This window comes from Choloepus didactylus (assembly GCF_015220235.1).
Source record: "Choloepus didactylus isolate mChoDid1 chromosome Y unlocalized genomic scaffold, mChoDid1.pri SUPER_Y_unloc1, whole genome shotgun sequence".
Lineage (NCBI taxonomy): Eukaryota > Metazoa > Chordata > Mammalia > Pilosa > Megalonychidae > Choloepus > Choloepus didactylus.
Window position 1 is genome coordinate 5,903,569 of NW_023637624.1, and position 72,089 is coordinate 5,975,657.

At 42.5% G+C, this 72,089-nt stretch overlaps 3 protein-coding genes and 1 pseudogene across 4 annotated transcripts; 1 reads left to right on the forward strand and 3 right to left on the reverse strand.

The window, feature by feature from the left end:
- Positions 1 to 37,089: 37,089 nt before the first annotated feature.
- WDR13 (WD repeat domain 13) lies at positions 37,090 to 44,883 on the reverse strand. The gene is given in 10 exon segments (XM_037824683.1): positions 37,090 to 37,352; positions 37,783 to 37,901; positions 39,863 to 40,004; positions 40,105 to 40,285; positions 41,682 to 41,989; positions 42,595 to 42,725; positions 42,823 to 42,932; positions 43,625 to 43,831; positions 44,561 to 44,664; positions 44,862 to 44,883. Coding segments are annotated over 10 exon segments (1,509 nt in total). The 3' UTR covers positions 37,090 to 37,167.
- A 6,488-nt stretch (positions 44,884 to 51,371) lies between these two features.
- Positions 51,372 to 55,728, reverse strand: RBM3 (RNA binding motif protein 3). Of its 2 annotated transcripts, none has more exons than XM_037824689.1 (6): positions 54,962 to 55,728; positions 54,587 to 54,693; positions 53,833 to 53,938; positions 53,646 to 53,739; positions 52,375 to 52,441; positions 51,372 to 51,619 (listed from the first exon to the last, which is right to left on the reverse strand). In XM_037824689.1, the coding sequence occupies exons 1-5, from the start codon at positions 55,062 to 55,064 to the stop codon at positions 52,381 to 52,383; spliced, it is 471 nt and encodes a 156-aa protein (XP_037680617.1). In that variant the 5' UTR covers positions 55,065 to 55,728; the 3' UTR covers positions 51,372 to 51,619; positions 52,375 to 52,380. The 2 variants fall into 2 exon arrangements, with proteins under 2 accessions (XP_037680617.1, XP_037680616.1); XM_037824688.1 differs by lacking the exon at positions 51,372 to 51,619 and adding an exon at positions 51,719 to 51,994 and having other exon boundaries at positions 54,962 to 55,714.
- Positions 55,729 to 63,666: 7,938 nt separating this feature from the next.
- On the reverse strand, positions 63,667 to 66,122 carry TBC1D25 (TBC1 domain family member 25). The gene is given in 4 exon segments (XM_037824663.1): positions 63,667 to 64,404; positions 64,407 to 65,085; positions 65,388 to 65,576; positions 65,736 to 66,122. Coding segments are annotated over 4 exon segments (1,590 nt in total). The 5' UTR covers positions 65,778 to 66,122; the 3' UTR covers positions 63,667 to 63,724.
- A 3,955-nt stretch (positions 66,123 to 70,077) lies between these two features.
- LOC119525866 lies at positions 70,078 to 70,470 on the forward strand (annotated as a pseudogene).
- Positions 70,471 to 72,089: the final 1,619 nt, after the last annotated feature.

The following is a 72,089-nucleotide window of genomic DNA, read 5'->3' on the forward strand; positions in this document are numbered from 1 at the left end:
ACCAAGTTACACAGTCCTAGTCTTTATCTTTCCTCCTTTCTTGTGGTGTCTCACATGCTGCCCATCTTCCTCTCTCAACCGTATTCATAGTTACCTTTGTTCAGTGTACTTACATTGTTGTGTTACCATCTCCCAAAATTGTTTTCCAAACCACACACTCCTGTCTTCTATCACCCTTAGTGCTCCCTTTAGTATTTCCTGTAGGACAGGTGTCTTGTTCACAAAGTCTCTCATTGTCTGTTTGTCAGAAAATATTTTGAGCTCTCCCTCATATTTGAAGGACAGCTTTGCTGGATACAGGATTCTTGGTTGGCGGTTTTTCTCTTTCAGTATCTTAAATATGTCACACCACTTCCTTCTTGCCTCCATGGTTTCTGCTGAGAGATCCGCACATAGTCTTATTAAGCTTCCTTTGTATGTAATGGATCGCTTTTCTCTTGCTGCTTTCAGGATTCTCTCTTTGTCTTCAACATTTGATAATCTGATTATTAAGTGTCTTGGCGTAGGCCTGTTCATATCTCTTCTGTTTGGAGTACGCTGCGCTTCTTGGATCTGTAATTTTATGTCTTTCATAAGAGATGGGAATTTTCATTAATTATTTCCTCTATTATTGCTTCTGCCCCCTTTCCCTTCTCTTTTCCTTCTGGGACACCAATGATACGTACATTGTTGTACTTTGTTTCATCCTTGAGTTCCCGGAGATGTTGCTCATATTTTTTCATTCTTTTCTCCATCTGCTCCTTTGTGTGTAGGCTTTCAGGTGTTTTGTTCTCCAGTTCCTGAATGTTTTCTTCTGCCTCTTGAGATCTGCTGTTGTATGCTTCCATTGTGTCTTTCATCTCTTGTGTTGTGCCTTTCATTTCCATAGATTCTACTAGTTGTTGTTTTGAACTTTTGATTTCTTCCGTATACATGCCCAGTGCTTCCTTTACAGCCTCTATCTCTTCTGCAATATCTTCTCTAAACTTTTTGAATTGATTAAGCATTAGTTATTTAAATTCCTATATCTCAGTTGAAGTGTACGTTTGTTCCTTTGACTGGGCCATAACTTTGTTTTTCTTAGTGTAGGTTGTAATTTTCTGTTGTCTAGGCATGGTTTCCTTGGTTATCCAAATCAGGTTTTCCCAGACCAGAAGAGGCTCAGGTCCCAGAGGAAAGAAATATTCAGTATCTGGTTTCCCTACGGGTGTGTCTTAGAAAATTGCTCCACCCTTTGATGCCTCGGGTCACTGTGCTTTTCTGCCCAGCAGGTAATGCCTGTTAGCCTATAATTCTTGACTGGTGTGAGGAGGTATGGCCGTGTTCCCCCAGGCTCTGGGGTCTGGTTCTGAATGGAAAGGGCCCCACCCCTTTCCTCGTAGAGAAGACAGACCCCTCAGGTGGAGGTCATTAGCATTTCAATGGTCTCGCTCTCTGCTTGTGCTGTCTCCACCCTTCCCAGAGTCACAGCCCTGGAAACTGAAAATGACTGGGGCTTTCTCCACTGGGCCAAAAAACAAACAGATAGTCCCCTTCAGACCCAGTCCAAGGTGACCCTCCGGCTCTCCAAGGTCAGTCATCACCCAAAGCCTCTGTCTGTTTTTTGGGGATGCATACCTGTAGTGAGCAGTTCACACTTGCTACTTAAAACCCCAGTTGGAGCTCAGCTGAGCTGTATTCACTTGCTGGGAGAGAGCTTCTCTCTGGCACCATGCGGCTCTGCAGCTCAGGCTATGGGGGAGGGGATCTCACGGCTTGGTTCTGCAGGTTTTGCTTACAGATTTTATGCTGTGTTCTCGAGCATTCCTCCCAATTCAGGTTGGTATATCATGAGTGGATGGTCTCATTTGTCCCCCCGCAGTTATTCTGGATTATTTACTAGTTGTTTCTGGTTTTTTGTAGTTGTTCCAGGGGGACTTCTTAGCTTCCACTCCTCTCTATGCAGCCATCTTGCCCGAGTCTCTGTGCCAGTATTTTTAAAGGACTCCAGTGATTATTAAATCAAGACCCACGCTGAATGGGTGGAGCCACACCTCCATGGAAATAATCCAATCAGCGTTATCACCTACAGTTGGGTGGGTCACATCTCCATAGAAATAACCCAATCCAAAGGTTACAACCTAATCAAGACTAAATCCATCTGCCCTATAAGATTCCATCAAAGAACATGGCATTTTTAGGGACATAATACATCCAAATCAGCACACCTCTCTTCCCTGCTCAGAGAGCCCTGGTTTTTCTTGGCTTGTTAATGTGCACTATTTAGAAAGAAACCTCATCTCCCAGTCCTTTTCTTTGCTGCATAAGGCCCACAATCCTGGGTAAAGGGAAATAGGTGTAAATCACTGGGTGGTACTTCAAGGAAGTTCCAGAAAAAGGGGCCTGCTGTCTTCACATTTTTCTCTTTGCCATTTTCCATTCTTCCTGCCAGGAAAGTAAGCAATAGCATGGGGATAGGGAACCACTTCATAGTCACAAAAACCAAAATCACAGGCTAAGGATGGTGTTATCAAAAAAAAAAAAAAAAAACACTGCCAAGGACTTCCAGGAAGATGGCAGAGTAGGTGAGGTAGAACAGGCTTCTCCTCCATGAAAGTAACTAGAAAGGGGCCAGAGGGCACCAGGGACCGAGGTTCTGGTGTGTGACCAGACATAGAGGGTCCCCCACAGAACATGCAGGGGACACTGACAAAAATAGAGGAGAGATGTTGGCTGGAGGGATGGGGTGAGTATGTGTCCATTGGATTGCCTCCCAGTTGGCAGCAACAAAATCGCTGATGGTGAAGGGAGTGAGCAGTGGCTCTCCACTCCTGTCCGCCTACCTTGACAGTTTGCTGGAGGATGATCCTTCACAGTTAGAGAGTGGGGAGCTCCCGTGAGGGTACCTGGTGGGCAGCATTTGCTCTCCCCCACAGAAGTTGGGGGAGGGTGCAACAGTGAGGAGAAGGGAGAGGCAGCATACCAGTGATCAGGAGTCCCTCCCACACCCCAGAGATATATGGTTGCAAGGGAAGGTAGAGGAGCAGCAGGCTAGGCCCATGTTCCTTCTGTGTGGTACCCTTAATTGGACTCCCTGCCTACCTGCTTGGGACCCACATTGCAGACCCAGGACCAGGATTCTCCAGAGCATATGATGATCTGGTGACCCGCTTTGAACTCTGCCCACAACACAGGAGAAGTTTGGGGAAGACCTATGTGAGTGCTCCACCTGCTGGTAGGTTAGGGAAACTGCACTCCAGCAAGCTGTGCCCCAAGAGTGCCACCTGCTGGTAGAATTGTGAAACTGCACTCCAGCAAACCAAATTATATACAAATGTTCAAATAATTCTGCACTTCCCAAAATAGCCGTATCAAGACAAGCAAATGCCCTGTAGCCAACAGAAAGTAACAAAGCACTTGAAGGGTCTAGAAAATATGGAAAAGCCAAATGAACAACTAAAAAACTGTGAGAGGCAAAAAATTTGGAGCAATTAAATAAGAAGTACAAACAAATATCCAAAACAATTTCAATGATATGGCTGGAGACATGAAGGAAATCAAGAAGATTCTACATGAACTTAAAGAAGAACTTGAAAGCACACAAGAACAAATAGGAAAAAAAATAAAAAACTTTGAAATGGATCTCAGAGAAATGACGGACAATGTGGAATGAACAAATATTAGAATCATTGGTGTCCCAGAAGGAGAAGAGAAAGGTAAAAGGCTAGGAAATGTTTCAAGACATAGATGACAAAAACTTCCCAAACTTACCAAATGACATATATGCAAATTAAAGATGCTCAACAAACTCCAAATAGCATAAATCCAAATAAACCTACTCTGAGACATATGCTGATTAGATTACCAAATGCTGAAGAGGAGAAACTTCTGAAAGCAACAAGAGAAGCAATTCACCACATACAAGGGAAGCAACATAAGACTAAGTACTGACTCCTCAGTGGGAACCACAGAGGTGAGAAGGCAGTGGTATGACATATTTAAGATTCTGAAAGAGAAAAATTGCCAGCCAAGAATTCTTTATCCAGCAAAGCTCTCCTTCAAAATTGAGGGAGAGTTTAAAATTTTCACAGGCAAAAAAATGCTGAGATAATTTGTTAACAAGAGACCCACCCTGCAAGAAAGGGAGCTCTACCAGCTGAGAAAAGAGGAAAGGAGAGGGAGACATAGGGAAGAGCATAGAACTGAAGATATATTAGTAAGGGTAACTTAAAGGAAAAAAAGAGAGAGGGAAAAAATAGATCTAACACCTAAAAACCAAAAGGTAAGACATCTGTTTCAAGAACTCCTTTAACAGTAATAACTTTGAATGTGAATGGATTAAACTCTCCAATTAAAAGATACAGACTGGTAGAATGGATTAAAAAATATGACCCATCAATGTGCTGTTAACAAGAGACACATCTTAGACCCTGTGACACAAAGAGACTGAAACTGAAAGGATAGAAAAAAAATATTCTGCACAAACTGCAATCAAGAGAAAGCTGGAGCAGCTGTACTAATATGGGCAAAATAGACTTTAAATGCAAAGATGTCATAAGAGACAAAAAAGGACACTCCATATTTTAAAAAAAGGATAATTCACCAAGAAGAAATAACCAATTATAAATGTTTAGTCACCCAGTCAAGGAGCTCCAAAATACATGAGACAAACATTGGCTAAACTGAAGGGAGCAATGGGTAAGTTTACAGTAATAGTGGGAGACTTCAATACACCACTCTTTTCTACAGATAGAACTAGTCAGAGGACCAATAAGGAAATTGAGAACATAAACAATATGATAAACGACTTAGACTTAACAGACATACAAAGATTGTTACATCCCAAAGTACCAGGATGTACATTCTTCTCTAGTGTCCGTGGAATGTTCTCCAGGAGAGATCATACGCTGGGGCACAAAACAAGTCTTAATAAATTTAAAAAGACTGAAATTATTCAAAGCACATTCTCTGACCACAATGTTATGCAACTAGAAATCAACAACCACAAAGAACCAGTTCTATAACAAATATATGGAGGTTAAACAATACACTCATAAACAACCAGTGGGTAAAAGAAGAAATTGCAAGAGAAAGAGGTAAATATCTAGAGATGGATGAAAATGAGAACACAACATATCAAAACCTGTGGTATGCAGTGAAGGCAGTGCTGAGAGGGAAATTTATTGCTCTAAATGAATACATCAAAAAGCAAGAAAGAGCTCAAACTAATGACCTAAATAAACAACTGAAGAGGTAGAGAATAAACAGCAAAGTCATCCTGAAGCAAGTAGATGAAAAGAAAAAACAAAGATTAAAGCAGAAATAAAAGAGCTGGAGAACAACAACAGCAACAACAACAACAACAAACAGAGAAAATAAATAAAACCAAAATTGGTTCTTTGAGAAGACCAACATGATTGAAAAACCCTTAGCTAGATGGACAAGTCAAAAAGAGAGAAGACCCAAATAAACAGAGTCAGAAATGAGAAGGGGTAATACTACAGATCCCTAAGGGGGGAAAAATCATAAGAGGATACTATTCTAGTTTGCTAATGCTACCAGAATGCAAAACACCAGAGATGGATTGGCTTTTATAAAAGGGGGTTTATTTGGTTACACAGTTACAGTCCTTAGGCCATAAAGTGTCCAAGGTAACACATCAGCAATTGGGTACCTTCACTGGAGGATGGCCAATGGTGTCCGGAAAAACCTCTGTTAGTTGGAAAGGCACGTGGCTGGCGTCTGCTCCGAAGTTCTGGTTTCAAAATGGTTTTCTCCCAGGATGTTCCCCTCTAGGCTGCAGTTCCTCAAAAAAGTCACTCTTAGTTGCTCTTGGGGTGTTCTCTTTTAGCTTCTCTGGAGCAAGAGTCTACTTTCAACTGCCGTCTTCAAACTGTCTCTCATCTGCAGCTTCTGTGCTTTCTTCAAAGTGTCCCTCTTGGCTGTAGCACCTCTTCAAAACATCACTCAGACAGCTGCAATGAGTTCCCTCTGCCTGTCAGCTCATGTATATAGCTCCACTGATCAAGGCCCACTGTGAATGGGTGGGGCCACGTCTCCATGGAATTATCTAATCAGAGTTATCACCTACAGTTGGGTGGGGCACATTCCATGGAAACACTCAAAGAATTCCAATCTAATCAGCAATAAATGTCTGTCCCACAAGATTGCATCAAAGATAATGGCATTTGGGGGACATAATACATTCAAACTGGCACAGATACTATGAACAACTGTATGCCAACAAGCTAGACAAGTTTGAGGAGATGTACAATTTCCTGGAAAAACATGAAAAACATAGACTGACCACAAAAGAAATAGAAGACCTCAACAAACCAATCACAAACAGATCCAATCAATCAATCAATCAACAGCTACCTACAAATAAAAGCCAAGGGCCGGATGGCATCACAGGGGGATTCTACCAAATTTTCCAAAAAGAATTACCACCATTCCTGCTCAAACTCTTTCAGAAAATTGAAGAAAAATGAATGCTACCTAACTCATTTTATGAAGCTAATATCACTCTGACACCAAAACCAAATAAAGACACCAAGTAAAAGGAAAAGGATAGGCCGATCTCCCTAATGAATATAGATGCAAAAATCCTAAGCAAAGTACTTGCAAATTGAATCCAAAGGCACATTAAAAGAATTATACACCTCCACCAAGTGGGGTTCATTCCTGGCATACAAGGATGGTTCAACATAAGAAAATCAATTAATGTGATTCAACACATTAACTAATCCAAAGGGAAAAATCAAATGATCTTGTCTATAGATGCTGAAAAAGCATCACCTCTGTCCATTTCCAAATGCTTAAGTTCAACCTAGTTAAACATTCTGGTCATATTAAGCAACTGCTCTCCATTCTTTAGCCTCATTCTATATTCTGGTAACCTATATTTCATGTCTATGAGTTTACATATTGTTCTAGTTTGCTAATGCTGCTGGAATGCAAAACACCAGAAATGGACTGACTTTTATAAAAGGGGTTTATCTGGTTACACAGTTACAGTTTAAGGCCATAAATTGTCCAAGGCAATACATCAGCAATCAGATACCTTCACTGGAGGATAGCCAATGGTGTCTGGAAAACCTCTGTTAGCTGGGAAGGCATGTGGCTGGCATCTGCTCCAAAGTTCTGGTTTCAAAATGGCTTTCTCCCAGGATGTTCCTCTCTAGGCTGCAGTTCCTCAAAAATGTCATTCTTAGTTGCACTTGGGGTATTTGTCTTCTCTCAGCTTCTCCGGAGCAAGAGTCTGCTTTCAATGGCTGTCTTCAAACTGTCTCTCATCTGCAGCTCCTGTGCTTTCTTCAAAGTGTCACTCTTGGCTGTAGCTCCTCTTCAAAACATCACTCACAGCTGCACTGAGTTCCCTCTGTTATGTCAGCTCATTTATATGGCTCCACTGATCAACTTAGACCCACCCGGAATGGGTGGAGCAACACCTCCATGGAAATTATCCAATCAGAGTCATCACCCACAGTGGGGTGGGGCACATTCCAAAGAAACACTCAAAGAATTACAATCTAATCAACACTGATAACATCTGCCCACACAAGATTACATCAAAGATAATGGCATTTGGGGGACACAATATATTCAAGTTGGCACACATATTATAATTAGTTCCTATCAGTGAAATCAGGCAATATTTGTCCTTTTGTGTCTCATTTATTTCACTCAATATAATGTCCTCAGGTTCATACATCAGCACATTTTTAAGATGGTTTTGCTCACACACCATACATTCCATCCTAAGTAAACAATTGGTGGTTCCCTGTATAATCATGTAATTATGCATTCACTACCACCACCATCTATATAAAGACATTTCCATTTCTTCCACAAAGAAAAAGAGTCAAAAAAGGTAGAGACAAAAGAAAAAGAAAGAAAAAAATGACAGCTAAAAAGCAACAAAAGAAAAGAGAAAAATAAAGTGCAATAGAAGAGTCAGACAACATCACCAATTCCAAGAATCCCATACCCCTCCCTTATATCCCCCTCTTATAGGCACTCAGCTTTGGTATTGCCTTTGTTACATTAAAGGAAGCATAATACAATGTTTCTGTTAACTATAGACTCTAGTTTGCATTGATTGTATTTTTCTCCAACACCACCCCCTTTTCAACACCATGCAAGGTTGACATTCATTTGTTCTCCCTCATATAGAAACGTATTTGTACATTTTATCATAATTGTTGACCACTCTAGATTTCAGTAAGCTATACAGTCGCAGTCTTCACCTTCTCTTTCCTTCTGGTGTCCCACATGCTCCTAACCTTCCTCTTTCAACCATACTCACAGTCATCTTTGTTCAGTGTACCCACATTGCTGTGCTACCATCACCCAAAATTGTGCTCCAAACCTCTCACTCCTGTCTTTTCCTATCTGTCTGTAGTGCTCCCTTTAGTATTTCCTGTAGCACAGGTATCTTTTTTACAAACTCTCATTTTCTGTTTGTCAGAGAATATTTTAAACTTTCCCTCATATTTGAAGGACAGTTTTGCCAGATATAAAATTCTTGGTTGGCAGTTTTTCTCTTTTGGTATCTTAAATACATCACACTGCTGCCTTCTTGCCTCCATGGTTTCTGCTGGGGAATCTGCACATAGTCTTGTCAAGCTCCCCTTGTATGTGATGGATTGCTTTTCTCTTGCTGCTTTCAAGATTCTCTTGGTTTTGACATTTGATAGTCTTGTTATTAAGTGTCTTGGCATAGGTCTTTTCAGATCTATTCTGTTTGGGGCATGCTGCATTTCTTAGATCTTCAATTTTATGTCTTTCAAAGGAGATGGGAAATTTTCAGTGATTATTTCCTCTATTATTGCTTCTGCCCCTTTTCCCTTCTCTTCTCCTTCTGGGACACCAATGACATGTACATTCATGCGCTTCATGTTGTCATTCAATTCCCTGAGACATTGCTCATATTTTTCCATTCTTTTCCCTATCCTTTTGTGTGTAGGGTTTCAGGTGTCTGGTTCTCCAATGCCTGAATGTTTTCTTTTGTCTCTTGAAATCTGCTGCTGTATGTCTCCATTGTGTTTTTCATCTCTTCTGTTGTGCCTTTCATTTCCATTCATTCTACCAGTTGTTTTTTCAAACTTTCGAATTCTTCCTTATATTCACCTAGTATTTTCTTTATATGCTTCATCTCTTTAGCCATATCTTCCCTCAACTTGTTGGTTTGATTTTTGGAATGCTTTAGGAGATTTGTTTGATTAATAATTAGTTGTTTCAATTCCTGTATCTCAGTTGAAGTGTAAGTTTGCTCTTTTGACTAGGCCATATCTTCATTTTTCTTAATATGATTTGTAGTTTTCTGTTGTCTGGGCATCTAGTTCCCTTGATTATTCCAATCAGATTTTCCCAGGACAGAATGGGCTCAGGTCTCAGAAGGGGGAAATATCCAGTATCAGGTTTCCCTGAGGGTGTATCTTAGAAGATTTACAGACTTTCCTGTGAGGCCTCTAGCCTCTGTGCTTTTCCTGACCTGCCCAGCAGGTGGTGCCTGTCAGCCTGTCATTCCCAATTGATGTAAAGAGGTGTGGTCCCTAAACAACAGGTTAGGTTGTTTCTGTTTTGACTGTTTTCCCAAAGGCCCTGGGGTCTGAGTTCTGAAGGGAGGGTGGTACTTCAACTGGGCCCTGTCTACCTCCTCTTAGGGAAGATACGCCCCCTATGGAGTTATCCTCTGAATTTGAGTTACTCCTTTGTCTCCATGACTCTATTAACTCCACCCCTGCCTGGATCAGAGTGCTGAGAACTGAAAATGCCTGAGGCTTTCTCCACTGAGCCACTCAGATTGAGAGAGGAAATAAAGGGGGGAGAGAAAGCCCCTTTTCAGAGTCAGTCTCTGGTCCCCCAGTTTTGCCTGTCCACCAGATAGTGCCCGGTCTTCTGTGCTCACATGGTTTTTGGAGTATTCTAAGCATGGTCATCTCCAAAAGCCTCTGTACTTTTTTTTCCATTAGCCCCACCCCCTCTCCACTGGGAGCAAACTCAAGGTACTTTGCTGATGCTTAGGGGTTTGTCTGTGTTTGTCGCTTCTATTCAGGAGTCCACATTTGTGAATTAAAACCCCCACTGGAGCTAGGTTGAGCTATATTCACTTGCTCCTGACAGGGACTGCAGTTTTCTCCCACAGTGAGATTTGGCAGCTCAGCCTGCCATGTGGGGAGGGGATTCCTGGCATGGGTCTGCAGTTTTTACTTACAGCTTTTATGCTGTGATCTCAGCCATTCCACCCATTCCAGGCTGGTGTTCGATGTGTGGACAGTCATGGTTGTCCCCCAGCAGTTGTTCCAAACTATTTACTAGTTGTTGCTGGCTATTTACTAGTTTCTCTAGAGGACCAACTAAATTCCACACCTCTCTATACTGCCATCTTGCCCTGCCCATCAACACAGCTGATTTTTGCATGTTGAACTTCTACCCTGCCAGGTTGCTGAATGCATTTATTAGTTCTGGTAGCTTTGCTGTAAATTTTTTGAGGTTTTCTAAATCATGTCATCTGCAAATAGTGAATGATTTAATTCTTCCTTTCCAATTTGGATGCTTTTATTTCTCTTTCTTCACTGTTTGCTCTGAAACTTCCAGTACAGTGTTGTAAGAGTGGTTACAGTGAGCATCCTTGTCTTGTTCCCAATCTTAAAGGGAAAGATTTCAGTCTGTCACCATTGAATATGACGTTAGTTTGGGGTTTTTTGTATATGCTCTTTATCATTTCAAAGAAGTTTCCTTGTATTCCTAGTTTCTAAGTGTTTTACATTGATTGATTTTCTTAGGTTGAGCAACCCTTGCATGCCTGAAGTGAATCTCACTTGATCATGGTGTAGATGTAAAATTCTTTCAGTGTGCCATTGGATTCAGTTTGCTAGTATTCTGTTGAGGATTTTTGCATCTATAGTCGTAAGGGATATTGGTCCATAATTTTCTTTTCTTGTGGTATCTTTATCTGTCTTTGGTTTTAGGTTGATGCTGGCCTCATAGGATGAGTCTGGAAGTGTCCCATCATCTTCAATTTCTTGGAAGAGTTTGAGCAGGATTGGTGCTAATTCTTATTGGAATGTTTGGTGAAATTCACCAGTGAAGTCAACTGATCCTTGGCTTTTCTTTGTTTACTTTGACTACTAATTCAGTCTCTTCACTAGTAATTGGCTTGTTGAGATCTTCTAGTTCTTTTTTTTTACATTTTATTTTGAAATAAATTCAAAGTTATAGGAACAGTTGCAAAAACAATACAGACCCCATATACAGAACTCCAGCATTCCCTGACCCCCGATACCTTGATCCACTAACTTTAAACATGTTGTCACACCACTATTTCTTTCCCTCCCTCCCTCCCTCCGTCCCTCTTTCCCTATCATCCATCATATATTGCTCTGTCTTCTGAACATATGAGAGCTAGCTGCACACATCCTTGAACAAACACTGTAATTCACATATACAATTCCCATGAACAAGAATATTCTTTTATGCCATCCCACTAAGCACAGCTAAGAATTACAAGAGATTCAACATTGATACAAAGCTTACATTCTATATTTCCTTTTCCTTATGTCTCAACTGTGTCCCTTTGAGCCTCCTGTCCTCCATCCTCAGATCCCATACAGGGTCATCCTTGGCATTCAATTGTCATCTATTTAGACTTTTTTTTTTCTTCTCAATTGTGGAAACATATATACAGCCTAAATCTTGCCATTCCATCCCCTCTGTAGCATTCCATTAGTGGGATTAATCACATTTAGAATGTTGTAATGCTATCACCTTCCCACCATCCATTACTAGACACTTCCCTTCACCTCAAATAGCAACCCTACACTCATTTCTTAACTCCCCATTGCCCCTTCCCCCATTTCTCTTAACCCATACTCTACTTTTCATCTCTATGGTCATATTCTCTCATACTTTCTTTGTGTTTACTGTGGAGCTTAAAATTAAACTCTTAAATCCATAACAATCTTGTTTTTCTTTGATACCAACTTAATTTCAATAGGAAACATAAACTATGTTCCTATACTCCTCCATTCCCCTACCTTTATATAGTTCTTTCAAAAATTATATATTTTACATTGAGTTCAAAACCACTGATTTGTCATTAGAGTTTGTGTATTTTATATCATGTAGAAAGTAAATAGTGGAGTTACAATTAAAAAATTATTGACTTCTATTTGTATTCCATTGTGGTTAGAGATTGTGCTTTGAATATGTTCAATTGTAGTTGTTTTTTTTTAATTTATTGAGGCTTGTTTTATGTCCCAGCATATGGTCCATTCTGGAGAAAGATCTGTGATCACTAGAGAAAAATGAGTGTCCTGGTGATTTGGGATGTAAGGTTCTATAAATGTCTGTTAAAATTCTCTATATCTCTTTCTCCTGTCTTTGTTTCTCTGTTGGTAGGGCTCCCTTTAGTATCTGAAGTAGGGCAGGTCTTTTATTGGCAAACTCTCTCAGCATTTGTTTGTGAAAAATTTAAGCTGTCCCTCAAATTTGAAGGAGAGTTTTGCTGGATAAAGTATTCTTGGTTGGAAATTTTTCTCTCTCAGAGTTTTAAATATGCCATGCCACTGCCTTCTCACCTTCATGGTGGCTGCTGAGTAATCACTACTTAGTCTTATGCTGTTTCCTTTGTATGTGGTGAATTGTTTTTCTCTTGCTGCTTTCAGAACTTGCTCCTTCTCTTCAGTATTTGAGAGTCTGATCAGAATATGTCTCAGAGTGGGTTTATTTGGATTTATTCTATTTGGAGTTTGCTGGGCATTTATGCTTTGTGCATTTATATTGTGTAGAAGGTTTGGGAAGTTTTCCCCAACAATTTCTTTGACTACTTTCTAGACCTTTACCCTTCTCTTCCCCTTCTGGGACTCCAATGAGTCTTAAATTTGGACATTTTATTTTATCTATTGTATCCCTGAGATCCTTTTCGATTTTTTTGATTTTTTCATCCATTCTTTCTTTTGTTCTTTCATTTTCTGTTCTGTGGACTTCTAGGACACTGAGTCATTGTTCAACTTCCTCTAATCTTGTATTATGGGTATCCAGAGTCTTTTTAATTTGGTCAACAGTTTCTTTTATTTCCATAAGACCTTCTATTTTTTTTATTTAATCTTGCAATTTCTTCTTTATGCTCTCCTAGGGTCTTCTTTATGTCCCTTTTATCCTGTTCCATGGTCTTCTTCATGTCTTTTATATCCTGTGCCATGTTTTCATCCCTCAATTGTGATTGTCTGATTGATTGTGCCAAGTACTGTGTTTCTTTTGATATTTTGATTTGGGTGTTCGTGATCCGGTTCTCCATATCATCTGGTTTTATCATATGCATTAAGATTTTCTGTTGTTTTTGGCCTTTTGGCATTTGCTTTGCTTGATAGGGTTCTTTCAAGTTGTAAAAAAGAAAAAAACCAATCTAATTTTTCAGAAATACGTTGGTGGTGTACACTTTCTCCAACTAACCAGCAGATGGTGTCTGCAAGTCATCTATACCCCTCAAGTCAGTTCTCCCCAATGCTGTCTCTGTGGTGTGTGGGGAAATGATTTTTGTGGGGTTCAGTTGGTGAACTCAGTTTGGGTTTGTTGTTGGAGCTGTCGGCCCTGAACGTGGTGTGTGTGTCTGGGTGGTCAGGGAGGCAGGGCTGCTTTAATATTCAAACCTCCCAGGTGTTCCCAGAGATTCAAGGCTGTTGCAAGAGTCTAAGCCTTCATTTCAGTTTTGCCCCAGCTTTTCTCTGTTGCTGGCCCACAAACCACAAGCATTGATGTAGTGTCCCTGGGTTTTCCTAGTGGGTCCCCCTTCTCAGCTGTGACCTTCCAGGACCTCTGCTGAGGGAAGGCTGTTCTACATCACTAGTGCGCGCTGTCCCTCAAGGAAAGCCCTGGGCCACTGGACCACTCAGGGGTGCTCGCAGCAGATTTTATGCTGGGATCTCGGGCATTCCTCCCAATTCAGGTTGGTGTATGATGAATGGATTGTCATGTCTGTCCCCCTGCATTTATTCTGGATTATTTACTAGTTGTTTCCAGTTTTTTTTTATTTGTTCCAGGGGGACTACTTAGCTCCCCCTCCTCTCTATGCTGCTATCTTGGATCCTCCTCCTAGTTCTTCTTGAGTCAATGTAGGTAGGTATGTGTTCTTAAGAATTTGTCCATTTCATCTAGGTTATCTAATTTGTTTTGTGTACAGTTGTTCATAGTATTGTCTTATAATCCTTTTATTTATGTTTGGTTTGTAGTAATGTTCCCTTTTCTGATTTTGGTTATTTGCATCCTCTCTTTTTTTTCTTTCTCTGTAAGTCTCGCTAAGGAGTTGTTGAATTTACTGGTCTTTTCAAAGAGCCAACTTATAGTTTTGTTTATTCTTTATTGTTTTCTATTCTCTATTTCATTTATCTCTACTCTAATCTTTGTTATTTCCTTCCTTCTTCTAGCTTTGGGTTTACTTTACTCTTCATTTTCCATATCCTCCAGTTGTGAGGTTAGGTCTCTGATTTGAGATTTTTCTTCTTTTTTAATGTGAGCATTTAGGGCTGTAACTTTCCCTCTCAGAACTGCCTTTGCTGCATCCTATAAGTTTTGTTATGTGGTGTTTTCATTTTCATTTACCTCCAGATTTTCCTAATTTCCTTTGTGATTTCTTCTTTGACCCATTGGTTCTTTAATAGTGTGTTGTTTAATTTCCACATATTTGAGAATTTTCTCATTCTCACTCTGTTATTGATTGCTAGCTTCATTCCATTGTGGTTGGAGAATGTACATTGTATGATTTGATATTTTTAAATTTGTTGAGACTTGTTTTGTGAACTAACATGTAGTCTATCCTAGAGAATAACCTGTACATCAACCAAGAACAGGTATTCTGCTGCTGCTGAGTGACGTGTTCTATATATGTCTGTTTAGGTCTAATTGGTTTAGAGTATCATTCAAGTCTTCTGTTTCTTTACTGATCTTCTGTCTAGATAGACTATCCATTATTGAAAGTGGTGCATTAAAGTCTCCTACTATTAATGTATAACCTTTTATTTTTCCCTTCAAATATGTGAATATTTGCTTTATATATTTTGGGGCTCCACTGTTAAGTGCATATATATTTATAATTGTTTTGTATTCTTGTTAAATTGACCCCTTTATCTGTATATAATGACATACTTTGTCCCTCATAACAGTTTTTTTTTAAATTTCAGGTCTGTTCTACCTGATGTTGGTATAGCTACCCCAGCTCCTTTTTGGTTACTACTTACATGGTATATTCTTTCCCATTCTTTCACTTTTAGCCTACTATGTCTTTCAATATAAGGTGAGTCTCTTATACTCAGCATATAGTTGGGTCATGCTTTTTTATAGATTATGCTAATCTCTGCCTTTCAACTGGAGTTCCTATACATTTACATTTAAAATAACTACTGATAATGAAGTTCTTTATTCTGCCATTTGGCTGTTTTGTCTTTGTCAGTCTTATACCTTTTTTATCCCCCAATTCTTCCATTAATGCCTACTTTCATACTGATTTTATTATTTTTATATTGTAGCATTTTGAGTCTCTTTTTTCTTCTTTCTGTGTATATATATGTGTATATATATATTTTTTTTCAAGTATTTTATTTGTGGTTAACTCTGGGTTAAAATTTAACATCCTAAATCTATAACAATCATGTCTGATTTGATACCAACTTAACTTCAATAGCATACACCTACTCTGCTCCTACACTCCTGTGTTCCCCCACCTTTGTGTTCTACTTATTATAAATTATATATCTATACAATGTATTTCCAAAACCATATATTTATCATTACTATTTATGCATTTACATTTTTGAACCTGTAGTAAGGAAAAAATGGAATTACATATAAAAATACAATACAATAGCACTGGTATTTATGGTTGCCCATATGGTTACTTTGCCAGAGTTCTACATTTCTTTCTATTGCTTCAATCCATTGTCTACTGTCCTTTCCTTTCATTCTGATGATCTCCCTTTAGCATTGCCTATAGGGTGGTCTAGTGGTGACAAACTCCCTCAGGTTATGCTTATTGGGGAATGATTTAATTTCTCCCTCATTTTTTTGTTTGTTTTTGTTTCTTGTTTATAAATATATTGTTTTTTTTTCTCTCCCGTTTTTTGTTTGTTTTTGTTTCTTGTTTATAAATATATTCTTTTTTTTTCCTCTCCCTCATTTTAAAAGACAGTCTTACCAGATATAAAATTCTTGGTTGGAACTTGTTCTTTCTCAGCACTTTATGTATTTCATCCTACTGCCTCCTTTGCTCCTTGGTTTCTCATGAGAAATAGGAACATAATCTTACTGTGACTCCCTCATACATAGAACCCTGTTTTCTCATACAGCAATCAGAATTCTCTACTTGTTCTTTGCCTCCAACAGTTTAGCAATTGTGTCTGGGCATGTTTTCCATCAAGTTTACCCTGTACATTGTTCACTGGATGTCTTGGATGTGCATATCCTTTTCTTATACTAAATCTGAGAAGTTTTCTGTCATTTCTTTCAATATTCCTTCTGCCCCTTTATCTCTTTCTTTTCCTTCTTTGACTCCTGTAATATGTATATTGATGCACTTGAGGATGTCCCACAGGCCATGTAAACAATTTTTGCTTTTTCTAATTCTTATTTCTTTCTGCTTCTCAGCCTAACTCATTTCAATTGTCGTGTCTTCAAGTTCACTGATTCTTTCTTCTCCCAGCTCCAATCTGCTGTTGAAATTATCTAGGAAATATTTCATTTTAGTTATTGTGTCTTCAACTCCAGTAGTTCTGTTTGGTTTCTTTTTAAAATTTCTATCTCTTTATTGAGATTCTCCTATTGTTCATTCATTGTCTTCCTGATACACTTTATTCCACTCTTTGTATTTCCCTTCATCTCCTTGAGCATATTGAGGATCATTATTTAAAAGTCTTTGTCCAGTCTACCAATTTAGAAGTCCAAGCCCATCAATCTTGGGGCTTTCCCTTATGATCTTGTTTCTGCAAAAGAGGATAAGCCTACTTATAATTGTGCCTCAGATGTGGCCTCTCACTCTAAGCCAACTCTGCAGATAAACTCACTGCCCTCCCCACTACATGGACATGACTCCCAGGGGTGTAAATCTCTCTGGAAACATAGGACATGACTCTTGGGGATGAGCCTCGACCCTGCATTGTGGGAATGAGAAAGACTTCTTGACCAAAAGGGGGAAGAGAAATGAAACAAAATAAAGTTTCACTGGCTGCAAGATTTCAAATGGAGCTGAGAGGTCATTCTGGAGAATATTCTTATATGTTATATAGATATCCCTTTTTGGTTTTTAGTGTATTGGAATAGCTAGAAGGAAATACCTGAAACTGTTGAACTACAATCTAATAGCCTTGATTCTTGAAAATTATTTTATAACTATATAGCTCACATAGTGTGACTGTGTAATTGTGAAAACCTTGTGGATCACATACCCTTTATCCACCATTGATAGGTGAGTAGAAAAATGGGGATGAAAATAAATGAATACTAGGGGGAACGTGGGAGGATGTAATGTTTTAGGTGTTCTTTTTTATTTTATTTTTATTCTTACTTTTATTATTTTTTAAGTAATGAAAATGTTCAAAAATTTTCTCTGGTGATGAATGCACAACTATATGGTGGGTACTGTGAACAACTGAATGTACACTTTGGATGCTTACATGGTATGTGAATATAGATCAATAAAATTGAATTTAAAAAAGTCTTTGTCTAGTATATCTGGCAGTCTGGTCTTCTTTGTTGATGTTTTCTGGATTTTTATCCTCTTACTTAGGATGGGTCATCATTTCCTTTTTCTTGTCTTGTAAGTTTTGTTGCACACTGTATATTTTAATATTTTAAAGTTTTAACTCTGGGATTTGGTCCCTGAGCTGTTTCTTGAGTTTTATTTAGCTAGAGTTAAAACAGTGATTTCTTTCAGTGCTGGGGAGCTAAAAAACAAAACAAAACAACAGCAACAAAAAACAATGCAAAACATGTATTTCACATTCTCTGCAAATTGGCTTTGTGTTCTGATCTTCCCCTGATCTTCCCTGGATGCTGAACAGTGTTATATTAGATTTGGAGTTTCAAATGGTTGATTCAGACAGTTCTTGCCAGTTCAATAGTTGCTCTAGTGGAGGGACTGATTCCTGGAGCTTCCAACTCCACCATCTTCCCACAATCTCAGAGACTATTTTTTTCTTGCAATTTTATTGAGATATAGTCACATACCATACAATCATCCAAAGTCTACAGTAATTGCTCACAGTATCATCATATAGTTGTGCATTCATCACCACAGTAAATTTCTGAACATTTTAATTACTACAAAAAATAATAAAAATAAAAATAAAAGAGAACACCCAGAACAACCAATCCCCCATCCCCTATTATTCATTTTCTTTTTTGTCCTTATTTTTTCTACTCATCTGTCCATAAAGTGGATAAAGGGAGTGTGAGCCACAAGGTTTTCTACTACCACACGGTCATACCATATAAGCTATATAGTTATATACTCATGTTCAAGAAACAAGGGTACTGGGTTACAATTGAACAGTTTCAGATATTTCCTTCTAGCTATTCTAATACCTGAAAACTTAAAAAGGGATATCTATATAATACATAAGAATAACCTCCAGAATGGCCTCTTAAATCTATTTGAAATCTCTCAGCCACTGGAACTTTGCTTTGTTTCATTTCTCTTCCCCCTTTTGGTCAAGAAAACTTTCTCAATTCCATGATGCTGGGTCCAGACTCATCCCCAGGAGACATGTCTCATGTTGCCAGAGAAATTTACACCCCTGGGAGTCATGTCCCACGTAAGGGGGACAGCAGTGAGTTTACATGCAGAGTTGGCTTAGAAAGGCCACATCTGAGCACCAAAGAGTTTCGCTGGGAGTGACTCTTAGGCACGATTATAAGTAGGCTTAGCCTCTCCCGTGCAGTAACAAGCTTCATAAGGGCAAGTCCCAAGATTGAGGGCTTAGCCTTCTAAATTAGTAGTCCACAATATTTGCAACAATATAAGGAATTCCCCAGGTAGGTACATTAAATATTTCCACATTTTTCACCAGTCCCTAAAGGGGGCATTTTAAATACATCTTTAACCTCTGCACAAATTACTCCTTTACGTACTAGGGCTTCAGACAAACCTATTCAAACAAACCAGATCTTGGAGACTATTTTTTAACAACAGAAAGACAGGAACTGACCATGAACAGGGCCATCACATAGAGTTTAAACACAGACTAAAAATGATATATTCTATGACCAAATATTCTTTTAACCTTGAACAATCTAAAGCACAAGCAGTCTCAAAAGGCTCCAGAGAAAATAACATGTAGAATGGTTTCACCTATGTGAAACAAGACCACCAGTGAGCAGTGTACATGAAGAATTCTATCCACTCAGTTCTCCTTTGGCCCCATGCCTTTGCCTTCTTTAGAAGGATGTTCTAAACCAGTGCTTCCCAAACTTGAGCATGTAACAGAATCACCTTGTCAACACACAGATTGCTGGGCCCACATCCAAAGTTACAGATTCATAAGTCTGGGGTGGGGCCCAAGAATCTGCATTTCTAACAAGCTCTCAGATGATGCTGATGATGCTGGTCCAGGGACCACACTGTGAGAACCACTGTTCTAGATGATGGCTGTGAGAAACCCCATCTTCTACTTGTGACAAGGTTACAATTAATGACATTCCATATTTGATTTAGGCTGACCACCAGTCTCAGTTTACATCTGTTGTTGCAGCATAATTATTTATGACGTCCCTTTCATTTCCAAAGCATCTGATTTAGATGATAAATTATAAGGTCACATCATCTATAATCCATACCAATATCTAATTTGTTTTTGAAATTCAAGTAACAACTAGTCTTTACTCTGAAGAATTGTCTTATTTTCTCCCTGTAGCCAATGTTAATCCAGCAAATGACTGCATTTCCTTTTGACGGTGTATCCAAGGAAGATTAGAAGCAAACTTGCAGCTCAGTTTTAATTGCTCTGCAGGACCACAGGGCACAAATGCCTACAGCCCAAATATGTTCTGGTGATGATTTTGTCCATTCTGTCTATATTTTCTCTGACCTAATTTTTGTAGAGTTATACCTACACATTTCAGTAAAGGGATTCTTAGAAGACCCTAAAACCCAGAGGAAAGCAAAGGGGGCAACAAACAAAAAAAAATGAAAAAATAACTCATGAGAAATGTGCTTATTTCCTGCTTTTTAACGAAGGGGAATAGTTCTATGAAATCAGTGTTGCAGATGGGAGGAAGTGAAGCTGTGTTGTTGTAGGTCTCAGGTCCACCAGCCTGGAAATTACCATATTTCAGCTGGACAAGAGGATACACCCATGGGAGGGCCAGGGAACACCACTTTTCTATGGCCACAAACCATCAGTCTGTGACTGATATGAGCATATGGCACATGGAAAAGGCAGATTTCTCACTGGCAGCAAGTATGCAATTGGCCCCTTAAAAGTCATCTTCCATATAATAACCATCCTTTCACTCTGACCAAAGATTTTAATTTGTAGTACTATATCCACAGAAAAAAATCACGTGTGTGAATAGAGATTTAAATGCAGGAATTTCATCAGTTTTGTTTATAACATTAAAAATGAAAATCATCCTTCATAAATATTTACTAACAGTATACTTGTGACGGTTTGAATGTATTATGTCCCCCAAATGCCATTATCTTTGATGTAATCTTGTGTGGACAGACCTATCAGTGTTAATTAGATTGTAATTCTTTGAGTGTTTCCATGGAATGTGCCCCACCCAACTGTGGGTGATGACTCTGATTGGATAATTTCCATGGAGGTGTTGGCCCGCCCATTGGGTGGGTCTGAATTAAATTACTGGTGCACTATATAAGATCAGATAGAAGGAGCAAGCTGCTACAGCCAAGAGGGGCACTTTGAAAATGCACTGGAACTGAGAGAGGAGCTTCAACTTACAGAGAAATTTTGTAGATGGCCTTTGAAAGCAGACTTTTGCTCCAGAGAAGCTAAGAGGGAACAAATGCCCCAAGAGCAACTAAGAGTGACATTTTTTGAGGAACTCCAGACTAGAGAGGAACGTCCTGGGAGAAAGCTGTTTTGAAACCAGAACTTTGGAGCAGACGCCAGCCATGTGCCTTTCCAACTAACAGAGGTTTTCCGGACACCATGGGCGATCCTCCAGTGAAGGCTGATGTGTTACCTTGGACATTTTATGGCCTTAAGACTGTAACTGTGTAACCAAATAAACCCCCTGTGCCAGTTTGAATGTATTGTGTTCCCCAAATGCCATTATCTTTGTGGTCTTGTGGGACAGACATTTTGGTGCTGGTTAGATTTGCTTGGAATGTGCCCCACCCAGCTGTGGGTGGTGACTTCGGTGGGATACTCCTATGGAGGTGTCACCCCACCCATTCAGGGTGGGCCTTGATCAGTGGAGCCATATAAAACATGCTGACTCAAAGAGACTGAACGGAGTGCAGCTGTGAGTGACGTTTTGAAGAGGAGCAAGCTTGCTAGAGAGGAATGTCCTGGGAGAAGCCATTTTGAAACCAGAACTTTGGAGCAGATGCCAGCCACGTGCCTTCCCAGCTAACAGAGGTTTTCCGGACGCCATTTGCCATCCTCCAGTGAAGTTACCTGATTACTGATGTGTTACCTTGGACACTTTATGGCCTTAAGACTGTAACTGTGTAGTGAAATTAACCCCCTTTTTATAAAAGCCAATCCATCTCTGGTGTTTTGCATTCTGCAGCATTAGCAAACTAAGACACCCCCTTTTATAAAAGCCGATCCATCTCTGCTGTTTTGCATTCTGGCAGCATGAGCAAACTAGAACAATACTGCTTCTATAAATTATTATACATTCAAAGATGCAGTGTTATGCAGCTCTTAAAATTCTGTTCAACAATATTTGCTGATGTGAAAAAAAGTATTTCAGTTGGAGTAAAAAGTAAAAGGAGAAGATAATCTGTGCATCAAAGGACATTAGCAAGGAAGTGAAAGGACAACATACATAACTGGAGAAACATTTGGAAACCATAAATCTGATAAGGTATTAATACTTAGAATATGCAGAAGAACTCCTACAAGTCACCAACAAAAAGACAAGCACTCCAATTTTTAAAATGGGCAAGGAATTTGAGCAGACATTTCTCTAAGAAAATATACAAATGGCTAACAGGCACATGAAAAGATGCTCAGCATCATTAGACATTAGGGAAATCAAAATGACAACGATACCACCTTACAATGGCAAAAATAGCTTTTATTAAAAATAAAACAGAAAATAACAAGTGCTGACAAGGATATGGAGAAATAGGAACCCTAGGACATCGTTGGTGGGAATGCAAAATGGTGCAGCCACTGGAAAACAATTTGGCAGTTCTTAAAAAAGTTAAACATAGAAGTACCATATGACCAGCAATCCTACTTCTAGTTATATACCCCAAAGAATTGAATACAGGGACTCAAACAGATACCTGTACACCAATGTTCACAGCAGCATTATTTGTAATAACCGAAAGATGGAAGTAACCCAAATATCCATTATCAGATTAATGGACAAACAAAATGTGGTACAGAATACAACTGAATATTGTACACCAATAAAAAACGGATGGACTGCAGTTAAGAGTAAAGATCTCGGGAGGTGGGGCAAGATGGCAGACTGGTGAGCTGTATGTTTTAGTTACTCCTCCAGGAAAGTAGGTAGAAAGCCAGGAACTGTGTGGACTGGACACCACAGAGCAATCTGACTTTGGGCATACTTCATACAACACTCATGAAAACATCAAACTGCTGAGATCAGAGAAATCTGTAAGTTTTTCTGGCCAGGGGACCCGCACCCCTCCCTGCCAGGCTCAGTCCCGTGGGAGGAGGGGCTCTCAGCTCCGGGAAGGGGAAGGGAGAACTGCAGTGGCAGCCCTTATTGGAAACTCATTCTACTGATCCAAACTCCAACCATAGACAGACTGAGACCAGACACCAGAGAATCTGAGAGCAGCCAGCCCAGCAGAGAGGAGACAGGCATAGAAAAAAACAGCATGAAAAACTCCAAAATAAAAGTGGAGGATTTTTGGAGTTCTGGTGAACATAGAAACGGGAAGGACAGAGCTCAGGACCTGAGGCTCATATGGACATCCAGAAAAAAGCTGATTTCTCTGCCCTGTAGGCCTTTCCTTAATGACCCTAATTGCTTTGTCTCACAGCATTTTAATAACCCATTAGATCTGTGAGGAGGGCCCCTTATTTTTTTTAATCCTTTTTTCTATTTCTAAAACAATTACTCTAAGAAGACCAATAAAGAAAGCCTCAAAGACTTGCAATTTGGGCAGGTCAAGACAGGAGAGCTCTGAGACAAAACGCAATAATCCAGTGGCTGAGAAAATTCACTAAACACCACAACTTCCCAAGAAAAGGCGGGTGTCCGCTCACAGCCATCATCCTGGTGGACAAGAAACACTCCTGCCCATCGCCAGCCCCATAGCCCAGAGCTGCTCCACACAACCCAGTGTGACAGAAGTGCTTCAAATAACAGGCACACACCACAAAACTGGACGTGGACATTAGCCTTCCCTGCAACCTCAGCTGATTGTCCCAGAGTTACGAACATGGAGCAGTGTGAATTAACAAAGCCCCATTCAGCCATCATTTCAGCAGACTGGGAGCCCCCCTACACAGCCCAGCAGCCTAGAACTGCCCTGGGGGGATGGCACTCACCTACATAGCACAGTCATCCCTCAACAGAGGACCAGGGGGTGCACGGCCTGGAAGACGGACCCCCTTGCAAGTCTCAGGAGCCATACGCCAATACCAAGGACTTGTGGGTCAGTGGCAGAGACAAACGGTGGCAGGACTGAACTGAAAGATTAGACTATTGCAGCAGCTTTAGAACTCCAGGATTACCAGGGAGATTTGATTGTTAGAGCCACCCCCCCTCCCTGACTGCCGAGAAACATGCCCCATATACAGGGCAGGCAATATCAACTACACACGCAAGCTTCGTACAACAATTGGACCCGAAAAGACTCACTCTCCCATTCATCAGAAAGGCAAAGCAGGGGAGAACTGGCTTGTGGAGAACAGGTGGCTCGTGGACGCCACCTGCTGGTTAGTTAGAGAAAGTGTACTCCACGAAGCTGTAGATCTCATAAATTAGACATAGGACTTCAATTGGTCTACAAATCCTAAAAGGACCCTATCAAGTTCAGCAAATGCCAAGAGGCCAAAAACAACAGAAAATTATAAAGTATATGAAAAAAACAGGCGATATGGATAACCCAAGCCCAAGCACCCAAATCAAAAAATCAGAAGAGACCCAGCACCTAGAGCAGCTACTCAAAGAACTAAAGATGAACAATGAGACCATAGTATGGGATACAAAGGATATCAAGAAGACCCTAGAAGAGCATAAAGAAGACACTGCAAGACTAAATAAAAAAATAGATGATCTTATGGAAATTAAAGAAACTGTTGACCAAATTAAAAAGATTCTGGACACTCATAGTACAAGATTAGAGGAAGGTGAACAACGAATCAGTGACCTGGAAGATGACAGAATGGAAAATGAAAGCATAAAAGAAAGAATGGGGAAAAAAAAATGAAAAAATTGAAACGGACCTCAGGGATATGATAGATAATATAAAACGTCTGAATATAAGACTCATTGGTGTTCCAGAAGGGGAAGAAAAGGGTAAAGGTCTAGGAACAGTATTCAAAGAAATTGTTGGGGAAAACTTTCCAAATCTTTTAAACAACATAAATACACAAATCATAGATGCCCAGCAAACTCCAAATAGAATAAATACAAATAAACCCACTCCGAGACACATTCTGATCACACTGTCAAACACAGAAGAGAAGGAGCAAATTCTGAAAGCGGCAAGAGAAAAGCAATTCACCACATACAAAGGAAACAGCATAAGACTAAGTAGTGACTACTCAGCAGCCACCATGGAGGCGAGAAGGCAGTGGCACGATATATTTAAAATTCTGAGTGAGAAAAATTTCCAACCAAGAATACTTTATCCAGCAGAGCTCTCCTTCAAATTCGAGGGAGAGCTTAAATTTTTCACAGAAAAACAAATGCTGAGAGAATTTGCTAACAAGAGACCTGCCCTACTGGAGATACTAAAGGGAGCCCTATAGACAGAGAAACAAAGAAAGGACAGAGAGACTTGGAGAAAGGTTCAGTACTAAAGAGATTCGGTATGGGTACAATAAAGGATATTAATAGAGAGAGGGGAAAAATATATATGACAAACATAAACCAAAGGATAAGATGGCTGATCCAAGAAATGTCTTCACGATTATAACGTTGAATGTAAATGGATTAAAATCCCCAATTAAAAGATATAGATTCGCAGAATGGATCAAAAAAAATGAACCATCAATATGTTGCATACAAGAGACTCATCTTAGACACAGGGACACAAAGAAACTGAAAGTGAAAGGATGGAAAAAAATATTCATGCAAGCTACAGCCAAAAGAAAGCAGGTGTAGCAATATTAATCTCAGATAAAATAGACTTTAAATGCAGGGATGTTTTGAGAGACAAAGAAGGTCACTACATACTAATATAAGGGGCAATTCAGCAAGAAGAAATAACAATCATAAATGTCTAAGCACCCAATCAAGGTGCCACAAATTACATGAGAGAAACACTGGCAAAACTAAAGGAAGCAATTGATGTTTCCACAATAATTGTGGGAGACTTCAACACATCACTCTCTCCTATAGATAGATCAACCAGACAGAAGACCAATAAGGAAATTGAAAACCTAAACAATCTGATAAATGAATTAGATTTAACAGACATATACAGGACATTACATCCCAAATCACCAGGATACACATACTTTTCTAGTGCTCATGGAACTTTCTCCAGAATAGATCATATGCTGGGACATAAAACAAGCCTCAATAAATTTAAAAAGATTGAAATTATTCAAAGCACATTCTCTGACCGCAATGGAATACAATTAGAAGTCAATAACCATCAGAGACTTAGAAAATTCACAAATACCTGGAGGTTAAACAACACACTCCTAAACAATCAGTGGGTTAAAGAAGAAATAGCAAGAGAAATTGCTAAATATATAGAGACGAATGAAAATGAGAACACAACATACCAAAACCTATGGGATGCAGCAAAAGCAGTGCTAAGGGGGAAATTTATAGCACTAAACGCATATATTAAAAAGGAAGAAAGAGCCAAAATCAAAGAACTAATGGATCAACTGAAGAAGCTAGAAAATGAACAGCAAACCAATCCTAAACCAAGTACAAGAAAAGAAATAACAAGGATTAAAGCAGAAATAAATGACATAGAGAACAAAAAACAATAGAGAGGATAAATATCACCAAAAGTTGGTTGTTTGAGAAGATCAACAAGATTGACAAGCCCCTAGCTAGACTGACAAAATCAAAAAGAGAGAAGACCCATATAAACAAAATAATGAATGAAAAAGGTGACATAACTGCAGATCCTGAAGAAATTAAAAAAATTATAAGAGGATACTATGAACAACTGTATGGCAACAAACTGGATAATGTAGAAGAAATGGACAATTTCCTGGAAACATATGAACAACCTAGACTGACCAGAGAATAAATAGAAGACCTCAACCAACCCATCACAAGCAAAGAGATCCAATCAGTCATCAAAAATCTTCCCACAAATAAATGCCCAGGGCCAGATGGCTTCACAGGGGAATTCTACCAAACTTTCCAGAAAGAACTGACACCAATCTTACTCAAACTCTTTCAAAACATTGAAGAAAATGGAACACTACCTAACTCATTTTATGAAGCTAACATTAATCTAATACCAAAACCAGGCAAAGATGCTACAAAAAAGGAAAACTACCGGCCAATCTCCCTAATGAATATAGATGCAAAAATCCTCAACAAAATACTTGCAAATCGAATCCAAAGACACATTAAAAAAATCATACACCATGACCAAGTGGGGTTCAATCCAGGCATGCAAGGATGGTTCAACATAAGAAAAACAATCAATGTATTACAACACATTAAAAACTCGAAAGGGAAAAATCAATTGATCATCTCAATAGATGCTGAAAAAGCATTTGACAAAATCCAACATCCATTTTTGATAAAAACGCTTCAAAAGGTAGGAATTGAAGGAAACTTCCTCAACATGATAAAGAGCATATATGAAAAACCCACAGCCAGCATAGTACTCAATGGTGAGAGACTGAAAGCCTTCCCTCTAAGATCAGGAACAAGACAAGGATGCCCGCTGTCACCACTGTTATTCAACATTGTGCTGGAAGTGCTAGCCAGGGCAATCCGGCAAGACAAAGAAATAAAAGGCATACAAATTGGAAAAGAAGAAGTAAAACTGTCATTGTTTGCAGATGATATGATCTTATATCTAGAAAACCCTGAGAAATCAACGATACACCTACTAGAGCTAATAAACAAATTTAGCAAAGTAGCGGGATACAAGATTAATGCACATAAGTCAGTAATGTTTCTATATGCTAGAAATGAACAAACTGAAGAGACACTCAAGAAAAAGATACCATTTTCAATAGCAACTAAAAAAATCTAGTACCTAGGAATAAACTTAACCAAAGATGTAAAAGACCTATAGAAAGAAAACTACATAACCCTACTAAAAGAAATAGAAGGGGACCTTAAAAGATGGAAAAATATTCCATGTTCATGGATAGGAAGGCTAAATGTCATTAAGATGTGAATTCTACCCAAACTCATCTACAGATTCAATGCAATCCCAATCAAAATTCCAACAACCTACTTTGCAGACTTGGAAAAGCTAGTTATCAAATTTATTTGGAAAGGGAAGATGCCTCGAATTGCTAAAGACACTCTAAAAAAGAAAAACGAAGTGGGAGGACTTACACTCCCTGACTTTGAAGCTTATTATAAAGCCACAGTTGCCAAAACAGCATGGTACTGGCACAAAGATAGACATATAGATCAATGGAATCGAATTGAGAATTCAGAGATAGACCCTCAGATCTATGGCCGACTGATCTTTGATAAGGCCCCCAAAGTCACTGAACTGAGCCATAATGGTCTTTTCAACAAATGGGGCTGGGAGAGTTGGATATCCATATCCAAAAGAATGAAAGAGGACCCCTACCTCACCCCCTACACAAAAATTAACTCAAAATGGACCAAAGATCTCAATATAAAAGAAAGTACCATAAAACTCCTAGAAGATAATGTAGGAAAACATCTTCAAGACCTTGTATTAGGCGGCCACTTCCTAGACTTTACACCCAAAGCACAAGCAACAAAAGACAAAATAGATAAATGGGAACTCCTCAAGCTTAGAAGTTTCTGCACCTCAAAGGAATTTCTCAAAAAGGTAAAGAGGCAGCCAACTCAATGGGAAAAAATTTTTGGAAACCATGTATCTGACAAAACACTGATATCTTGCATATACAAAGAAATCCTACAACTCAATGACAATAGTACAGACAGCCCAATTATAAAATGGGCAAAAGATATGAAAACACAGTTCTCTGAAGAGGAAATACAAATGGCCAAGAAACACATGAAAAAATGTTCAGCTTCACTAGCTATTAGAGAGATGCAAATTAAGACCACAATGAGATACCATCTAACACCGGTTAGAATGGCTGCCATTAAACAAACAGGAAACTACAAATGCTGGAGGGGATGTGGAGAAATTGGAACTCTTATTCATTGTTGGTGGGACTGTATAATGGTTCAACCACTCTGGAAGTCAGTCTGGCAGTTCCTTAGAAAACTAGATATAGAGCTACCATTCAATCCAGCGATTGCACTTCTCGGTATATACCCGGAAGATCGGAAAGCAGTGACACGAACAGATATCTGCACGCCAATGTTCATAGCAGCATTATTCACAATTGCCAAGAGATGGAAACAACCCAAATGTCCTTCAACAGATGAGTGGATAAATAAAATGTGGTATATACACACGATGGAATACTACGCGGCAGTAAGAAGGAACGATCTGGTGAAACATATGACAACATGGATGAACCTTGAAGACATAATGCTGAGCGAAATAAGCCAGGCACAAAAAGAGAAATATTATATGCTACCACTAATGTGAACTTTGAAAAATGTAAAACAAATGGTTTATAATGTAGAATGTAGGGGAACTAGCAGTAGAGAGCAATTAAGGAAGGGGGAACAATAATCCAAGAAGAACAGATAAGCTATTTAACGTTCTGGGGATGCCCAGAAATGACTATGGTCTGTTAATTTCTGATGGGTATAGTAGGAACAAGTTCACAGAAATGTTGCTATATTATGTAACTTTCTTGGGGTAAAGTAGGAACATTTTGGAAGTTAAGCAGTTATCTTAGGTTAGTTGTCTTTTTCTTACTCCCTTGTTATGGTCTCTTTGAAATGTTCTTTTATTGTATGTTTGTTTTCTTTTTAACATTTTTTTTCATACAGTTGATTTAAAAAAGAAGGGAAAGTTAAAAAAAAAAAAAAGAAAAGAAAAACAAGGAAAAAAAATGTAGTGCCCCCTTGAGGAGCCTGTGGAGAATGCAGGGGTATTCGCCTACCCCACCTCCATGGTTGCTAACATCACCACAGACATAGGGGACTGGTGGTTTGATGGGTTGAGCCCTCTACCATAAGTTTTACCCTTGGGAAGACGGTTGCTGCAAAGGAGAGGCTAGGCCTCCGTATAATTGTGCCTAAGAGCCTCCTCCCGAATGCCTCTTTGTTGCTCAGATGTGGCCCTCTCTCTCTGGCTAAGCCAACTTGAAAGGAGAAATCACTGCCCTCCCCCCTACGTGGGATCAGACACCAAGGGGAGTGAATCTCCCTGGCAACGTGGAATATGACTCCCGGGGAGGAATGTAGACCCGGCATCGTGGGACAGAGAACATCTTGACCAAAAGGGGGATGTGAAAGGAAATGAAATAAGCTTCAGTAGCAGAGAGATTCCAAAAGGAGCCAAGAGGTCAGTCCGGTGGGCACTCTTACGCACACTTTAGACAACCCTTTTTAGGCTCTAAAGAATTGGGGTAGCTGGTGGTAGATACCTGAAACTATCAAACTACAACCCAGAACCCATGAATCTCAAAGACAATTGTATAAAAATGTAGCTTATGAGGGGTGACAGTGGGATTGGGAAAACCGTAAGGACCACACTCCCCTTTGTCTAGTTTATGAATGGATGAGTAGAAAAATAGGGGAAGGAAACAAACAAACAAACAGACAAAGGTACCCAGTGTTCTTTTTTACTTCAATTGCTCTTTTTTACTTTAATTATTATTCTTGTTATTTTTGTGTGTGTGCTAATGAAGGTGTCAGGGATTGATTTAGGTGATGAATGTACAACTACGTAATGGTACTGTGAACAATCGAATGTACGATTTGTTTTGTATGACTGCATGGTATGTGAATATATCTCAATAAAATGAAGATTAAAAAAATAAACTAAAAAAAAAAAACTAAAAACAATGTAGCTTATAAGGGGTGACAGTGTGAGTGAGAAAGTCTTGTGGATCACACTCCCTTTATCCAGTGTATGGATGGATGAGTAGAAAACTGGGGACAAAAACTAAATGATATTTCTTCTTATTGCTAAAAAAGAAAAAAAAATTTTTTTCTTGTAGTAATCAGTATGTTCAAGTGCTGATTTTGGTGATAAATGTACAACTTTATGATGATACCGTGAACAACTGATTGTACACTGTGGATAAATGTATGGTATGTGAATATAACTCTATAAAATTGTAGGAAAATATATATATAGGAGTAAAAGTGTTGGAGAAAACATGGTGAGAGGGATGATGCCTCACCAATATGGACTAACTACAATGTGTAAACTCAGAATTGAATTTTAGAACATAGCCTAACGTGGACACAATAATTGTAATAGTCCCTAGATTGTAAACTCTTACAGCAGTTAACTCTATCCCTGAATTGTAATGCTTATCTCTAAACTTTGAGATGCTGATCCCCTAGCGTATAACCTGATTGGTCTCTGGAACAATGCATATCTCTGAGACACCTGAAACTCAGAGCTAGAACTCGGCAGATATGAATGTATTAGTGCATACAGCCACTGTCAAAAAAAAAAAAAAAAAAGAGCTGAAAAAGAGCCCAGACTTCAATTAGTGATATGAATGAAGCAGGTCTGGTTAAGACCAGGGCAAGCCAGGCCAAAGGATAAAGGTTGAAACTGATTGTGTTTTAAAACTTCAACTTTCATATGAGACCAAGGGAATAGATATCTATTTGGTACAGGATCTAAATTTTCTAAACGGTACAACTCTACAGTTGATTTGTTCAAACACCACAATTGCATGGAACTTTGAATAGGAAGTGAGATACAGTAGGTTAGTATAGGCTGGAGTGAAATAGTAACGCAACCCAGAGTAATTTGGGCAGATAATAGAAAATAGATTTACAGCCTCCCCCTCCCCAGCCCCGAGGATCTGGGGGAAGGTGTGGATGTGTTGCACATGATCACCTGGACTGGTGTTGATGTTGTCACAAACATTGGGACTGGCGGTTTGATGTGCTGAGCCCTCGAGCATGGGACGTGCCCTTATGAAGCTCATCACCACAAAGGAGAGTCTAAAGTTGTATGTAATGGTGCCTAAGAGTCTCCCCCTGAGAACCTCTTTGTTGCTCAGATGTGGCCCTCTCTCTCTCTAACTGAGCCATCTCTACAGGTGAACTCGCTGCCCTCCCCCCTACGTGGGAACTGACTCCCAGGGGTGTAAATCTCCCTGGCAATGCAGAATATGACTCCCGGGGATGAATGTGGACCCGGCATCTTGGGACTGAGAGTATCTTCTTGACCAAAAGGGGGATGCAAAATGAGACGAGATGGTTTCAGTGGCTGAGAGATTCCAAATGGGGTTGAGAGGTCACTCTGGTGGGCATTCTTATGCACTATACAGATAACCCCTCTTAGGCTTTAATGTATTGGAATAGCTAGAAGTAAATACCTGAAACTACCAAACTCCAACCCAGCAGTCTGGACTCCTGAAGACAATTATATAATAATGTAGATTACAAGGGGTGACAGTGTGATTGTGAAGACCTTGTGGATCCCACCCCCTTTATCTAGTGTATGGATAAGTGGAGGAATGGGGATAAAAACTAAAGGACAAATGGGGTGGGATGGGGGGATGATTTGGATGTTTTTTTTCAACTTTTATTTTTTATTCTTGTTCTGGTTCTTTCTGATGTAAGGAAAATGTTCAGAGATAGATTGTGGTGATGAATGCATAACTATGTTATCATACTGTGGACAGTGGATTGTATATCATGGATGACTGTATGGTGTGTGAATGTATTTCAGTAAAACTGAGTTTAATAAAAAAAAGAGTCAAAAACTAAATGATAAATAGGGTCGGATGGGGTGATGGTTTGGGTACTCTTTTTTACCTTTATTTTTTATTCTTAATCTGATTCTTTCTGGTGTAAGGAAAATGTTCGAAAACAGATTGGGGTGATGAATGCATAACTATATGATGGTACTGTGAACAGTTGATTATACACCATGGGTGAGTGTATGGTATGTGAATACATCTCAATAAAACTGAATTTAATTAAAAAAAAAAGAGTGCCTGAGTTTGAGGTCATATTAAATAGGCATTAATAGAAGAAATGTTAAGAGATGCCCAGATTTGAGGTCAGAACAAAGAGACAGTGATGGTAGAAGGGTTAATAGAGGCCCAAATTCAAGGTCAAAACTGAGGCTCCTTGTGGTTGAAATGGGGCACGAGGGCACTGATCACAGAAAATAATTAACAGGAGCCCAAGTTCAAGGTCAGATCAGGAGAGAATTGCTTACGGAATCCTACGCAGAAGCCTTGGCTTGAGATTTGACCAGTGGTACACTGATAGGGTAATAATTAACAAAGGCCCAGCTTCAAGTTCAGACCAGAGAGGCACTTTTGATGTAGTTAACAAACGCACAGGTTCAAAGTCAGACAAAGGGCACTGATCATGGGATTGTTAATAGAGGCCTGGATTTGAGGCAAGATGGGAGTGGCCTTGATAGTGGGATAGTTAACAGAGCTCCAAATTAACTGTCAAGCCAGAGGCACAGTGATAATGGACAGTTAACAGAGGCCTGAGTTTGACCAATAACATTATTTTTAATTCATTACTTATTTATTCATGATCTATTCCCCATTAGGCCATGAATCAAGAAAAAGTCTTGCGAGGAGGAATTTAAGGCAGAATGTCAACTCTGCCACCTCAGAATTACACAAGGAAGAAAACTTGCAAAATCCTGCCCAACAGCATGATCAAGCATTTTGATTCCAGATTCAATAACACAAACAGTGCAAAGAACAGAAAGCATTAAAGAAAAGAGGTTGCCCAAATTTTCTTGCCTGTCCACCAACTTTAGTTAAAATCGAGCATCTATTTGGTGTTACATAATGTGCAGAAAAGAATGAGCATAGCAGGCCTCAACTGCTCACCTTGGAAAGGCCCATTTGCAAGGGTGGCCCTTGGCTGGTGGGTGGGAACTTGAATTTTGGAAGGGTTCCCACCATTCTCTGACAAGTGTGGCTCACTGTGCTTAAATTGTTTGAACAAACAGTGTAATACATGCTGAACAGCTGCTCTCCCCTGGGAATCTGGAATGTTGATATGTGCTAGGCAAAGGGTACCTATGGGACTGACCCCAGCAAAAACCTTGGACCCCTGGGCTCATGACACCTTTCCGGGTAGATAACATTCCACGAGTGTTGTCACAACTCGTTGCTGGAAGAATTAAGTGTGTCCTGTATGACTCCACCGGGAGAGGACCCTCGGTAGCTTGTGCCTGGTATTTCCCGTACTTTGCCCCATAGGCCTTTTACCTTGGCTGATTTTCCTCTATATCCTTTCCCTATAATAAATGATGGCCATGAATACAACTAGATACTGGGTCTTGGGAATCCTCCTAGCAAATCATTGAACCTGGGGTGGTCTTGGGGACCTCCAGCACACATAGGTACATCTTGATCACATGGACCATCCAGCTTACTGTTATTCCTATCTCATCACCATTTACTTTAAGGCATCCAGAAGTACCAGTTGGGAATGATTTGGCTGAAAGTAACCAAACTGTCAAATAAAGTAGATCAAACAAACAGGAGATTGTTTTTCTCCTCTGTTATGGTTTGCTAAAGCTGCTGGAATGCAATATATGAGAAATGGGTTGTCTTTTACAATGGGGATTTATTAGGTTATAAATTTACAGTTCTAAGGCTGTGAAAAGTCCAAATTAAGGCATCAACAGGATGATACCTTCTCTGAAGAAAGGCTGCTGGCATCCAGGACACTTCTTTCACATCAGAAGGCCCATGGCTGGCATCTTCTCATCCTTCTCTCCTGGGTTTCGTTTGTTTCAGCTCCCGGCTTCAGTGGATTCCTCTCTCAGCTTCTGTGGGTGTGTCCTTATCTCTCCACTTCTCTGGGGCTTCTATGAACTTCTCTTAATTTAATCTCTCTACTTCTGTGTCTATTTTATCCTGTTATAAAGGATTTTAGCAAGGAGATTAAGACCCACCTTGAATGGAGTGGATCACATCTCAGTTGAAATAACCTAATCAAAAGTTCCCATCCACGATCAGTCTACAGCCACAGGAATGGATTAAAAGAACATGGCCATAAAGGGTAAAGGTTGAAAGTGACTTTGTGTTAATACTTCAACTTCCACGTGAGACCAAGGGAAGAGATGTTTATTTGGTATAGGACCCATATTTTCTAAACAATATAACTTCTACAGTCAGTTTGTTCAAACACCACAATTACACGGAACTTTGAATAGGAAGTGAGATATGGTAGGTCTGTATATGTTAGAAATAGCGACACATCCCAAAGTAATTTGGGCAGAGAATAAAAATATATATTCAGGGACCCCCTGAGGGGCTGGGGGAGGATGTGGAGGTGTTGGACTTCCTCACCTGGATTGTTGCTGATGTTCTCACAAACATTGGGGATTGATGGCTTGACATGCTGAGCCCTCTGTCTTGGGGCTTGCCCCTATGCAGCTTGTTACTGCAAAGGAGAGGCTAAACCTGCTTATAATTGTGCCTAAGGATCTCCCCGAGTGCCTCTTTGTTACTCAGGTGTGGCCCTCTCTAACTAAGCCACCTTGGCAGGTGATCTCACTGCCCACTTCCCCCCCCCATGTGGGACCTGACTCCCAAGGGTGTAAATCTCCCTGGCAACGTAGGATATGATGACTCCCAAGGATGAATCTGGACCCAGCATTGTGGGAATGAGAACATCTTGACCAAAAGGGGGATGCGAAATGAAATAAAGCTTCAGTGGCTGAGAGATTTCAAATGGAGTCAAGAGGTCACTCTGGTGGACATTCTTATGCGCTACATAGATAACACTTTTTAGGTTTTGTTGTATTGGAATAGTTAGAAGTAAATACCTGAAACTATCAAACTCCAACCCAGCAGTATGGACTCCTGAAGATGATTGTATAACAATGTAGATTATAAGGGGTGACAGTGTGATTGTGAAAACCCTGTGGATTGCACTCTCTTTATCCAGTGTATGGATGGAAGAGTAGAAAAATGGGGACAAAAATTAGATGAAAAACAGGGTGGGATGGGGGGATGAAATGATTTGGGTGTTCTTTTTTACTTTCATTTTTATTCTTATTTTTATTGTTTTCAGAGTAAGGAAAATGTTCAAAAATTGATTAGGGTGATGAATGCACAACTATATGATGGTACTGTGAATAGCTGATTGTACACTGTGGATGATTGTATGGTATGTGAATATATCTCAATAAAACTGAATTCAAAAAAAAAAGAACATGGCCTTTTCTGGGGTACATAAAAGCCTTAAACCACCTCATCCTCCAACAATGCTGCTTGTGTTGGTTCAGTGACCCAACACTGCTGAACCCAGTTAGGATCCAGTGACCCTAAAAGTCTCAAGATGTTACCCGCAGTTGCCACTGATGCATCTGGATATGGCAGCATATGAAGCTGGAGGGAAGAGGGCAGGGAGAGCCAGAGTCTCTGATGTTTTTGGTAACTTGGTTTCAGGATAACAGGACAGGTCATTCATAAGGGATTTGGGTTGTTTATCTCCCTCTCTATACCCCAAGCTCTCTTTCCTGACTCAGGAAAGGCTTTAGTAATGCTCCCCGCTCAAATACTGAACATCACCTTTTGGTCCCCGAGCTGTTCAGGGCTCAACTTTGGACCTGGGGGCAGACATGGGAGAAGACAGGGCTGTTTAAATGCTTCCCTGGAGATGGAGAGAGAGTCCCCCTTACCTCCACCCCACAGCAGGAGCCCCTTTTGGGCTGACGGTTGTTCCTACACCAGCTTGGAGCTCCAACTATTTAACAGTTCTGCCCACTGCTTGTGGGAAACCCGATGCACTGCGGGTGTGTGTGTGGGGCAGTGCCCTGAGAAACCAGCAGAGTCTGGCTGCCTAAGGCGACGTGGTAGAACCCCACAGTCCCCACCTCCGACTCCTCTGCTGCTACCACCCCTGGTGCAAGTCCCCGTCAGTGCTTGCCTGAACTGTTGCAGCAGTCCCGACTGGTTCTGTTTTCATCCGTACCCCCTTGTCTGTTTTCTTTACAGCAGCCAGAGGGATCCTGTTAACAACCAAGTGAGATCACGCCTATCCTCTGCTCAAAACCCTCCAGTGACTAACCCCTCACTCAGAGGAAAAGCCCAAGCCCTCGCCAGGATCCAATGAGCCCCACACGATCTGGCCTCTCTGACCTCATCTACTACCATACCGTGGCCCACCACGTGGCCTCTAGTGTTCCTTCTGGCACATTCCAGTCTCAGCATCTTTGCAATGGCTTTTCTCTCTGCATAGAATACCCGCCCCACTCCCACATCTCCTTCCACTAGAATGTATGGAAAGGGATATCTGTCAGTTTAGATCACCACTGTATCCCCAGTGCCGAGAACATTTCCTGGCCCACAGTAAGTATTCATTAACGTTCGCTGAATGAGTGACTGTGTAAAACACCTAAAACCATGCCTGTGACACAGTAGACATTCAGTAAATGCTTGTTAAACGAGGGAACAAACAAATGAGTACATGGACCCAATTCCATTTTGGGTCCCAGAGCTTCCCACCCTTCCCATCACCCCCTGCACCCCTCATCAGACTGGGGAGCTATCAGCATGATCACAGAAACTTTACAAACACAAGGTGGGAGGGGGTGGGAAAGTGGATGGTGGCAGGGCCGGAAGGACCCTACTTCTGCTCCCGCCTCCAGACAATGACCATGCCGCTGGCATCACTGGAGGCGAGCAGACTCTCGTCGCAGTTGAAGCTGACGTCGAGCACAGGTGCGCTGTGGCCCTGCAGCTTGTTGACAGCAGCCTTCGCTGCCCGCTCCACATCAAAGAAGTGCACACACATGTCCTCGCTGCCTGTCACTGCCCAGGTGAGAGGGAGAGGGCATCAGAAGGCACCAGGGTGCCCCAGGTGTGAAGTCTCTGAGGTGTGGAGGAATTTATGCCCAAGTGGTGAAGTTCACAGTGGGTGGGTGGGGAGCGTCTGTCTCCAAGAATGGGAGAGCACCTAGCTTTTTGGGTTCTGTGGCCAGAGTAGGAAGTCTCTGAGATCTTTGGGGGATTGGTGTCTCAGGTTGTGAGGTTTCTGAGCTGACTGGGTTCTGTGTTCAAAGAATGCGTTCTCTGAGCTGTTGAGAGCTGTGAGGCCTGGAATGAGGTGCTGGGGTGCAGAGGTTGTGAGGCCCAAGAAATCAAGGCCTCCAAGCGTCATGCTGTCTGAGGCCAGATCAGTGCCAGCTTTGGTCCCCGCCCCTCCCCAACCACCCAGACACCCTGACCCTGAGGGACTTACCCACACAGGCCTCCTGGCGGAAGGACATGAGGGGGAAGAAGATGCTGCACACGGGGTGGGAGCTCTGCTCAATGGGGAAACTCCTCTTCAGCTGCAGGGTGCCCTCGTTGTCCACTACCCTGAGGGGAGGGTTGGGAGAGCAAGTCAGGGTGAAGCCCCGGCCCCAGAAGGGGGACCAACGGTGAGCCAGTCTGTGTTCCCACCCCTGAACACAAGTTCTTTTCAAGGTACATGAAATCCAGTCTTGAGACGACAGCATAGACCTGTAAGGTATGAGCTGATGTGTGAATCTGTGATGGTTCATAGTCTCTTGATATAAGTGGGGAGCCTCTGAAGTTTAATTCACTAGTTTTTCTTTCTAAGGGTCTCTAAAAGACAAGCACAAAGAAAAGAAATGGCTGGAAGAATTGTGGGACATCTACATTACGAAATTCTCCACAGTCGTTAAAAAGAACAAACTAAAGGCTACTGCAGGAGACCTGGGTTAGAAAAGTGAGATGTGGAAAAGGATGGAGAAGGAGCCCATTTCTGTAAAACAGTGACCTTCCCTCAAAAACGTGTGGCTGTGTGTGCATACCTAGGATTATATGATAGAGAATCAAACATGGAAAGATACATATGAAGTTATTAATATGCTTTATTGTGGCAGCGGAGGGCTGATGTGGCAGGTGGGAGGAGGAGAGAAAGGAGAAGATGGGAGAACTGGACAGAAGAATTAAAAGTATATGTAAATTAAAAATTAAAAGTAAACATACGTCTCAAGAAAAAGTGTTTTAAAAGGAGAAAAAATAAAATATTAAAATAAAAAGCATCCTGCTAAATATGACTCCCGGGGATGAATCTGGACCTGGAATTGTGGTATTGAGAACATATTCTTGACCAAAAGGGGGATGCAAAATGAAATGAAATAAACTTTCAGTGGCTGAGAGATTTCAAATGGAGTCGAGAGGTCACTCAGGTGGACATTCTTATGCACTATATAGATAACACCTCTTAGGCTTTAATGTATTGGAATAGCTAGAAGTAAATACCTGAAACTACCAAACTCCAACCCAGCAGTCTGGACTCCTGAAGACAATTATATAATAATGTAGATTACAAGGGGTGACAGTGTGATTGTGAAGGCCTTGTGGATCACACTCCCTTTATCCAGTGTATGGATGGATGAGTAGAAGGATCGGGATAAAAACTAAATGACAGGTGGGGTGGGATGGGGGGATGGTTTGGGTGTTCTTTTTTTACTTTTATTTTTTATTCTTATTCTGATTCTTTCTGGTCTAAGAAAAATGTTCAAAAATGGATTGGGGTGATGAATGCATAACTATATGACGGTACTGTGAACAGCTGATTGTATACCATGGATGATTGTATGGTATGTGAATGTACCTCAATAAAACTGGATTTTTAAAAAAAGCATCCTGCTAAGCAGTTTTCAGGCTTGGCTGGATCACTTGGGGGAACTTTTAAATATACCAATGCCCAGTCCCACCCCCAAAGCTTTGACACCACTGACCTAGAGTGGGACCTGGGCATTATTTTTTTTAAGCTCTTCAGATCATTACAATGTAAAGCCCTAGCTGAGAACTGCATTTGGGTAACATGACAAATGTGAGTGCGGAGTATTTAACCAAATAAAAACTAAATGAAACCAAAAAATAAAAGAAAATAAGTAAAGGAAGCAGACCTCTCTCCTCCAGGAACTCTGATCAATTGAGAAGACGGGACCTCTCCTCTAAGGGAGCCTCATAAATGGAGATATTAACACTACCTACCTCACAGGGTGTTACATGAGGATTAAATGGGGTGATATGTATAAAGGCTTGGAACAGGGCCTGGTCAAAGCAATTGCTATGAGTGTTAGCTGTTACTATAAGTACTACTACTGACATTATTATTTTTGTTAGTTTATTACTGACACTGGACCTCCACCCTCAGTGAAAATAATCTGATGGAAGAAACAGGCACTTGACCCTTACACGGCTCTGGTGTGATGGGGGAGATAAGTCTTCTGTCTTCTGTCCCAGTTTGATGGAGGTGTTGGGCCCTCCACCCCCATGGGGCATTGACAGGGGAAACCCACCTGTAGAGCAGCAGCTTGTTGAGACAAATGTTGATGAGCAGCGAGGGGTCCCGGGCCTCACGGCTAACCCAGGAACGGGCGGAGATGCTGGTCACAGAGCTACCCTCATGTACCACCAGACGCTTGGCTCTGGTCAGCTTCCCTGCAGTAACCAAGGGGGTGAAGGCAAAGGTAAGGGCGAAGGCAGGGCACTAGGAGGGCAGGACAGGGAGCAACCAGACACAGACCTGGGGTCTGCTTACCTGTGGCCATGTCAAAGAGGAAGGAGAAGACACTGCCGCAGTCGTCGCCTGCCCAGAGCAGCCAGCCAGGGGCATCGAAGGACAGAGCAAGGACCCAGCCCATCAGCTTGCTGGAGCCGCCCTTCACTTTCTTGCCCGTGGAAATGTTCATGACGTGCACGTTGTGCTTGGAATTCCCCACCTGTGGGTGGAACCCACACACACCATCATTCTGCTTCCAGCCAGTCCCTCCTTGAAGCTGACCACTGTGGGGATCCTGCTGATGGAACTAAAGAGGTTGATGGCCTGCAATCCTGTTTCTGACTGGTCCCTCCTGGAGTCTAGTCACAGCAGGGTTGCAGCAGGTAGACTAGAAGGTGACCCTTGCTTGTAATCCTCCTCTTGGCCGGTCCCTCTCATGATCTGACCAGAGTAGAACAGCTGCTCATGGGACTAAATGGGGTCTCAAACTCACAAGGCTGTTCCTTGGCCAGTGCCCCCTGTGGTCTGAACACCACAGTGCTATCCCAGACCTACAATGATAGTTTCCTCTGCTCCCTGACTTGTCCTTCCTGGAGGCTTCACTACAGTAAGGCAGCTGCTGATGGAATCAAAAGGATCCCAGACCATAAGCTCACCCTTTGCCAATTCCCCCTGTATTTTACACTCCACGGGCCGTATCAAACTTTTAATTTCTGTCCCGGCCAGCGGGACGTTCAACGGAAGCTCCAAATCCTGTGAGAGAGGAATGGTATGGGACAAGAGGCACGAGAAACTACAGCAAGACAGGTTTCTGATCAAGCTGCAAAACTTTATTGAAGAGGCAGGGTATATATACTCTAAGGTAGAGGGAGTGGCTAGTACGAACGGGTGGCGGCCTAGGATTGGTGGCTGCAAAGGCGGGTGGCGGTCTAGGATTGGCTGCTGCTGTTGCTAGGGCGGATGGCAGATGTAAGGCTAGCACAGGATTGGTGGCTACTGTTGCTGGGGTAGAAGGCAGGTAGTAAAGCTAGCACTCTAGGCGCAAATCTTAGGCGCGAACAGCTATCACTTCCGTAGAAGGCTGAGGGCAACTTAAGCCGCTATTGCATCAGCCCTAGCGGTCATGTTGCATATCTCCGGCATCGCTGAGGGTGGATTTTATGCATGCTACCTTAATCGTCCCCAACAAATTTCCTTCCCTTGCACCAATCTATGCTGGAGTTTGACCCCAGTGGGGCTGCCAGTGACATACAAGATAAAGTTTCACAAGCATAATCCTGTTCCCCAGCCAGTACCCACTGCAGTCAGAAGACAGGAGAACAGCTGCTGATAGGACCATGGGGTCCCACATCTGTAACCCTACCCACTACTAGTGACCCAGGAGTGTACCACAGTGGGGCCGTCCTGAACCAATAATTGCACTCACATTTCTCTGACCCATTTCCCTTTAGGTCTGACCACAGTAGGACTGTTGTCATTGGGACAACAGGGGTCTTGGAACCATCATCCTGCCCCCAGGAAGTACCCCTTATTGCTCTGATTCCCTCGGAAAGCCTGAGCCCCCACCCTTCAGACCTGGAACTCTCACCCTTGGTGACCACAGTGTGGTTGGTGACCACAGTGAGGTCGTTGTTGACAGGCTGGAAGGTGCAGCAGAGCAATTCAGCGCCATCGGGGTCAGGGATCTCCCAGATACAGCGGCCATCCTCGAAGGCCCAGATACGCATGGTGGCATCAAGCGAGGTGGACACAAGGATGTCACTGGAGAGGGACCAGGCAAAGTCGGAGACACCAAGGGTGTGGCCCCGCAGCACACGGAGCACAGTGGGCGGGGCAGGCACCAGCTGGCACAGTGAGATGCTGCCATCCAGTGAGCAGCAGGCCAGGCGGTGCCGGTCATCATTGGCGAAGCGCACCCTTGGGACTGCAAGGCCAAGGAGCCATTGGTGGGAGTCGGTCCACTCACTGGGTGCTTTAGTTTATAAAAAGTCCCAGTCTGTATGCTAGCGGCTGGAACCCACTGCCCAAGGCAGACTGGGCTCTGTAAAGGGCTTTCCTTGACTGATAAAGGGAGCTGTAGCCCCAGAAGGCCCTCTGCAAAAGTTCCCTATATTTTAGCAAGTACCTTATGGATCAAAAAAGTCTTTTGCAATGTGACAAAGCTCCTACATCTCAGCAAACACTTAACAGTTACAAAAGCCTTGGCAATCTGCCAAGCCTTGATACTGTGTAACCCACTCTGCCCTTTACAAAGGGATTTGTCTTCAGCAAAGGCTCTGAACTCTTCCAAGTAACTCGCAAACCCAAAAGCCTTTTGCAAAGTGCTCTTTTAAACTTTGGAGGCTCTTCACAGGATGCGGGGTACCTGAAATTTTGCAGAGGGTTTTTCTATTTGCAAAAGGCTTTATGGACTTTAATTCCTTCTTCTGAAGTGTGCCAGAGGCTTCGCATTTCAGAAAAGGGTGCCAGGGGTGGCTGCTGGAGTTTGGGAGAAAGTTTGGTGATGGAACCTGCCACCCACTGGCTTACCTGCCTCATCCACATGCTGGTCAAAGACATGGTACATGCCTGCGAAGGCACAGTTCTCACTCAGCGATGTGTCCGCAGCCATGGCCCGACTTGCCTCTGCCGCTGACGTGGGCACAACACTGCCAGGGGGCCTGACAGGAGGTAGGTATGTGTGTTTGGCTTGCCATTGTACTGTGGGCCCTCTTCTCCCCACAAAGCCCCCCACTCTTCCCTGCCTCTGGTGCATACCTAGCCTCATGGACAGTGCAGTTCATCTGAGCCTGCAGCTGGTAGGAGCCACGGCTGACGGAACGGCGGTGCCCACGGGCCCCCAGGGCCCGAGGATCATCCTCAAAGTCCTGCAAATGGAGAGGGTCAGGGTGAGTACATCCTGAAAACAGCCTGTGAGGTCCTGTGACATCTGGAGCCTTCAAATTATACCCATGACCAAGATCCCTTCTCACCAAGTCCACTGCTGCCAACATCACTGTTCTCCTGGGGTACTGCAGTGGCCTCACTAGTTCCCCTGCAACGACCCTTGCTCTGCTCTGTAGATACTTGATAAATGTTTGGTGAACAAAGAACTAACACTCTTCCCCCAGAAAACCACTTGGCTTGGTCTCTCTCTTCATTTGGGTCTCATCTCAACTGACATCTCCTCAGAGAGGTCTTCCCTGATCATCACCATCAAAAACAGCTCCCCTCTGCCCCCCATGCCAATCTTTTTTTATCCCTTAAGTCTGCTTTATGTTTCCAGCTTAACATTTCTCACTACCAGACATGGCATGTATTGACTTGGTTATCTGGTTTGCTGTATGCTTATTGACCTATTTGTTTTCTTTATTGCCTGTCCATCAGCCTGTTTATCTTGTTTATTATCTGTTTATTGACTTATTTATCTTGTATATCATCTCTCTCTCTCTTTTTTCCTCTGCTGATCCTGAGCACCTGGAACAGTGCATGGTACACTGCAGGTGCTTGACTGAAGTCTGCTGAGTGAATGCATGGAGACAGGTGGTCAGCAAGGCAGGCAGCGCAGCAAGGAGCTCACCTCCATGCGGTCGAGGGTAGTACGGCTGCTGCGTACAATGCTGTTGCCACAGGCGCGAGCGCAGCCTGGTTCGGAGAGGGGCCCATAGCGCTGGCCCAACAGCTGCCCACGCAGTCTCAGGTACTACCGACGCAGGGCTGGGGGATGCTCAGCCTTAGCATTCTCCCGCAGCAGCTGGCTGCGCTGCCTGATGTACTGTGTCCGAAACTGGGGAAATGCTGGCGTGCAGTACGCGTTGTACCTGCCGGGGCAGGACGCAGGGCAGGCCGCAGGCACAGGACAGAGGGGACTCAATCAGCTCAGGAGACAGGCAAGGCAAATGAGGTGTGTGGCAATGAGTGGGAGTCAGGATGGCAAGAGGAATTAGCATCAAGCTAGAGTGGTGATGGGGAGAATGTTCCCTCTGGTGTTGTGATGAGGACATCTGCAGTAGTCAAGGGAACCGGTCTGGTGGGGTGATGGGGTTAGTGTGGGGACAATGAAGTCAGTATGCAGCTTTACTGGGGTTGGTGTGGGTGACCCAGTACAGGCAATAATACAGGTCAGTGTGGCATGGTGATGGGGGTTACTGTGGGGTGGTGTTGGGATCAGTCTGGGGACTGATGCAGTCCGATTGGGGAAGTGATGATGGTAAGAGAAGTCTGGAGGGCAATAATGGGGGACAAGCTGTCACCAGCCTGAGCTCCATCCCTCCTCCGCCCCCACAAAGGATCTAGCAACGAGGCCTCTTTGCGCATGCCCGCATCTGACCGCATTTCCCCCTCTGGCCTGGCCATTTCACTGCAGGTGGGTACCCACACCCCGCTAATGCGCACGCTCACCTTTGGCGTGCCCAGGCAGCAGCATAAAGCACGTTTTCCTCCCAGCCTCACTTATCGCCATTGCGCATGCACTATAGTAACTTCCGCTCCCGTGGGCTTCGACCCCAGGCCTCACCTCGAGTCTACTGCTAAGACCTGCTGCCACACCGCGGCCATTCCCTAGCCTCCGGACCCCTCGTCCGGCGCGTCCGCCCGCGGGACAAGGGCCCTGAACGTCAGCTTCCCAGGTCCCAAGGGAAGGGACTTGGCCATGCCCCTTCCGCTAAGCGAACGTTGCCGTAGACACTGAGTCCCACCACACAGGGACGTCGCGAAGCCCCACCCACCTCAAATGCACCTGGCATTACATGGTCATCACCCCCGCCCAACCCGTCGGGCAGCTCCCGGATGACTCATAGCTGCGCTTCACATCTCACCCCGCCCCTCCCCGGTCGCCATAGCGACGCTCCTCCCCCGCCGAGCAATCCTTATTGGCATCCCCCACCCATCTTGCCCGCGTTGCCCCCCGCCTTCCCTTCGCGGGTCCAAGAGCAGGGCCCGGGACCGGGGACCACCTCCGGGGCTGCCTCCGGCTCTTGAGGCCCCCGAGGCGGCCCTGAGACCAGTGTCACCCTTTTCTTCTGTCTCTCTTCTCGCTTTCTCAGGCTCCAGGCAAGATGGCCGCTCGCTGCCAGGAAGGATTGCTCAGCGCAGAGAGAATCGATGGGAATTCTCCCTAGGGCATGGGAGAGCCGCGCAGGCGCACTGAGGAACAGTAGCTTCTGGCATGAGGACAGACGCTCCGCCCTTCAAATTCTAGCCCCAATCCCTATAGCACTTCTTGTATACACAAGGGATAATAACTTTCAAAGGCCACAGGGATCAGGGCGAGTCTGCGAATCATTTACCCAAAATAGGATCAAAAATACGATTTTCAAACAAAAAAAGAAACAACTTCCTTTTGAAAAAGCATCCAATGCCTCTTAGCAGCATAGTATTTGCCAAGGGAGAGCTGAAGCATAGAATAAAATAAAATTTTAAGTGAATTTCCCTAGCTTTGATATTCCTTGTTCATTAAGTTCCTGGTATCTAAGAAGGCAAGATTTATCCCATTTTTTAAACCTTAAACTTTTTTTTTTTGCCTTTGAATTGGTTCAAATGGCCTGACAGGCCCACTCCTTCAGGGATCATATATGCAAAGTTCTTCGGTTCTTAGAGTGCCAGGTGGGCCTCTGGACACCCCTTGGGTGAGAAGAGTCCGTTCTCTGTATCTGACTGAGGGTGGGATGGGGGTGGTGGTTATCCAACCACCGGGGAAGCTAGGTCTCTACAGGCAGAAGACATCAGGCAAAACACGCTTTGAGGTTTGGACACAAGGATGCTATCAGAATCATCTTTTGTTTTAACTCTAACAGGAAGATGCAACTCAAACCATTCATCTTAATGTCGTCAGGATAAATGGAATTGACAATGTTGAAATACAAGGTTTAGTGGCGTCCTATTGGATCTTAACATCAACTGACACAATTTTCAAGAGTTATTTTTCCCACTATTTTAAAAAATAACAATCATATGAACAATGTCTTAAAACCACTTGCAAGTAGGAGACACATCCAAAAATATATTCCCCTTTTTTGTGTTCTAACACTGTATGTACTGACTTTGCATCTCCCTTGTTCATGTAACTAAGCTATCACTGTCTTTCCATATTAAATATCTTACCACGTTTGCTAAAGAATGAACCCTATTTCACTGCACAAACTTGTAACCTTAACAAGAACTACTAACATTTACTGAGCATGGACAACATACTGGGCACTTTTCATGGTGATTTACCCATATTAATCCATTTAATCCTAAAAACTTAACATTGTGGGTGCTACTATTTTTCCCATTTTATAGATGAGAAAACCTGAAGCCCAGGGGAGTCCAGGGCCACATTTTATGGAACTGACCTATTTGTGACAAGCATTGAGTTTATTTCCAAGTTCTTTTGTCACTATAAAAGGTGCTGTCATAAATGTCTTTTCCATTTACCTTGCCCCTCCCTGGAAAGAGCTCTGCCCCTCCATCCCATCATTCTTCCAAAGAAACATGGTGGTGGGAGGAAAGCACAAGAATCAGCAGTGTCAGAGATTTACTGGCTCACTATCCAAATTCTTTGTTTTTACAATATTCCTATATTAAAATTTCAAAACATTAATTCTAAAACCTCATTCCTATAAGGCTATAAGATCCTAGATAGAATCACTTCATGTCAGGGCTTTTGTAAGATTTAATTACTAATGCATATAGTATTTTTTACCACCACCAGTCAGGTAGAAAGGCCTCAGTGAATGTTTGCTGCTTTTATTTCAAGATACAGCAGAAACAGTTTCAAACGGCAATATAACTAGGCTCTGCCATATGAGCTATGCAGCCTTCGGCAAGTCACTTACCCCTCTGTGACTCAGTTTTCTCGTATGAAAAAAACTCTCCTAGGTTATTGTGAACACTGAGTTAATACTCATAAACCTCGACTAGCATCTGAAACAGAGAAAAGGTCCACTAAATGTTTTAAAAATATTTCCAACAACAGATCCACCTGCCAGAGGTAGTCCTGGAGGAGGTGCAGAAATGATGTGAATTTGAATGACCACAAGCTGCCTCTTCCATTTGTCATGTGCTCTGCATTTTCCAATTAAAACAAAATAAAACAAAACAACCCACGTTGGACTGAAAATGAGTTTTTGACAGAGGCACTTTCTTTCAGGTTGTTGGGAACTTGGAGAGAAAGAAGCAAAGTTTATCTGCATGGATGGCAGTTCAATCTTTAGAATCAAGCCAGAATCTGACCTTTCCTCACCGACCTCACTGCCCCCACCATCATCGCTGGCCTGGGCTACTGCAGTGGCTCCCTTACTGCTTCCACCCTTACCCCCTCCTCAGGCTGTCCTCACAGCAGCCAGAGGGAACCTGCTCAATCCTACATTAGGCCATGGCTCTCTACTGCTTACAGCCCTGCTGTGTGGCTCCCATCTCACTCAGAGAAAAAGCCAAAGTCTTCACTATGGCCCATGAGGGAGGCCCTACAAGATCTCACCCATTCTCTCTGCCCTCACCTCTTCACTCACTGCTCCAGCCACACTGGCCATCTCACTGTTCCTCAATCATGCCAATCCCACCTCAGGGCCCTTGTACTTGCTTTTCCTTCTGCCTGTTCATTCTCTTCTCCCAGATGTAAAGGCCAGGTATTTGGCCAGTAAAGAAACAGTGAGCCCTTTTTAGATGTTTGCCATTTATATAGGCAGCAACAGCAAGAATAGTCTCAGGTGCCAGCTCATGTCCCTTGCACAGGGTGACACTCTAAAGGGGCCAGATGACTGCCTTTTGCTGAAAAGCCAATTTCATGCTACAGCTAAACAGTTCTATAGCCCTAAGTGGTGGGGGATGCATGCTCATTTCACCAGGACCGCTAGATGAGATGAAAACAGCCACCTTGGTAGATAGGTAAGCGAATGGGGAATAGCTTTGTACAAGCTCTTCACAAGCCTGTGTTCCCAGAGGATCATGGAGCCTTCTGCCCAGACTCAAATTCAGCCTACCTACAGGGCCTGTGGAGATAAGACAGGGCAGCCAAGGGTGCCATGGAAGAAAGATTTGCTGGCACCAGATAACCTCACTTCTTGCTCTCTGATTTCAAGTCTCTGCTGAAAGGTCACCTCATCCGAGATGCCTTCCCCGATTGCCCTGTATTAAACAGCATATCCCATCACTCTCCACCCTGCCTTTCCTTCCTAATGCTTGCCACTCCCTAACTTTACATCATGCACCGATTTATTAGTCATTGTTTGTAGGCCCCACCAATATGATTCCTGAAATGTCAAAATGCATTGCTGTGCCCCTAGTATTACACAGCACAGATAAAACAAAAGGCATTTGATGACTATATGCCATGTACCACAGTTTGAGGTGTTTCCCATGTCTTGGCTCATTCAGTGGGGTACTTGCATTATCTCCTTTTACAGGCAAGGAGACTGAGGTCCTGGGTTTTGATGGGAAGGCAGGACCTCTGATGCTAGGCAAATGAATGGCTGGACAGCCTGAAGAAGCCAGAGGGGCCTGAGGCTGATTGGGGAAGAGAAGCAGGAAGGAGCTCTAGGGCCAGTTCCTGGGAAATATCACTTAACTAATGAATTCCAGATGTCAAGAAATGCTAGCAGAAAACACTACTAGCTACCCAACTCCCAACCATGCTGAGAAAAAAAAAAAACAAAAAAAAAAAAAATCCAAAGCAGACGTGATTATTTTTTAATGTTTTATTAAGGAAAATTTCAAAAACAAAAGAACAGTATTTATAATATCATGAACCGTCACGTACCCATCACCCAGATTCAACAATTATAAACACAACAGCATCTTTCAAACTGCAACCTCCATAATCATTTTAGTGTTAAAACATCAGAGCACTTGGCACAAAGGAATACTCATTGTCTGCTCTGGTAACACTAAAAGGACTAGAAAGAGTAAAGGAAATTGCTGGAGATGCATTTTGCTTACAGAAAGCTTATGAGTTAAACAACACATTAGAAATGATTATGCAAAATAATGCGAGTTTTTCCACAACTTAGAAAACTTAACTTTCTGTATATTAAGGAAAACCAGCTCCCCAGAGGGTCATAAGCAGTTCCCTATAACCAAACATTAGTACAATATTTCTGCAGTAAATTTTATGCATTTTCACTCCGTAGGAAACAATAAAGATTACAAAAAGCCTTAGATCAGGTCTTGCCAACATATTTGAAAACCCGTTTTCCAGATTGTTGTGCATTCTGGATCAGGGACTGTGGACCTGTATGTTACTCCAAGGGGTCTGGAAGAGGAATGTATCTGGGTAAGGTTGTGAACATGTTTTGAGAAGCAAGTAAGAGTAGTAGGAACAATGGCTACTGATTGTTATTCAAGATGCTTTCTCATGGCAACTTATAGAAGAGGCATTTCTAAGATTTTCCACATACCACTAAAATTCAGTATGTGGGGCAAGGGTGTGGGGGTAGCTGTTCCAAACATGGGTACCATTAATTATCCCCATTTTATAGATGCTGAAACTGAGGCAAAGAAATTAAGCCAGAAAGTCTGAAAAGCGATTTCTGCCCACATGGGGTAGGAGGGGTGGGACCTAAGATGTGAAAACCACATCTGGAATTTATTCTATACCTTGAAATCGGTTGAAGGAGAGTTAAAAGGTTGTTTGATATTAAAGGTTTGTGGTAAAGACAAGATCCACCAGAGTTTAAAAATACAAAGTATTTGCAGGGCAGGTATCTGGGCTGATGCCCAGACCTTGGGATACATGCTCTCAAGGTACCTTTGAGCATCTGGAAGTTTCTGGCCTCAATGGGTTCTTTGGAAACATTCTGGTCAAACTAAAGCACTTTAAGCCTGATCCTTGGGCTTTGAATCTGAAATCTTATTCAAGGACTGTGGGCACCACGGAAAACCAATTGTGGCCCCTCTAGAACCTTTTCCTTAGAGCAAATAAATGGGAAGCGACTGCCTCCTCCCTGGGCTGGACTACCTACCACAAAGCACTTGCCTGAGTTGTTAGTATAGAGACTATTTAGTCTATAGATCCCAATCGGGGAACACTGTATTGCAGAAATACTGTAGTTGATTATGAGATCATGCCTCTGGCCACACTGGGGGTGATGGGCATTCTCATTCCTAGGAAGCAAGGAGTGGAGTAGGACCTCCTCCCCACCTTCACACACCTACAAGGCACTAACGGTAGTCCTTCTGCCAGTTCTCACTGCTTTAGCTCACCAAAGACCCAGCACACAATGCCTCCTTAGACCAACTACCCACCTTGTGTGGGTAGCTACAATGCCCCATAACCTCGGCCTGGCATACTGGGTGAGGCAGAAGTCTGAATTCTTGAGTCTCCACCTGCCAAAGCAAATTCACAACTGTTTGGGTGGGAGTAGAGTCCCTGGGGCCTATCCCACCTAGTTGGGAGACTCAGGAGACAAGCCTGAAAAACCAGGACTCTCAGTAGAGGAATAAGGCAGTTTAGGATAATGTCCGGAACTTTCAATCCAGTGTCTTTGCTCAACCACAGGCCAGATGGAAACCACGGACTTAACTGATTTTTCTGTTCCTGACTAGAACCAACGGCACTGGATAAGGCCCATGGGGCCTCAAGACAGCCACCAGAATCAAGGGAGAGATGAGGAATTAAGGGCAGTTAGAGGTGCAAAACCAGACTAAAAGGCCATCACCACCATCCTGGCACCAAGATCAAATCCATGACTCTGGGCTTTGCTGACTGAACAGGTTTACATGCCTATTAAATTCACTTAACCCTCCAAAGAAACCAGTGGGTAAAGATGCCTATGAGGAGGCTGAGGCAAGCAGAGGTTAGACTCACCACCAAGAGGTCAAATAGCTAGGAAGTAGCAGAGCCTGGATTTGAATCCTGAAATCTAAAGTCTGAGCTCTTAACCATTTTCAAACCAAGTTTCTCCCATGTCCCTCACACACAAAGGTGAATAAACCTCCCTCCACCCATTACTTCAGGGGAAGGAACTGAAACCACTTGGCATTTATGGCAGGGTTTACCTCAAGACATGAGATCAGGTGCTTACGTTCTCAAAATAATCCTGAGAATATTCAGCTGATACTCAGAAAAGCTAGGGAGATTCAAACCCAAGCAGTCTGATTCCCAAACAGACACTAAAAGACAATGGGACCAAGAGACCAGCCATAAGGGAGCTTTTGCCTATACACTTCAGGCCTTCATGTACACCCAAACCACTCTCAAACTTGGCTAAACTTTGAAACTTGACGTCTTTTCCCCTTTTGGCAGTCTGCGCCCTCTTCCCACTCCTCCACCAAATTCTTTTCTCAAAGCCTCCCCCCTCCTGACCTTTCTCTACTTGTAAACTGGATTGAGTAAGGAAACACCACTGTCAATTTCGATTTGTTTTCAAATTGCATCTTTTTAATCAGCTCCATGAAGGACATCCTAAACACTGTATGAAACACAACAGAATATTTCTTTCTTCCAGTATGAAAAAGATGACATTCACAAACATTTTAAAGTTCTTCTATATAATCAGGTTGGTAGTCTCATAACATAGAGTAAAAAAAAACACCTCTTAGCAATCATGTTCTTGATGGAGATTTCTTGTAGGTATGTTCGGAAATTGCTTCCTAACCGTGGTAAGAAAACACTGTGTACAAATTTTTTAAATGTCCCTAGATGCATGTTAATTTAAAAAATAATAGTAATTCTGACCAAACCTTTTTTTTCGCCAGAACCATTAATTCCAGAGCCCAAACTAAAAAACTAGTAAAAGAAAAATACCCAGACTTTACAATGTCCCAGAATTTGCAAATGGAGGGAAAAAAAAATTGGAAACACATGGAGCTTTCTAAAAGGTCTGTGAGAAGCTACCCTGGGAGCTCAATTCAAAAATAGAAGTTGATGTACTATAAAACAAAGATGCTTCAGTGCAGCTCCAAAAATCTTATAAATACAGCCATTTGGAAAGACGATGCTGGATCAGAAGAATTTTTATTCCTTGTGTATCTGAAAATAGTAAGAATGGAGAGAATTGTGATGTCAGGAAAGAACAGGCTGACAACATGCTCACCTCCCAGGGTTGATAAAATGCAAAAGGCTATATAAGACAGACCTTCCCTTTACCTTCTCCATGTCAAGCAGTACAGGATTACAGGGAAGACAGCGCCTCCTCCCCAGTCCCAACAGCCCTGACATGCATCTGAGAGAGCAAGGGAGGCCAGAGGCCTAGGAATGAAGTTAAGTGGGCTGGCTGGGTAATAAATGTGAGGGCTGTGAAAATGCTCAGTAGACTAGCATGAAGAAAAAATGGTGACAGGGCTGGACTAACAAACACCTGCTCAGTGGCAAGAATATACAAGTCTCCCCTACATTACATGTGTGTATACCTCATCTCAGTTGTCGTAATTATCTCTGTAATTCCCTCCAGAGTAGCGGTCATAACCACCCTGGTTTCTGGGGAAAAAAAACCATACAGTTGTGTTACAGAAATGTATTACACACCCTTAATAATATAAATTGTTTTATGAGTTATGTAATCTTACGCTACACACAAGCTTATGCTACATATTTAAAACATATACAAAAAGGACATATTAAAGATATGAATATTACAGAAATCACATAATTATATAGCAAATAATTTACATATAAAATAAACATTACACATCAATGCAAGTTATATAATTAACCAACACAGCAAAATCAACACATACATATTACCACCTACCATGTACTACCACTATATATGTCCATACAATTAACATAATTATCAACTTGCTATGGCTGCACAGCTCATTAGAACTGGGGATGAAAACCCAGGCAAGACTAAAAGCCCCCCCCTGAACACCTCTTTTTTGCTCAGATGTGGCCCCCTCTCTCTCTAGTTAAGCCACCTTGGCAGGTAAGCTCACTGCCCTTTCCCCAACATGTGACCTGACTCCCAGGGGTATAAATCTCCCTGGCAACGCAGGATACAACTCCCAGGGATGAATCTGGCATCGTGGGACTGAGAACATCTTGACCAAAAGGGGGAAGTGAAATGGAACGAATAAAGCTTCAGTGGCTGAGAGATTTCAAATGGAGTCGAGAGGTCACTCTGGTGGACGTCCTTACACATGATACAGATAACACTTTTTTGGTTTTAATGTATTGGAATAACTAGAAGGAAATATCTGAAACTACCAAACTACAACCCAGTAGCCTTGACTCTTGAAGATGATTGTGTAACAATGTAGCTTCTGAGGGGTGACAGTGTGATTGTGAAAACCTTGTGGATTGTACTCCCTTTACATATGAGTGGAAAAATGGGGACAGAAACTAAATGAAAAATAGGGTGGGATGGGGGGAAGATTTGGGTGTTCTTTTTAACTTTTATTTCTTATCCTGATTCTTTCTGGTGTAAGAAAAATGTTGAAAAATAGATCGAGGCAATGAACGTACAACTATATGATGGTACTGAGAACAGCTGACTGTACACCATAGATGATTTATAGTATGTGAATATATTTCAATAAAGCTGAATTTAATTAAAAACAAACAAACAAAACCCAGGCAAGAGTTGGGGGATGGAAACAAAACAAAAACAAAACCCCCAGACAAGCTGACCTCTTATGGAGAAGCAGCACTGCCATGATGCCCCAACCCCTTAGCTACCCACCTGCCACCATAGTCTCTGGACCTTCCATATCCATATCCATATCCTCCAGGCCGACTATCATACCGGCTGCTCCCATATCCCTGGTCCCCACCACCTGCAGCAGATAAAATTTAAATGGCAACTGTTCAGACATACAGGGCATTAACAGGTACCCCCCATGATCAAACCTACCAAGGCATGCACTTACCTCTAGAGTAGCTGTGACCACGCCCATGACCCCCAAAGGCACCCCCTCTGGTTCCCCGGGCTGACTTGCCCGCATGGTCCACACGGATCTGGCGGCCATCCAGGGACTAGGCATGGAAGGGAGACACAAGGGAACAGGTTTTTGGTCAGTCAGGGCAGTGGCAAGGGAAGAGTGGCCAAGGGCAGGTGGGCAAAGGAGCCCAGAAACTCCTGCTAGGCACCAGGTTCTGGGTACCACATTCCAAAACAAGCTCCTTTGATCAGAATGGCTTTATCAGGAGCTACAGAATCCCAAAAAATGACCTGGATCCACCATGTTTCCCCTGCTGCTACTTACATCTTGACTGAATTCTGGCTGAGTTCTCCTCCCCACTCCTCTAAGCTGCCCGACTATTAGGGCTAGATAGACAGACACCTCTCTTGGTTTGAGGCTTCAGAGTCCATCCCAGAAGACTCACGAGGTCCTCTCTGGGCCAGGCCCGCAGGTCTGCAGACCTACTACCTAAGCCCAAAGCAGGTCAACCATCCACGGATGGGTTCTTGGCCTCATGCAGGACCAGCTGTCGCCTCCCAGGCAGCCCAGCTCAGTCTGCTGCTGCCCTCCACTCACTAGAACAGAAGGCAGTCACGGCTTCCGTGAGTGGGCACTGCAGGGCCTGGTGGCCGCGCTGCCCCTAGCAGACAGAGGGAAAAAAACAGAAGAACGGAGAAGTGGCAGATGGGGGCAGGGCCTCTCCGCAGGTAAGAGGCCTCACCTCTCCATTCATGGCTTGCATGGCATCTGAGGCATGCTCTGGATTGGTGAAAGTGATGAAGCCAAAACCTCTGGACCGCTGAGTCTCCCGGTCCTTGATGACAACCACTGGGAGAGGGAGAATATAGGTGCAGAAATGTCATTAAATGAGCACCAGAAAAAAGGAAGTCTGAAAAAGAGATTCCTCCCCCCAATCCTGAGAGAAAGTGATGAGGTTCTCCTGAACCTCAAAAACTTAAACCTTAGGCCTAGGAATATACAAGAGAAACTTTGAAGGTCCTGAGTCCCGAGTTTTCACCCTCAATGCTTCTTGAAATCCAAAGGCCCCAGACTTCTTCTCACGCAACCTTATCCTGGACCTGGTCCCCGTTCTCACCTTCAGAGAGAGGCCCGAAGCTGCTGAAGTGGTCTTCCAATGCCTGCTCGTCGGTGTTGAAGTTGAGCCCTCCCACGAAGAGTTTTCCTTCTTCAGACGACATGGTAGGGAATTCGAGTTCTAGAGAAGAGTAAGGAAAAAGATGAGAGAATCAGTGGAAGTGGAAGGAAAAGAAAAAAAGGAAAGTTGGAGGAATGGAAAAGGAGAATGAAGAGAGGTGAGAAGGTTAGAAAAAGGAAAAGAGAAACAAAATAAGGAGTAACTAAGGACAAACGAGACGAAGACCGACAAGGCGGGAATCAGCGCGGCTTAATCACGGAGGTCGACATTTAGGGGCCGCTATCGCGCATGCCCACAACGTCCTCTGCCACCACGCCCGTCATTTTGTGCTGCCGCGCACACCTGAACAGCCTTGCGTTCCCTCCGTGCCCATAAAACAAGATGGCGGCGGTGACGTGGGGAGGCTGGTTGGGGGGGGGATGGTAGCAAGCACATCTGGATTATCTCGTGGTCAGTGCTGCCAAAGATGCCGCCAACACCTTCCGGCATTCCTCGCACTTGGATACCTCGCGCCGGCTTCCCACCAACCGAAATATTACCCCTCCGAACCCGGGGCCGCCCGCCCAGAAGCCCAAGCCTACGTGTCAGGGGCCTCTGTTCTCCTCATGCACGCTCTCACTCCTCGCTCTTGCCTGGGGCGGTGCAAGTGAGGAGCGTCAACTCCGCAAAACATGCTGCTTACCTGGAATCCGGAAAAGAAGACAAACTGACCAACAGCCAACGCTGAGCAGAGAGACTGGGGAAGCTGCGGCGCGGGAAGACGCTTGATAAAGCGTAGGTAGGAAGCACATCACGGAACGTGCCTCGCGAGGGGCGGTTTGCGCGTTCATTTGGCTGGGGCCTTCTCGCTTCCGGGAATGGGGCCACCCATCAGTACCCCCCACCGGACACGCGGTCATCATCCTTCCCACGGACGAACTTTATTGCTCTGTGGTCCCGATTCATTACTGTCCCCGACATCATTTTCCGTCCTTTGCGTCATCCCCCCCCCCATTGGTTCTGATGTAATCCTCACCATCACAGTCTCTTCCTCTCCAGTCCCTGACGACATAATTACTGTCCTCTTATATCCCCCCCACTTCATCTTCTAGTCCTCTAACCTCACTCCCCTCAAAGGCCGACATTTTATCTCTGATATCATCCCTCTCACAGTCCCTGACATCAGATCCTCCACTGATCCCTACCCTTTCTCCTCTATGCCCAATATTTAATTGCCTGTCGTGGGACCCTTTTCCCTGGTGTCATTCCTTCCCATCTCTAAATTCAGTCATTTGATAGCCCCCTGAAGCCAGCCTCTTGATTTCCCTGGCAGTAGACTGCCTGAGATGAGATGCTTTCTGTAAAACAGGATGGTGCTCCGATCTTCAGATGGTGCACATCCCAATACACAGCACGAATTTTTAAAAATTTTATATATATATATATATATTTTTATATAACGTTCTGTTGTCAACACTCTATACTAGTACGATTTTTGCTTTCAGAGTAGCTCAGTCCTTGATCCACAGAAAGGACTTTCACAACACAATGGATTTATCCGAAGTGAGGAGTGTCTGAGCCTGTTGCCCACAATTTGGTCTTGTCCAACTTTCAGGATGTCTGGTTTTCCTTTACAATGAATGGATTTGATAAACTTTTTGTTTCTGTATCAACAGAGAATGAGTTGGTTTGCCCTCAGAGACTCTAAATCCCTCATCCATAAAATGGATTTGGCCAGCCTTCTAAGGGTCAGCCCCTCAAACACAGATTAAATTTGTTCACCTTCAGAATACAGTTCCACGAAATGGACTCCTCTGGCTTCTTCCATATCCAGGCCTCCTGTCCACAGAATGGACTTGAATAAATTTCACACCGCCCACATAATCCTAGTTCTAGAGAATCTGAGCCCTCATACAAAAATATGCTTGTTTGCCTCTCATTGCATCTGAGCTCTGATCATACTCTGCAGTTCAGAATGCATCCTCTTTGCTATTCCAAGCAAAGCCCCTCTCATTTTATTGTCTTTATTCTCATTCCTGACCTCCATTCTTTTCCTCCAATTGTCAACCATTTTATTGTGTTTAATGTGTATCTTTTTTGCAAGATTTCATATGAAATTAGAATTTTTGTGTCTTTGCTGTTAAAGTAAATGTAGTGTCATTCTGCTTTTTTAACTTTTGTCTTTCAACCAGCATTGTTTCTAAGAGCCATCTGTGTTGCTCTGTGTACATCTAATCTGTCCATTTCTTGTCTAATGATTGTAATAAACTCCATGGTGTGCATCCACTACATCATTTTACCCTCCCACGTTTCCAATAAGGGATACTTAAGTTGCCTCCAACACCCCACTTCAACAAATAATGCCTTGTAAATGCTCCCTTATGGGCCAGTGTGAAAATTCCTTTAGGATATATACTCAGAGAATAATTGCTGAGTCATAGGGGATGTATACTTAATTTCTGCAAGCAGTGCCAGATTATATGGAATGGGTGTATTGTCTACACTCCTACCAGCAATGTATGAAGGTGCCTACATTCCCCCATCCCTGCCAACACTTAGCATTATCCAGCTTTCTAAAATTTTCTGGTCTAATAGGTATAAAGTCATAGTTTGTTAGTTTTTAAATTTACATTTCTCTGATAACGATTTTGAGCATCTCTTAGTGTGCTTGTTCGAGCTTGGGTTTCATCATGTATATTGCCTTGTTCATATCCTTTGTCCATATTCCTATTGGTCAAATTCCCATATTCCTCTCCTTGTTGATTTTTCAAAGATTCCTCACATAATCTAAATATTAATCCCTTGGGTGTTAGATATTGCAAATAGCCTCTCTCACTCTGTTACGTTATTAACTTTGTAAGTGTTACGGTGCCCACGAGTTAAAGTATGAGACAGCCAAACAGAATTTAAAGAGCCTTTTATTAGCCAGCTAGCAGGCGGCTGCTGTCTCTCACTCCGCGCAGGGAGTTCAGCAAGCAGCCCCCACCTGTGTGCGCTGGTGCCTTATATAGACAGAAACCCTATCCTAGAAACGCAAGCAAGCAAGCTATTCTAACAGAAGCAGAGTTGGCAGTTTAGCTCTTAATCACAAAAAACAATTACACAAAGAGTTTCACTTGGAACTGGAGCAGTTATTGATCATACAAAACAATTTCACAAAAACAATTTCACAAAGAGTTTCACTTGGGACTGGAGCAGCTATTGATTAGTAAAGGGTTACAAAAAGTTTCACTTGGAACTGGAGCAGTTATTGTTAAAAGAGTTACGCTTGACTGATGCGTGCAACCGCAGCTTTGCCTCCCCTAAACGGTAAAGTTTTGATTTCTTTAACTGGTACAGGCCCAGTCTCACTCCCCCCACCTCATGGCCTAATGCTGTTTACACAATACTATTGCTTTGCAGATGTTTTGGGATTAAGGGAAAGGGACCCCACTTCAGTAAGTAGTATCCTTTGTTGAAAATGATCTTTCATTTTGAAATAAGACATTTTTCCTTATAATCTGTGCTTCTGTGCTTTTAAAGAAATCCTTCTCTTCACCAAGATCACAAAGATTTTCTCTTACATTCTTCTACTAACTTTATAGTTTTGCTCTCACTATTCTTTAATTTGTATAGAGTCCATCCCTATATGTGAGGTGAGATAGGGTTCTGGTTTTTTTCTGTGTATCATGAGCCAGATTTCCTATCACCATCTGCTACACACTCTGTCCCATCCTTTTGTTTGTTTGTTTAGTACAACTTCTTTCATATATTATGTTTTGTAGATAGATACATGGTTTTGTCTCTGAGCTATTTTCTGTTCCATTGGTCTACTTCTCAGCTCTTGGGCTAATATTTTTTTTCTTTGGCCTTTAGTATGTCTTAATATCTAGTGAGGCAAGTCCCCATCAAAATTCCTCTTTTTGAAGGTTGTCTTAGATATCCACGATCTTTTCTCCATTCTAAATTCTAATGTAAGTTTATTGCAATTCGAAAAAGGGTAGTGGAAGTTTTACTGGGATTGCACTGAATTTGTAGTTTTGCAGAGAAAGAGCATCTTAATATTACCTGTGGAGATTTTAAGATATGTTCACAAATTCTTTGATATTGCTCCCTTCAAGAGTTGGGGCCTAATTCCCTTCCCCTTGAATGTGGGCTGGGCATAGTGATTCATTTGTCATGTATAGAATAAGGCCTAAGTGACAAGTGTGTCACTTCTGAGACTAGGTCATACAAGGCACTTTGGCTCCCTGCTTTCTCTCGCACAGGGGCTGCTCACTCTACAGGAAGTTAGCTGCCATGTTGTGAGCAGCCCTATGGAGAGTCCAGATGACAAGGAACTGAAGCTTCCTGCCAACAGCCACGTGAGTGGGCCTTCTTGGAAGTGAATTCTCCAGTCCTGGGCAAGCCTTCAGATAACTGCAGCCCCAATCCATACCCTGAGTGCAACCTCATCACCGACTCTGAGCCAGAAGACCCCCAACTAAGCCACTCCCTGAATCCCAGTCGTCAGAAATCATATGAGATATTGTTTGTTCTTTTAAGCCAGTAAGTGTTGGGGTAATTTGCTACACAATAGATTATTAATACATTACCGGAAATCTTCCCAGCAAAGAGCTAGAAGTTTCTTCTTTTATTCAGATCATCTGTTTGTTATTAGAATTTAAATTTTTTCTTAATAGAGGTCTTTTGTATTGGTTAAATTTGTTCCTGGATACTTTATTTTCTTGTTTGTTACTGCTGGTATAAAGACATACTTTGATTTTCATAGGCTGATGTTGTATCTGGCAACCTTCTGAGCTCTCTTATTTGTCCTAATAGCTTTTCTGTTGATTCTTTAAGGTAAGTGATCATATTATTTGCAAATGAGTTTTATCAGCTCTTTCCAAAATTTACACCTCATTTATTTTCCTTTCCTTACAGCATTGTTCAGTTCCTCTGGTATTAGATTAAATAGAATGGAGGGTGAACATCCTTGTCTTGTTCCTGATCTTAAAGGGAAAATGCACTTAAAATGTCTCTATTCAGAATATGTGATGTAAGTTTTTGCCACATAAGCTTTATCAAGTAAGGAAGTTCTCTTCTACTCTTATTTTTCTACGTGTTCCTTTTTAAATATCACAGACAGGTACAGAACCTTATCAAATATTTTTTCCGCTTTGAGATTATCATGATTTTTCCCCTTTAGTTTACTGATGTGGTAAATTATATTCATGAATTTTCTGATGTCGAATCATCTTTGCATTCCTGGATAAATCCTATTTGTGATTTTTAAAAATACACTGTTGGTTTCAGATAGCTAATATTAGAACTTCGTGTATATATATATATTCATAAGTGAAATGGGTCTTGGATTTTCCTTATCTGGTTTTAGAATCAAGGTTACCTTAGCCTCATAAAGTGAGCTGGTAGCTTTTGCCTTTTTCCTATTTTCTGGAAAAAAATTGTGTAAGATGGGAATTAACAGATCCTTGAAAGTTTGATAGAACTACATCTATAAAACCATGTGGTTTTGGGCCTGAATCTTGTGGCAAAACAGGGTGTCTGACTATCAATTTTTCTTAAAATTTATTGCTATTTTCATGTTTTCTATTTCTTTTTGCATCAATCTGAGCACATTCTTATTTTTTCCAGAAACTTATGCTTTTCATCTAGGTTTCCAAATGTCTCAGCTTACAATTTTTTAGCCTCTTTTTGTGCATTTTTTCCTTTTTTCTTCTGTATTTTACATTCTTTTAAATCAGTCTTGGCATAGATTTAATTAATATTTTCAAGAAACAGCTTTTGATTTCGTTAATCTTTATCACTATTTTTATTCTATTTCACTTATTTCCTCCATGCCTCAATCCTTTGGGTTTGTTCTTCTGCACTTTTTCCAACTTCTTGAGTTGAACACTTAGATCATTTATTTTTCAACCTTTCTTCTTTCCTGAAAAATGTATTTAAAGCTATACATTTTCTTTTCTGACTTTGCTGTGTCCCACAAGTTTTGACATGTAGTGCTTTATTATTTAGTTCTAAATATTTCTAAAGTTCTTTTATTTCTTCTTTTATCCAAGGATTTAGTAATGCCAGTTGCCAAAAAATGTGGGTGTTTTTTTTTTTTTTTTAGCTTTTTGTTATTACTTGCTAATTTTATTACATCTTGGTCAGAGAACATGTTTAATATTGATCCTTTTGAATTTGAGATCTTCTTTGTGCCCTAACATGGTCTATTTTTGTAAACTGTTAAGTGCATGCTTTTAGAAGTCTTTCCCATTTAAGCGTAGGGTTAGGTAGATGTATAATACACACACACACACACATACATTTATCTATATATCTTAAGAACGTATTGTTCAGAGCTTTTTAGAAATACATAAATGTGTTTAATGGTAGAGACATCTTCTTTATTGTATACTCGATGACTGAATATCCTTCTTTGTCCTTTGTTATCTTAGCCTTAAATTCCATATTAGCTATCAAGATGGCTATCCCCAGCTTTCTTTGGGCTTTTATTAGTCTGATATGTCTTCCTCATCCTTTCATTTTCTATACTTCTGAATCTTTCTGTGGGTGTGTATTCTGTTGGATTTTTTTAAAATCCACTGAGGGTCTCTCTGTTTTAGTCTAATCCATTTACATTTTTGTAATTACTATTATATTAGGACTTAGTTCTGGCATGTCATCTCATTTCATATTTTCCATTTACAGTATTTTTGTTCCTTTGCTCTACTATTATATTCATACCTAATATTTACTCTGGGTCCTTTTTACAAAAATCTCTTGTTCCTGCTTCATATTCTAATATTATGCCTTATTATACTTATTTAAAATTCTTCATCTGTCTGTCTCAATACTTCTGCTTCAGATGCTACATGTTACCCAGTGTGGGAGCAGGATAGCCCCCACTGATTCCCTGTGTAGTCCCCTCCCATGTTGTACCAGGATTGGTCTTTTTGACTGATAGAATACAGCAGATGTGATGGTATGTCATTTCTGAGAGTATTATAATAGGCACTACAGTTTCTGTCTTGGTCACCGTCTCTTGCTTGCTCACTCATCACATGTTGGAAACAGCCCTATGAAGAGGCTCCTCAGGTTGTGAGGAACTGAAGCCTCCCGCCAACAACCATGTGAGTTAGCCATGTTGGAAGTGGGTCCTTCAGCCAAGTCAAGCCTTCAGCTGCCTGCAGTCCTGGTCAACAGATTGAGACCTCGTGACAGACCCTGAGTCAAAACCACCCAGCTAAGCTGCCCCTGGATTCCTGACCCTCAGAAACTGTGAGATACTAAATGTTTGTTGTTTTAAGCTGGTAAGTTTTGGGATATGCTGTCATGCAGCAATAGGTAACTGATACATCCAGTTTATTTTTCTCTGGAGGTAGTTATACTGCCCAGCTGTCTTGTTGTTTCTGTGTTTTTTTGTTTGTTTTGTTTTTTTGGCTGTGAGCTTATATTGCCCCGAAGTTATCACATGTTCTGGCTAGTAAAACATACTAAGGAAACGCTGGAGGCCAGACTCTAACCTAGTCAATCATCTGAAGTTCAAGGGGTAAAGGGATGCATGGGGAGATGAGCCAGAGGGAAGACAGTCCCAGATACCACAAAAGCATAGGTATCTCCCCCATCTGCTACTATACCACCTAATAAATAACTCCTCTGGTAGGGGTCTCATCTTTAAGCCCTAAGAGGAAAGCAGCTTAAAGAGAAGGCAGTCTTCTTAGGTATAATCTATGAGCCCTGGTGTCAGCAGGGGGAAAGCTAGAGAAGTGATTGCCTCTGGCTGGTCACTGCTTAACCCCAGCAGGGTTCTCACTGCCCTGATACTAGCCCCAGGTGGGGAAAGGGGCTTTCTTTTGATCACTGCCCCAAAAATGACGTGAATTCTTTTATGACCTGAGTTTTATTAGGGCTTGATTCTCCGTCCACATCAGTGTGATGGAGAAGGCAAACAAATGGTTTCTATTGCTAGAAAACTAGTTTATGGGTTTGTGGCAAGGCCACCATTCCTTGAGCTGGCCCCTAAACAAGTGACGATAGGAGCCATAGATCCCTGCCCAGGGCTGCCAGCATTAGTGTATAAGACACCCAGGAGAGGGTCTAGATCCTAAAAATGATGACATGTGAAATGCCAGGTGTGGCTGGTCCAATGTTTCTGTCTAGTTAGTCCACACTTCCCAGTCTTTGTAATGAATCTTGCTCTTTTTTGAGCCAGGAACTCTCTCTCTCTCTCATCCATCTATTTGGAATACTGAAATCAAGGGGCACATCTGGAAAACTTACATTCACAGCCATTAATACAGACCCTTATAGGCAGACAGATGTATCAATAAACAAACTCAGGCCTTCCTCAAGCAGCCTCTGACCTGGGCTTACTTTCTAGAACCAACTCCCAGCATCTACTGTCCCACCACTGGGGAAGCAGGAGCCACCCTTCACTGAGATGTATTTCAGCTCCATCAGGTAAGAAGCCCATGGAGACCCCATCTATAGCAAAAACCAGGGAGGAGTGGGCAGAGAAATACACAGACCACAGTGACCTTCATGTGTGCAAAGTACAGTTGTTTGAACATATAACAAACAAAACAAAGAAAGAGGCTGTGGCATCCAGGAGGCAGTGCCAAAGCAGAGCCCCACACACTCAGACCTGGGGAGAGGGCCCCACGCTCTGGCAGGTCTAGAGTTGGCAGGCAAAGTGGTGTAGGCCCGCACATCAGAGAATGGGGATCTGGCAGGGCTGGTGGTGGGATGGAGAAGGCCTGATCAAAATGGGGCTGTGGCCTCGGCCCCTTCCTCCGAGTCCCACCCCTCTGACTGTAGGTAATCAGCGAAGAGAGCCTTGGCCCAACGTAGAACCCGCCCCAGGTGGTGTTTTCTCACAAGGCGGTCAAAGTGCATGGCCAGCTCGTTGTAATCCAGCCTGTTGTGCATGATGTGGTCACGGTGCTCCAGCAGGATGGCAAGGCAGAGGAAAAGCATGAATGGGTTTCCCCGGCCAAACTCCTGTGGTGGTGGCAGGCCCAGTGGTGGTGGGGGTGGCAGAGACTTCCCATGGTCCTGTGGGGAGCCCATGTCTTGCATCAGGGGGGATCCTGCAGCCATACTGCCAGCAGGAGAGGCCTCCTGGGTAGATAGCGGAGATGATGAGGATGGGGAATCAGGGTGGGAGGAGGAGGAGAGCAGTGGGTCTGGGGAATTCAGGAAGGGCTCAGAGAGGGACTTGGAGTTGAGGAGAGTGGCTGGATGTGGCAGCTGGAACAGAGGTTCCCTCCTGGGGCTCGTGTTATCCCTGAATTGTTGGAGGTCGTTTAAGCTGGTTTGTCTCAGGAGACGGCCCCCGCCACTAGGCCCCCAGCTAGCTGTGGCCAAGTGGTCAACAGCATCTTCGAAGGCAACGCTTCCTCCACCAGCAGGCCTCAGCATATGCCTCTGTCGCACAGGCCTCCCCCGTGGCCACAGAAGCCAGTGTCTCCCACTTGGCTGGGGGGTCCTACAAGCTCAACCTCATGTTCAGGAGGATCTGGGGGCAGTGAACTCCAGGTGACCTCAAGCATGCGGAGGGCATCGTCAAAGGCGAATTCACGCTTGAGCTCGAGCAGCAGCCAGCGGTAACAGAAGAAGAGATCATCAGCACCAGCTTCTTGCAGGTACTGGAAGAAGTCAGGGTCGGCATGTCGCAGTAGCAGCTTGAGGTGGGCAAACTTGGTGGCCATGGCGTGGCCGTCAGGATGGAAGTTTGCAGCCAGGCGCTTCATGATGCCACAAAAGCAGATGAAGGCATGGCCCTCGTGGTCTATGACAGCAAGGATGGGCGAGGCAAGGTCACTCATGCCCTGGCAGTAGGACACCTGTGGGTGGGTGACGGCGTAGGTGGTAAGCAGGTCGTGCAGTGCCCGCAGGTGCGGGCCATCCTCAGGCCCTGCATAGTAGGGGTGGGCCCGGTCAGTACGCAGCACATCCTTGAGGACTGTGCTGCAGATGAATTCCAGATCCTCAGGGCTTGCCCGCTGTGCCCATTCACTCTTGAGCTGCTCATACTCATAGCTCTTGCGTTTCATATAGTCCATTCTCTCGCGGCCTGTCAGCCCGTCAGGGTATACATTCAGTAGATACCGCCACACCACCTGGCCAAGGATGAAAGGGATGAGGCTGATGTTCTATAGATGAGCCACCACACTCCAGTGTATATTCATCATCACTGCCTACCCACCTTGGGCCTCTGGCCTCCTTCTGAAAAGTCTGCCTTCTCACCTCTGACTCCTAATTCCTCCTAAAGGTGAGCTTCCTGCCCTGGATTACCCCACCCCAACCCACAACAACATGGTAGACTGTGTGGGTCTCATGAGCTATTAATGACTGAGGGAGTAAGTTAATTGGGGGTAGGGGTGGGTGGTGATGGACCCGTGGAGAGACCAAGGAGGCTTACCTTTCTCAGGGAGGGCTCGACACCACCGTGATAGATTCGCAGGCGTAACTCTTCAGGGCGGGAGAGCTGTCCCTCGTGGTTCAGGTACATGTGAAACTCAGCATCACTCAAGGGTGGCTTGAAGGGCTTGACATCTTCCCCATATGACCAACTCAGCACCTGTTGCACCTTGGACAAGGTGCGACCTACCTGTGAAGGAAGGAGGAGAGGAAGCCGCTGGTAAGCTGGGTAGGCTCGGGGTAAATGCCAACCAGCCTGCTCAGAAATGGGGGTGCTGGGGTTCCCGGGGACTACCAGGTAGGTCCTGCCCTCCAACCACAGTTTGGCCCAAGGGCTCCCTGAAACCACCTGAGAGAGGATGGACTGTGTGAACGGCAGAGCAACTGCCATCAGCGATGATCGTTTCTTAGTCAGCAGCACGTTGGAGCCGAAGACATCCTTGGGGCTGATTATGTCCCAGTCTTCCAGCAGTGGGCCTGGGCATGCGGGTTGAAGCAAGATGGGGGATGAGAACCCCAGACCTCAGGGCCAGGTTCCCCTCCATCTACCAAAGCCAGGCCACCCACAGGGCAATGAACGACTCCCACTTCCTCTTCCCATGGCATCCAAAAGATGCAAAAATTAAAACCATTAGCATTTCTTTTGTGGTAACCATTTCATAAAATGGCTGGGCAGCCTTTAACATGTATTGCTGTAATTATATAAAATAATATTTATTGGGCCCTTACTATGTTCCAGGCACTGTGCTAAGTGCTTAACATTAACATAAGGAGCAAGAATAACAGATAACACTTCCAAAGTGCTAAGTGCCAGGAACTACTCTGAACCCTTTACAAATATCAACTCATTCAATATTCACATCAATCCTACGAGTTAGGCACTACTATTATTGCCACTCTTTATATGAGGAAACAGGCACAGTCAGTTTGATACTTGCCCCAAGGTCCCACAGCTAGTGAGTGAAAGACCCAAAATTTCAATCCCAGGCTGTCTGGCTCAAGAGCCTACACTCTTAATCTTATATTCATGACAGCCCTCCTCCCATAAACCGTTGTTCTCATTTTACAGGTGATGACAAAATGGGTTGGAACAACTGGTGAATGGCTCAATGTGCTACAGCCAGAAAATAAGAATATTATTTGCCTTACTCTAGAGCCCAAACATATTTTTAAAAAGTATCTATAGTGGAGATGTCCTTATATAGATAGTGGTGATGGTGGTGAATGCATAAATACATGATTATACAGGGAACCATCAATTGTTTACTTAGGACAGAATGTATGGTGGGTGAACATAACCACCTTAAAAAAAAACAGACTGATCAAGAAATCTTGAGGGCACTATATTGAGTGAAATAAGTCAGACAAAAAAGGACAAATATTGTTATGGTCTCACTGATATGAACTAATTATAATATATAAACTCATAGGCATGAAATAGAAGTTACCAGGATATAGAACAAGGCTAAAGAATGGGGAGTGGTTGCTTATTATGAGCAGAATGTTCAACTAAGGTGAACTTAAATGTTTGGAAATGGACAGAGGTGATGGCAGCATGTTGTGAGAGTAACTAACACTGCTGAATGGTGTATGAAGGTGGTAGAAAGGGTAAGCTCAGAGTCATGTATGTCACCAGAAGGAAAGTTGGAGGTTAAAAGATGGGAATGTATAAAACAGTGAATCTTGTGGTGGATAATGTCTGTGATTAACTGTACAAATATTAGAAATCTCTTTCATGAACTAGAACAAATGTATGACACTATAACTAGAAGTCAATAATACAGGGGAATATAGGGAAAATATATACCTATTGCAAACTATGTACTACAATTAGTAGTATTTTAACATTCTGTCATCAACAGTAACAAATGTACTATACAAATACTATGAGTCAATAATGGGGGGGGAGGGCTGGTTAGGAATATGAGAGGATTTGAGTTTTCTTTTTGGTTTTATTTCTTTTCTGGAATAATGGATGCACAGCTGTATGATGGTACCGTGGGCAACTGATTGTACACTTTGGATGTTTGTATGGTATGTGAACAATCTCAATAAAATTGAATTTAAAAAAAATATCTATGGAACAGGCATGATTTGTACATTAGACAAAGGGCTTAATTCAGTTCTGGCCCTTGAAAGATCAGTCAAGGTTTGACCCTTCTCTTGCTTCTTCCTCTCCCTCACATCCTTTCTTCCCACCTCGAATATGATGTGGAGGCTGAAGCAGCAGTGGCTACCCTGCTACCATGAAGGAAAGTTTGACACCACTGAGTGGCTAGGCCAGCACTAGCAATACTCAGTGGCCGACTTTCAAACTCAGCTACAGGAAGAAAAGTTGACCTCTGTTTGTTTAAGCCACTGTCATTTGCAGGCCAATGCCATCCCTAACTACCATTTCCATGGAGTCCACTGCACTCTCTTCCACAGAGTTGAGGGGAAAGCAAACTCTAGGCCACATTTGGATATCACTGTCTCTCCCTGGATGTCTCACAGAGCACCACAAACCAAAGATGACCAAAAAGGGAGTCCAAGATCCACTCTCAGACCTGACCTCCTCATCTGGGTGAACAGCACCTCTTCTCTATTCAGTTGCTTAAGCCAGAAACCTGAGAGACATCTTTGCTGCCACTTACTCTCACAGCCCCTGGGGCCAAGCCATCACTAAGCCTTGAGGCTTCTGCATGCCAAAGATACTTCAATTCCACCTCTTCACTCATCTCCACCTTGTCACTTTGTTTGAACCACCATCCTCTCTCACTTGAAACTGCCTGCTATCTAGTCCCTGCTTCCTCTCCCCCTTCTCCAGTCTCTCCCAAGAGCTGCCAGAGTGGTCTTTCTAAAACACTAATCAGATCATTAAAACACTTAGCAGTTAAAATAAGACAATGGTCACACAACTGAAAATCTAACTAATGGTCTAAAAGACCAAATAAAAGAATCACTTCAAGACACAGAGCTAAAGCTTGATGACTTGAGTGAAAAAGTAGAGAGACCAGGAGGACAAATCCAGGAGACTTGAATGTGCAAATACTAGGAAATGCAGTGGGAGAAAAGGGATCAGATGGAGAGGTTATCATTAAACAAGTGATAAAGGAAAATTACCCTGAGATGCAGAAATGGATCACCAAGTTTCAGATAGGATTAATTAAAAAAAACACACAAACACATACAACAGCCTCCCCCTCATTCATATGCTGGTGAAATGCCCAGATTCTGAACACGAAGAAAAACTCTTGCTGGCTTCCAGAGACAAAGAACAGGCTGATTATAATGGAAAGAAGGTCAGACTGGGGATTTACTTCTGCTCCACAACTCTGGAAGCAAGAAGACAGTGGTTCATGGCACTTAGGGAGCACTGAGAAGAAAGGCCTGAGATCTAAGAGTTCTACACCCAGCCAAGACAGTACATACTATTATGACAAAAAGAAAAAACAACATTTTTGGCCATGTGAGGTTTCAGGGTGTACCTCTAACCCATGCACCCTCCTGGAGGAGAACTTAAAAGAAGTTCCCTAAGCAAATGGCTACTGAATAATAACAGGGGCTCAAATTGGGAGAGGCAAAGGGGCGGGTAAATAGTGGTGGACATGAGTTTTTATACAGCTAAATGTAAAAGGACAAAGATACTGTGACTGGGAGTTTCTAATATTAAGTGTTGCATTAGGATTCGTAAAATATAAACAACTTACTATAAAGGGAAAATGTAATGATGGCTTGGAATTTAAAAAGGAAAAAAATTAAAGCTGCCTAAGCAAAACCTAGAAGTGAAGGGTTAGGGATCAGAGGAAGAATAAGTATTAGAACTGGTTTAAAGCTTTCATTTCAAGGGTTGAGGGGGGAGAGTGGGAGAGACTAGAGGAAAAAACATGGTCTAAAGATTTAACTGTTGTTTATATAAAAAAGCATAAATTCAGTGTGGTGGATTGACTTGTGCACCCGTTTGGACATGTTCTTGGTCTCGGCCCACATTCTGGTAGGTGTCGACCCATTGTAAATAAGATCTCTTCAAGATGTACCTTCAGTTAAGGTGTGGCCCAACTGAATCAGGATGGGCTTTAATCCATATTACTGGAGTCTTTTATAAGCAGAGTGAAAGTCAGAGACAGAAGCCATCGGGAGTAGCCAGTCGTTTCCAGTCAACAGAACCCAGAAGAGAAAGGAGAAGATGCTGCCATGTGCATTGCCAGAAAAGCCACGGAACCCTAAAGATTGCCAGTCAGCCAGAAGATACCAACCCCAGGAGGAACTATATATAGTTTTTATGTAACCTACTTAGTGTGAATATGCATACATTTCCCTGAAGAAACATTCAAGTGTTTCATTATGAGGTGCTGCCTCAGACTTGGCTTGTGGTATTATATATGCTTGTGCACACTACATTTCCTTATCATAACATCATCAAATTTCACAAACTCAAAATTAAGATATAAATTCAATGCAGTGCCAATCAGAAATCTAATGGGGTTTTTCCTGGAACCGGATAAAATAATTTCAAGGTTCATATGGAAGAATCCATGTTTGAGACCAGCCAAGAAAAGAGAATAGTGGGAGAATGGCAAAGGCTTGTCTTATTAAAATTTACTACAAAACCACTGTCATAAAAATAATATGGGTGTTCAGGCCGTGGCAGCACCATGTCCCCATCAGCAGTGGGAGTGTAAGCTGTTGGGCCCAGGGTGGCTCCAGAAGCCATGGCCTTTACCCTATACTCGCTGCTGCAGGTGGCCCTGCTGTGCGACAAAGCCATTTCCATACAGCTCGAGGAGTGCTCCCTCAAGAACAATTGGGAACCTGACGCAGAAAAAGATTGGCTGGGGAACAAACCAGGAAAATTAATAGATTTGGAGAGGAGCCAGGAATTAAATCTCAGATAACGAACCTTAATCAATCTGTAAGAGCCATGATGACGGTACCACTGATAATAGTAAACCTAATTGCAGTTGTATTACTTTTATTATTTGAGTGAAGATCCATGGGGGAAATGGAGGCTTGGAAGAAGAGATGCAAGCAGAAGTTATTACTTCAGTCACTGCTGGAATATAGGTATCTTAACTGGCCAACCTTGCACTTGACAAAAATGTAAAGCTGACAATAAAATAAGAGTTCTTATTTATCTGATATATTTTTTAATGTTGTACTTGTAGCTTCATTACAAAAAGATAAGATTAATACAACAGAGGCAGTAACTATTCAGACTTGAAATACATTTGATTGCTGGCTGTTAATAATAGTTCATGTTGTGGTAAAGATTGTTAAAAAGGTACAAGACTGTCACATCTACATTCATAGAGATTTTTCTATCTCTCACTTCTCCGGGATGAGTTTGTTATTATTTTTTCCCAAATTTTTGATGTTCCTTATGACTTAGCTATGATGTGAGAGTGATTATCCCCCTAGATAAAATTTAAAGGATTTGAAAAATTAATTATTACATATAAAATGATAAATAGGTAATTTAAAACTTTTTGGTTAAATATTTTGACTATATACTGTTGCAGCTACGGAAAAGTCAAGTTTATAAAACTATTCAGGGGCAGTACTTCCTGATTTCAGGGAAAATTCTAATTTTGTAAGTCAGTCAGTCACATGATGATTCTGTTTTTGTTTTAAGTTCTTACATGCATTTCTTATTTTATTCATTTGCCTGAATGATGAGACCAGACCATATTTTCACTGGAAGAAAAATCTGTGTAGAAAAGTCTGTGCAATTTTTATAATGATGACTTATATATATATTTTTTATCTTCATTTTATTGAGATATATTCACATACCATGCAGTTATACAAAACAAATCGTACATTCGATTGTTCATAGTACCATTACATAGCTGTACATTCATCACTTAAATCAATCCCTGACACCTTCATTAGCACACACACAAAAATAACAAGAATAATAATTAAAGTGAAAAAGAGCAACTGAAGTAAAAAAGAATACTGGGTACCTTTGTCTGTTTGTTTCCTTCCCCTATTTTTCTACTCATCCATCCATAAACTAGACAAAGTGGAGTGTGGTCCTTATGGCTTTCCCAATCCCATTGTCACCCCTCATAAGCTACATTTTTATACAACTGCCTTCGAGATTCATGGGTTCTGGTTGTAGTTTCATAGTTTCAGGTATCCACCACCAGCTACCCCAATTCTTTAGAACCTAAAAAGGGTTGTCTAAATTGTGCGTAAGAGTGCCCACCCGAGTGACCTCTTGGCTCCTTTTGGAATCTCTCAGCCACTGAAACTTATTTCATTTCCTTTCACATCCCCCTTTTGGTCAAGAAGATGTTCTCCATCCCACAATGCTGTGTCTAGATTCCTCCCCGGGAGTCATATTCCATGTTGCCAGGGAGATTCATTCCCCTGGGTGTCTGATCCCACGTAGTGGGAAGGGCAGTGATTTCACCTTTCAAGTTGGCTTAGCTAGAGAGAGAGGGCCACATCTGAGCAACAAAGAGGCATTCGGGAGGAGGCTCTTAGGCACAATTATAAGGAGGCCTAGCCTCTCATTTGCAGCAACCGTATTCCCAAGGGTGAAACCTATGGTAGAGGGCTCAACCCATCAAACCACCAGTCCCCTATGTCTGTGGTCATGTTAGCAACCATCGAGGTGGGGTAGGCCAACACCCCTGCATTCTCCACAGGCTCCTCAAGGGGCACTACATATTTTTTAACTTGTTTTTCTTTTTTTTTTTTAACTTTCCCTTCTTTG

Bases quoted from the DNA above. Each gene is read 5' to 3' on its own strand.
- RBM3 (XM_037824689.1), bottom strand. From the start codon at position 55,064: ATGTCGTCTGAAGAAGGAAAACTCTTCGTGGGAGGGCTCAACTTCAAC. The intron at 53,939-54,586 runs GTGAGGCCTCTT...TTCCATGCCTAG, and splicing joins TGCAAGCCATGAATGGAGAG to TCCCTGGATGGCCGCCAGAT. The intron at 52,442-53,645 runs GTGGGTAGCTAA...TTTTTTCCCCAG, and splicing joins TCCAGAGACTATGGTGGCAG to AAACCAGGGTGGTTATGACC.